This window comes from Physcomitrium patens, chromosome 16, assembly GCF_059467195.1.
Source record: "Physcomitrium patens ecotype Gransden chromosome 16, ASM5946719v1, whole genome shotgun sequence".
Taxonomy (NCBI): Eukaryota; Viridiplantae; Streptophyta; class Bryopsida; order Funariales; family Funariaceae; genus Physcomitrium; species Physcomitrium patens.
The window spans coordinates 5,444,991-5,503,001 of NC_143425.1; the positions used below are offsets into that span (position 1 = coordinate 5,444,991).

Genomic DNA, 58,011 nt, shown 5'->3' on the forward strand with positions numbered 1-58,011 from the left:
TAGTCAAATATCACAAATTGTGTTGGTTGAGCATTGTATTGATTCTTTTTGTGCACTATGCAATAGTTGTGTTAAATCTTAAAAACATCAAAGTATACACATTTATAGGAATAAATGCAATATTTGAGAGCATAGATGTGGAAGTTGTTACAAATGTGATTATTGGTATTTTAGTCTATGCTAAGACATTTCTATTGATAATCACAAATATCAAGCAATGTGGTATCAAGATGAAGGAATTAATATAGCTTTTAGAAGTACAAATTTAATTTATGTACACTCAAGAAAAAATAACATCAATTTATATATATATATATATATATATATATATGTATACATATATAAGCTTCTCCTTATATATAAAAAGAAGATAAATTATATTAATTTATTAGAATAGAATTCTATTTTAAAATTACATTCAAACTATTAAGTCAACATATCATTTGAAATCCAAAATATATTTAAATAAAGTTACAATACTTCTATTATTAATTAAAATCAATTAGTAATGAATTCAAGTCAATTAATAATAAATTGAAGTCAATTGGTGATGAATCCAAGTTGATTGGCAATGAATCCAATTCAATCAACAATGCAATGGAGGGAAGTTATGAAGCATAAACAACATAAGAAAAATAAGTACGGATGTTATAATTAATATTTTTTTAATTTTTTTAATAGCACATATTTATACTTGTGCCTTTAATATATTCAAATTGTGAAAGAAAGCATTGTGTAAAGTGTAGATTTGTCTTATTTTTTGAGCTACAGAAACAATCTCTTGAATTTTTTATTGAAGGATTTTTTACATCCATGGTCATTATTGCAAGCTCCAAAAGCTTCTTATACACTTTATATTATTGGTGGAATATAATAAGTTCATATGTCTAATTAAATTTTTTAAAATTAAGATCTATTATGATAATAGCAACAATTCTTCTTGAAGTAGATTCAACCATCAAAAGTAGAAAATTCACCAAATAATATTGGCTATAAAAATTACTAGCCATCAAGTCTTTTTTGTAATATAACATCTTCTTAATTTGATATTGATAAGAAAGTTCAAGTGTAGTTGTAAATGTGCTTGAATATGGACTACTGTTGGTATCTAAGGTTGTTATAACAAACTAAAATTACTTTAACATAAGATTAAAAGCATGCATTGATACCTTCATAACAACACTTTTAAAAAAATTGATGTTATAATAGTAGCATATACTCAAATTCTCAAAATTCTCTTATGACTTAATTGCCTTTATATATATATATATATATATATATTATTAAAAAAATAAATAGAAAAATTTCTACATCTCAAAGATCTTTTATAAAGACTTTGATATTTGTCTTTAAAGTAAAATGTGGCCTTTTTATATGTAATATGGTCATTCAATTAAAATAGAGAGTATTATTCATCCAAAATTTGACAAATTTTTCTATGTGAAAAATCCATGTTTTTTGAAAATATGCAACTTTATTTATAGGAGCAGAAGCAAACATGGTATAGAAGTTTACTTATTTTATGTCAAAAACTTCTTTTAATGAAGAATTCACTACCTTGGTCTATTCTATAAAAAAATCAAATCAACCACTGTCTTCATTAGGTAGAAAATATTTCTTGAAATTGGCTAATATATTTTTTTTGAATGTACCAAGTTCAAAGTAAAACCTTAGATGTAGAAAAAACATCTTTGATGGCATTTATAAATGCCAAGTCACTATCAATGCTAATATTGATGGGCAGCAATGGTCCATATAGTAGAATAAGTTACATCATCATCCAATATAATAATAGTTGTGTTTCTTCTTAGAGAAATATAATCTTTAATTTTAAAGGATGTATTTAAATTTATAATACTTACAACATGCAACATGAACATTTAAAATTTGTTTGTTTTATATGTGCAATTGATAACTATGTTAAATAGATATATTTTTGGAAGTTGTACATATCTATAATGAAAAAGAAATGAACAACTAATATTTATTTGTTTCATCACATTTGTATATGTAGCATCATAAAGATTTTCCATTCAAATATATATAGACAAATGGCCATGATGATGAGCTTAATGAAGATGTTGATGCTTATTAAAGATAATATGTACAATCACCAAACTTGTAGAATCTTCTTGGTGTAGTATAATAACAACATTCCTTGAAGCTATCTTTGCAATAAGTATTTAATGACATTTATCAAGTTGGAAGTAACAAGCAATTAAATATTTTACTAGCAACAGTGATTGGCCATGATTATGAATTTCATTTCAAACAAATAAGTGCTAGTGTTTGTCTATATACAAATAATAAGAATATAATTCAAATTGACAACTTATTAGTTGTATGGCTGAACTATGTTGCAAAAGTAAATTTGCTTCAGATCCATTGTAAATGCAACCTTTGTCACACTTAAATGTCATACTTAAATATGACACAGTTTTTATTAAAATAACATCAACAAATTGCATAATCCTATGTATGCTGAAATCAATCTAGGCATTTTTGTATGTCTTCTTATATGTCTTCAAATGACCTCTTTGATAGAGGATCTATATTGAGCATGTTTTCTATTTTGGAATAGAACAATTTCAAAGTGGCTATTGCTTCCTTCCTTAGATTAAAGATAATATAGTAGACAATTGTAAAACTCAGATTGTAAAAGTATAATATGATAGAAGTAAATTGCGTAATTTTTTTTAAAAATGATGAAGTGGGCAACATAAATGTTATAAATACATATGATTATATTGTTACCATTTATTGTAGCTATCAAATTTTAAGTGTTTTATCAATTATTTTTTTATGGATATATTATTTTTATATACATATTTATCATGAGTAATCCAATCAATCTTCTAATGATGTTTATAGAGACAAGTTGCACCTTGACAATCTATTTCCTAATTTTGTTTTTATTTAGGTATTATTGTAATCAAATAATGATATATTTTTTTGTGATTCCAATGATAAGTATGTTAAATTAATTGTTAGTAAAGTTGATTTAATATTTTCATATATATATATATATATATATGATTTAATGCATCAATATTTTTCATTAATTTTTTTAAATTTTTTTCTTGTATTGTAATTTAATTTTGTATTGAAAATTAATTTTTAATTAGAACAGTTATATATAAAAAAAATACTACAAGTATTTACTTCAACAATTTGTTTACATAATTTTTGAATACTGTGTACTCATGTTAAAATTATGTTAGTCAATAAATTATGTTTACTTAATTTTCTTCATTCTACTCAATTCATAATTTATTTAATTCTACTTAAAAACTATTTACTAATTAGTTTAAATTATGTTTTTATCATTTTAAAAGTTGTAAAAGTGCCATGTGGTTAAGAAACAAACTTGTTTGGATTCCCAGTAATTGTGATTCTATATTATTAATGATGTTTGAATTGTATGTATATACACATAATAAAACAAATTGTACTATGAAATAAATTTTACCATTCTGCTGTGTTACTGTTTTTCTTTTTTAAATGATTGTGTTGTGCTCAAATAATGTTTTACTGATATTTAACTTGAAAACTTGAAGCAATATTATTATGTATGTTTTAACAGAATAAATTTATTAGTATCAATATAGTTTTTGACATAATGTTTCAAAACAAATAGTTTTGTGGTTTGTTTTAAGTTCAATGAATTTGTTCAATGAATAAAATCTGTTTTTTATTTGTTTATATAAATGTTCTCTTTAACTTTTTGCACACCAATATTTTTTTTAAATTTTTCCTTTTAATTCCTTGCAAATATTACAAATTCCTTACTATCTGTGCCCTAACAGCACAAACTAAAGATAGTAAAATAACCAAAACTTTTATTCTGAAAAATATGAAATGGTAATGATTTTTTAAGTATATTTTAGAAAGAGAAAAAATGTGTGATACAATAAAGTATAATTTTTAGTAGATTTATTAAATTATTATTGTCTTAATGAGTGATCACAATAGAAATCAGTAATTTCTACATGTGTTTGTATGTTTGATTGTTTGTTTTTTTTTTTATTTTATATGTTGAATTTATCTGTACAAAGAATAACCCTAACAGTTGTGATTGAATGTATTTATTACTATTGTATTGTTGATGCAATTCACTTCTTGTTGTTAGATAATCCAGGTTTTCTTTTCCTTTTTCTTGTTTTTTTCCTTTTCTTTTTGTTTGTTTGGAAGTTGTGTAAATTACTCTTTTCATCTGTTATATGATGACATTTTAATTTTTAATTTTTTTCTTCAACGTCAGTTTCAGTTTTTTAACTTTTTAATGTTTGGAGTTCAATGAATTTTATAAGACATTTTAATCTACTTTTATAGTCATAGATTGCATTCTAATTCTCTACATCTAAAATGCAGTTTAAGAAATTGCTCCTTCGTTATCCTTCAAAGTTTATATGATTGAGGAATGCATGTTGAATAGCATGGGTTATTATTTCTGTTCATAATAAGGATTTAAACAGTGACTACATACTTATAAACAGAAAAGTTCATTCTTGGACAAACAGTTACATTAGCAAAAATGTTTTGATGTTTTCATATATACACATATATATGTATATTAAGATCAATTTTGGTTTTTTAGATATTTTAAAAGATTTTGATGGTGACCCAATTTATTTTTATTTCTTTCAAATTTATTCAACTAATAAGGCAATTTAGATTTGCATCTCATATCTACAATGTAACTAGTCCTTTAATCACTTAATGGAAAAATCACAATATAAAATATGATCATTGAACATGATTACTTGAACACTGTGTATCAGTGCTTGGAAATTTGATTGATTAAGTTTCATATGGTATCAGAACCATATATATTTATGTATTAGAATAAATATATTTACAACTGAAAAATGTTTATGAAAATATGTACAACCTAAACTATAGAAAAAATTGAAAATTAGCAAAGGAGTGGGTTAGTTCCACTCCAAAAACCGCCAATTGATGACACGAATACATCTGTGGATTTGGCCGGCTGCAAGAGGCCACTTCGATACCAGTGTGAACAGAACCAAAAACACAGACCCAAAGGGCCAGCTCGATGCCAGTGTGAACAGAGCCCAAACAACGCGTCATCCATCACAAGTGGCTGAACAGCTGGAATGAGAGACATAATTCATCCACACACCCATTCATCCATTCGTCCCAACACACCTGTTGCATCACGAGGCAAGAGCATCACATCCGGGATGCGCAGACTGCATTAACGAATGAGGGTAGTCGTTAAGTAATGGATGAATGAATTAGTCGGGCGGGTCTTCCCTGCCAGAGAAGAGATCGAGGGACTTGCTTTGCTTTGCGTCGCTGGTTGGTAAGAGCCCTTTTCTTCCCGAGCTCGATTTGATTTTAGTGGCCTTGCACTTCGCGGTCGCGCTTGGTTTTGGATCTCTTGGTATTGCACACGCTAACTGTTTCTACCCCGCTTACGCTCTCTGCCTCCCTCTCTGCGTGCTTGAAAGACCCCGTAGTGTGTGTATTCCTCTCTCTTTATTATTTTGTTTGTTTGTTTGTTTGTTTTTTTTTTCGTTTCCAATTTTGTGGATTGTAGGTCTGTCTCGAAGTTCCCGTTCGGTGATTTGTGGTTTCGGAGGACTTGAAGGCAGGGTTTGAGTGCGTGAAAAATTTAAGTATTTCACGTTTGGGGATAGCATTTGGTGTTTTCTTGCTGGAATCTGGGAGTGATCTGATCTGCTTGCTTGTTAGCTATGAATCCAGCGTCTTTGTAAATCGAAACCTAGGTCGGGATGCAAGTTATCTCCGGGAAGTTTTTTGTTTCCAAGGGTTGTTTCCCTGAGCCTCTGTGTGTTTTGCCACTGATGAGGATATTTTGGTTATTTAAGTGCAGAGTATTGGCCTTTTGTCGGCACCGGGAAAAGAGGAGAGGGCTCGGAGATTGTGCCGGGTTGGATCTGTCTCTAAGGAGTGGCAGGCTGTAACTAGCGTCATGGCCGCAGGTGGATCAAGAGCCCGAGCCGATTACGATTACCTCATCAAGTTGCTGTTGATTGGCGACAGTGGTATGCATTATGTGCCTTGATTCTACGAGGGAAATGGAGTTCCGATTATTGCGTGTAGTTTACTCCTTGTTTTTTTTTCTGTTGCTTCGACCGTAGCACAGACTACATTCTGGTGTTCTTGTTGCTGTATGGGAGCTTGGTCGGAATGATTTTTTCGAAATTCAAGTGTGGGAGATGACATCCTTTTGGAAGTGTGTATACACACAAGCGTACCACCAAAAGATTCTTTTCAGCTGCTCTACCGTAGCATATGATTTTTGATGCCGCATTTTCAATTTCCTACTCCTCGAGAAGGATTTTGACCCCAAGGCCGTTGTTGCTTCAAGATGTTCCACGCTTTGCCTAACTACTAGTAGTCACGTGACAAGTACATTCTGTCTTCTTCGAAATCTATGATCCGCCTGTGATATTTGACTATAACGAAGGAAGTTGTGAACGAGTTCGGATGAAGACGAGATCGTTTGCCATGTTTGCTGACTGGCATCCTGGTTTGATTCTGGATTAGGTCTTTAGCTAGTAGAGAAATGCTTTCCTGGGTTTGAGTAAGTGCATGATGTGATGCAGAATTTTATGATTTGGACACCGTGTTGCTACCGGTCGATGTCGAGGCTTTTATGTCATATCAACGTCAACTTTATCACACCAAAGTTGAATATTACGTTGCTCATTTGCAGGGGTTGGGAAATCTTGTCTTCTCCTTCGTTTCTCGGATGACTCCTTTACTACAAGTTTCATCACCACAATAGGGTAAGCTCTCTTGGATACAAAGCTTCTGAACCATTTCTTTCTTTATAGAAACATTGTTTAATGAAACACTTTGATGGTTGCGGTGGAGCATTGAGAGGGCATTGAGGCACTCAATGTTCATTCGGAGTTTTTAATTGGAGGGCATCCGACAGGATTGACTTCAAGATACGGACCATCGAGCTGGATGGGAAGCGCATCAAGCTTCAGATATGGGACACGGCTGGACAAGAACGTTTCCGCACAATCACAACAGGTGGTCATTGCTGCACATAATGGCCGTGAGCGTATAGTTTGGTGGTTTTCTTCTGAAATTTAAAACATTGCACGTAACCTAGTCAGTTATACCTTACCGATCAAGATGATTGTCTTTGCACACGTGGTATGAGGATGCCGAGAAAGGCTGCGACTATATGAAAATGCAATTATAGAGTTGACTGGCGTACTTGGTACGCAATTTTTACAAGGCTTAAATTTTAGTCAATAATGACTTTCTTGGTACGGGTTTCTTGTTGGTGTGCAGCTTACTACAGAGGTGCCATGGGAATATTGCTGGTATACGATGTAACGGACGAATCTTCATTTAACAGTATCCACTGTGCAGCGATCCTTGTTGCTGAAATTAGCTATATGTGACAAGTATGTGCGGGTTTGCGGTGAGTTGTAATGAATGTGATGTGAAGAGCTAGATTTATATTGGTAGTGTATCCATAACTCCGGTGTGATCAGATATTCGGAACTGGATCAGGAACATCGAGCAGCATGCATCTGACAATGTGAACAAGATCTTGGTTGGAAACAAAGCTGATATGGACGAGAGCAAAAGAGTAAGAAACTCACACTCTAATTAGTTTCTAGTGCTTTTCGTATTAGCAGTCCCTGTTTAATGGATTTTATTTATTTATTTATTTATTTTGGTTCCGGAAGGATATGAGAACAGTGGCGAAGCGTTCAATGCTACCATACAATGTTTTAAACAGAAGTCACTATCTACATATTAACAAAATATATATTGTAAATTTATGGTCTTTGACACATTTTTGAATGTGAAGAGTGCCAGCTGATTTAGGTATCCAAGCCGATCTTGTAACTTGTGCAGGCTGTCCCAACTGCCAAAGGTCAAGCCCTAGCTGATGAATATGGCATCAAGTTTTTTGAAACTGTAAGCCCATTCATCTTTGCCCTACATAAACCATTTTCAACAGTCTATGTTGTGACAAGTATAGGGAGTTCCATGATGAAAACTGTTCTTTTGATTTCAGCTCGACCTTGCTGATGCAAAGTTAGCATGTACAAATGATTTTTATTCGATACAAATGTCTAATCTTGGTGGTGGCATGTGACCTTATTCTCTCCCTCCAGAGCGCTAAAACAAACATGAACGTGGAAGATGTTTTCTTCACAATTGCAAGGGACATCAAACAGAGGTTGGCTGAGACTGATTCGAAGCCTGAGGTGAGGTTTACTTTCTCATGGAATTTTTTTTCTAAGTTTTTTTTCAATTTGTAGCAAGTGACTTGCATTAGCTGCTGTGCTTTTGCATTCATCTGGGCCCGTTATTTTCCTTTGGCATCGTACACTTAATGTACCGTGTCTTAAATGGGTTCGTCATTTAACTCGGTAGTAAAATGTGGGGTTGTTTTTTCGTAGGCTGCTAAGAATGCAAAGCCAGATGTCAAGCTTCTTGCAGGAAATTCTCAGCAAAAGCCAGCTTCTAGTTCCTGCTGCTCGTAGCTGAAAGCTTATGTTGAGACATTTGTCTGGTAAGCTTTTGGATCTATTCCGAGTAAAGGCTGTCTGTGATCGTAAGCTGTTAGTGGGAGAGCGCATTCTTAGTATGTTTTGAGGTGGCTCCATCAAACAGGCTGCTGGCATGCTCTGGAGTTGATCCTGGGTCATGGTTGTAAGCGAGAGGTCCGGGTGCAGAAACCGAATATTTCTTGAGGGAGGCCTCATGGCACTGAAGCATTTTGCTAAATTGTCTTTTCCAAATTTTTTGATGCAATATTGCGCCTTGTTCTGGCTTTCTCAATCCTGTTGCAGGATGAGATGTCGAGACATGAGATGGATATTGCTGTCTGCAATGGGATTACTTTGCAAATTTCTCTAATTGGCTATTTTAGGTCTATTTTCAAAGACCTCATTTTCGTAGTCTTCTTATAGGATGGCATGGTGGTGGCATGCCCCTGTGAAGCACTACGATCATGTAAGATCACCTTGGTATTAGGATTGTTGGGGTGGGGAGGTCGAAGTACTGTGAGCTGAATCAATGAAGCTTGCAGGATTGTAATTACTGATGGTGTTTTAAATGCAACATTAGAGATTGGTAGAACTTCGTTTGATGTCTATCATCACTTTTTTTGAGACACTGCTGTCGAGATCATGGTTGTGTTGTATGTGCCCCATCTCCATGAATGTGATGTCTTGGTATTTTCTCTGGCAACTCACAAGATCTGATAGTACATAAGCTACATGGCTGGTATCTAATTATTTCTACTGGTTTTATTAGATTCGGAACGATCCTTTAGTGGAGTAAATTGTCAAGTTGGGATTATGGTGGTTTGCTGGTCTTCAAGTTTCACCTACTTCTGTCAGCCGTTGAATGTATTCATGAATGATGATTGGTGCACCATATGATTACCATTTCCTATCAAATCATTTAGTGAAACCACCTACCTCTCAATCTGAATCTCGCACCATTTATGCTTTCAGGCGAGAGACCGAGAGGAAGGTAGTTCTAACTCATGTTTTCGAAGGGATCTAATTAGTTGACAGCTACAATCTCCCACGTGCTCATCCATGTCTTCGGCTGACAGTATGCTCCGGCATACAATGGTCTTGAACAGATGTTTCAATGAGAACCTCTCCACATTCTATTATTGTCCCTTTTTCGCACCTACACATCGTATCAAACCTGCTCTGCACATATTCTACCCTATTCGTAAACGCCATTCTTTCTATTCCTGTCGATGTCCAACTCCATAATCCACTTCACTCAACTGAAACCCACAAATCGGGGATGGAAACGCAGGATATTGGAAACACCACCTCGAAGGAAAAGTAGTCCACATTGAGCCAACGCTATCAGTTCTGCAGTCTCATAAGTGAGAAAGGGGTCCGCACTCCGCAGAGGTCAGAGGAGGGAGGGACCACCTTAATGGCACGGAAGAAAATCTCCAAAACACGGCAGAAGTAGCAGTAGATCATTCCAGAGCAAGCCATTTATTTTAGTGATATTAATGTGTTGGAGACTTGAGAGATTGGAGTCAGAAGCAGCAGCAGGGCCTGCCTGTGCCGTCAAGACGGAGGGAGGAGGATGCAGGAAAAAGCCAACGACGGCCCTCGAGAATGCCGGAGGAGGAGGAGGGGATTCTTCATCCACCCCTGCCCTGCGGGTGCTTCACGAGGGCCTGCTCAACATTCGGGATGAACACACCACAAAACGGATGAATGTTGATGAAATATAGATTATGGATGAACAGAGAATGCCATTCCCTTCCCTTCCCCTCCAAATGCAGAGAGAGGCGAGTAGCAGCAGTGGAGCCCCCGTTTCTACTTCTTCGTCTTGTATCATCGTTCAAAGGCAATGTCGACGTCGTCGTGGTCATTGTTGTGAAACACCGCGTCGGATCCCCCCCCCCCTCCCTTCGATCGCCATCAATCATAGCTCCGCAGGCAGGCCACTGTTATTCCCCGCTCTCTTGTTGTTCGTCGCTGCTGTCCTTGGGAAGCCGGTTCTCTCACATTTGAGGCCTGGTCATTGAATTTTAGGCTTCCTCACCAATTTCGGGTTTGTGATCTGGGGCTTGGACGAGGCTGAAGGTGAGGTGGCTGAGAGGGTGAGAGCGAGAGCGGGAGAGGAAGAAGAAGCATTTCTAGCGGGTTTCTGTCTGGAAATGGTGTTTGTTTGCGTCGATCTTAGCGAGATATAGGAGTGGCCTGTCCCATTGACGTTGGTAGCTACGAATCGAGCTTCGTTGTGTAATGTAACCTAGGTCTGGTGTGTTTGTATGTATAATCTTTGAGTTTTTGAGAAGATTCTAGTTAGAACTTTCTAGTTAGAACTTTTGTCATGTTTCTGCTGCTGCTTAGCGACAGTTTTGTGGTTATTTGAGTGCAGGGTTGATTGTTTTTTATTTTTATTTTTTTCCTGAGAAGCTCAGGTTTGTCGGTGCCGGAATAAGGAGGGAAGTGTTCTGAGGGAGGATCAGGTTGGATCTACCTCTACCGAGTGGTGAGCTGCTACTGGAGTCATGGCCGCAGGTGGATCAAGAGCCCGGGCCGATTATGATTACCTCATCAAGCTGCTTTTGATTGGCGATAGTGGTATGCTTCTTGTGGGAATTGAATTAAATGTCGCTCTGTCGTACGGTCAGTCGTCTGCGCTGACAATTTCGAGGTCCTTTCGTGTGCATGACTTGAATGTGGTGTGTTGGCGGAGGATTTCATCAGAAAGCTAGGCTAATGCTTGGTCTTTTATCTGTCTTTAGTTTACATGGTGCATAATACTTGTTCGTTTTCTAGCTCTGGGGAATAATGCATCTGTTGACTTGAACTTCGGATTCTAGCAGAATGTGTCACGTGTTGAGCAAGCATTAGTATACAAATTGTCCGTAAATACTGCACGTACGACGATTTTTTGACAAACCGTGGTGGAATTGGGGTGATGGCGAAGAAAAGGGTGCAAGTAGGAAACACCTTGGGTTGGTTTCTGAGTTAGGACTTGGCAATCGCTTTTATTAACTTCCAAATAGCGTGTCATTTGCTGGAGGATTTATGTTCCGTCAATGAGTTGAATATTGGGGTTGATGTTCGCAGGGGTCGGGAAGTCTTGTCTTCTCCTCCGTTTCTCCGATGATTCTTTCACGACAAGCTTCATCACCACTATAGGGTGCGTTCTCTTGGACACCGGGACACTGCAATAGTTTGCAGTTGACACACGCAGACGTATATATATATATATATATATATATATATATATTGTGGTATTGAAATGTGTGGTGTCTGTGCGAAGTAATTAATTTGTGAGAACCTGACAGGATCGATTTCAAGATTCGTACCATTGAGCTGGATGGCAAGCGCATCAAACTTCAGATATGGGATACCGCTGGGCAAGAACGGTTCCGCACAATCACAACAGGTACTTGTGGCTGGCTGGCTTGGCATTGATACTCAGGCTCTCTATTAATATTTTCTCAGACAAGTGAAATTAATCAGGGGCTGTGGGGTAGTCTTTGATGGTAAGTGTGTAATAATGTAGTTGATTGATATCATGGGTTCATTTTAAGGGTTGAGAGCGTTGCCTTTTGTTGGTGTGCAGCCTACTACAGAGGAGCAATGGGGATATTGCTGGTTTACGATGTGACCGACGAATCATCATTCAATAGTATTCACTCCAAACCTTGTCTTTATTCTTGCAGGAGGTGGTCAGTTCTAGATCACAAGTCTATTTGCCAGTAATTTGAAGTGATAGCGAGAGACCAGTTTAAATTTTTTTGTGTGTTAATGATTTTGATGTGATCAGATATTCGAAACTGGATCAGGAATATTGAGCAGCATGCATCTGACAACGTGAACAAGATTTTGGTCGGAAACAAGGCTGACATGGACGAGAGCAAAAGAGTAAGCACCTGGTTTTCTAAACGTTGTTCTGGCTCGGAAGTGTCGTCTTCAACCGAATTAGCAGCTGTCTAATGTTATTTTTTCGATGTGGTGTGCAAATTTTTTTTTGATTTGAATTATTTTACTGCTGGCTAAAGCTCCTTGCTTTGATATTCCATTTGCTGACGTAGTAGACAGATTCTATACAGGTTATGAGTAGTCTCGTGAGCTCAAACTTATTATGGTGCACAGTTTCAGAAACATTTTATCTACTTGTGAATTTTTTCCATGGCTGTGCATGCTTTAGATTTAGATTAGCTGTAACGCGATGTAAATTACTATTCATGAATACAGTTTAGTGTATTGTTTACAATGAAACAGATTGGTTCTTTGACAAGCTACAATGTATACTCCGTCAGTGGGCGTCTGTACTTTGTATTGCAGCTACCAATTCGTTGCATGGAACCCGGATCAAATGTGCATTGATATTTTTTTTGTAGGCCGTTCCCACTGCGAAGGGTCAAGCACTTGCAGATGAGTTCGGCATCAAGTTCTTCGAAACTGTACGCTACAGCCTTACTGGATTTGTAATTAAACTTTATAATGTGTTTGGGATAACGAATTTCTCTCCTGAATAGGGTAACAAATCATACATCTTCTGGATAAATTGGGTTGCTTTTCGTTGGTGAAGTTTACTTGGCAAGGGTCTGGTTCGTGTAGCTTCTGCGTGCTCTGTAAGGGAGGATGCGTTTAGAATTAATCTTTTCTCAAGGACATCTTTACGAATGCCAACGTGAACTTACCATACGTTGGTATCGTACACAGGCTGTTGTATTATCGTGGGACTTACGCTTGCTGTGTCGTCTTTTTAACTGTTTATCAGAGTGCCAAAACAAACATGAACGTGGAAGATGTTTTTTTCACCATTGCAAGGGATATCAAGCAACGGCTAGCTGAAACTGACTCCAAGCCAGAGGTACACCCGGCTAAACTTACAGTTGCCAATGTTTCTGAACGTAAAAAATGTCTCCTTATCGAGTTGAGATACCTTATATTGCAAGATGTTTGCGTCTATCCTGATTTGAGCGAATCAAAATGGGGTGAAGGTAGTCTTGATTTTGTACGGATGACATCAGTTACATTCGTGGAGTGCTAACGTAGTGTGATATTATTTGTGGATGTTGCAGCAACCTGCCAAGGCCGCCCCTGGTGTGAAGCTGTCTGCTGGAGGTGCTCAGCCAAAGGCCGCTGGTAGCTCCTGTTGCTCTTGAACACGTAAGATTAGGTATTCATCAGTGAAGGATTGTGTGTGAACTTGAAGCTGGGTGGCAGAAAGCACTGAGATTTTGTTCTCAGCTCACTCCACTGTTCAAGCAATGTTATTGGGAACGATCCGAAGGTCAATGCGTGAAAAGTTTGGGCTTCGCACAACGAGTGGAGGTTGCGATAGGACCGTTGGAGTGACACATGGCTTACTCCTTTCATTCAATCGTTGTGCTTACTGCATTTCCCTTCTTTTGTAGCCACATTTTGCAAGGTTGTCACTTCATCTAGTTGGAACATGAGATGCTGAAAACATGATATGATTATGGCACTGCACGGTTGGATGACTTGTGAACTTGATTATTAGGTGTATCGTGCAAAGCCCAACCTACTAAGTTTAGCAGTGGGGCAATATCCTGACTCAATGTCCTTGTGAAATATATTGATCGTTTAATCTTTTTTGATTTTTAACCTGTGAAAGGAATGGGAGTGAGCTGAAGAAGGATACATGGTTTTCTCACCGATAGTGCTTTTTACTCAAGTACAGTAAAAACATACCTGAATGGCAATTGAGAGACGAGGTTGTTAGGGTGTAATTATGGTACGTGCGGCCAATTTGTGTATGATGGTTTACTAGCTATCTTTAGCAAGTGCGGAAAATTTGATTGGCACTAACGATTGACATGTAGCATCTTAAATGAATGCTTTCTCAGGTACCTTAATAAAGCATTGTTAAGAAATACCCTTGAATAATTTTCCATAGTAGAAAACAGTGTCTCCAACTTTGCCAAAAACGCTTCACACATTTCCAACAATTGCGTTCACATTACTGTATCAACAGACATCTTCATGAAAGTGCACACTCGTTCATTTCCGTTCGAATGTCACATCAACGTAGACATGTAACGACATTATATCATAGGGATACCGCAAACGTAGACGGATATTCAACATTTCAATTAACTACTGGACTTGGAGGAAACGATGGTTTTAAGTGATAAAAGATACTAACCCACAAACTGATTGAAAGGTTTCATCCCGCAACTGCTAATCTACAACAGCCTCATCCATTAAAAATGTTTGCCGGTATTGCATCCTGCTAAATGTCTATCCCTTGATCAAATGCTATTCTTTAAGAGGAAAGCCACGGGCAGATGGAGATCGCTGCCGAAAGAATTAACTCTCCACTAATATTTGTAAATCGCCTATGCTGGAATAGATTCGAGGTTATTAGGATCCTTCTCGGTGTCAGTGTCAGATTTGGAAGCTTCTCTTGAGGCTTGCTCATCCATGGCTTTCTCCGCTTGAAGAACGGGTCCGTAATACTCAGGGTTGTCCTCCATACAATCTTTCAAATAATGTGTCATTTGTGCACATTTTTCCACAATGTTTGTGCCCGCAGTCTCAGCATCATCAACACAAGCCTCCCAAGCCGCAAACCGCTTTCCACAAGGACCAGCCTTCATGAATAGGCAAAATCCACACTCTTCTTCGTCACCCTGCACAAGTGAATGGGCTAGGTATTAAAAGCGCTGAATGATAGATTAGTAGACCTATGCAAATCCTCACAGTTTTCTGAACATCACTTCTACATGGTAATAACGTTGAGGACTTTTGACCTGCAATGAGGGGTCGATGCAAAGCACACTAAAACGGGAAAACTGAATGCTATAGCAGATAATATTCTTCGTAATAATTAGTAGCAATCTGTCTACATTCCAACTCCCCAATCCATGCTAATCCTCTAGAAAGGGACATACGAATACAATGATAAGAAATAAATACATTTCGTATAAACTATCCAGAAAAAAAGCAGGATAGATTTCTATAAATCAAACAAATCAAAGTAGTCATATCACAAAAAGAACGCAATTTAAGTTTCACGGAGGTTTGTTGAGACTTGAGAGAGTTCGAACAACAGAATTAAGGAAAACAGCAAGAACTGCACCTTGCCATCTTGCAAGGACTCATCAGGTCCATACGGTTGTGGCTCCTCTAGAGTGAAACTCTGCTGAACATCCACTTCTTCATGGAAGGTGCCCTCCACCTTCCCATTTTGCTCGACGACAGTGTCCACAGTAATAGTAGAATCGACAATCACGGTCTGTGGCTCCTCCTGCTTCTCCTCATTCTGCCCCTGCACTTGCCCCTGTTGTGGCTCTGGCTGCTGCCTAGCTTCCCCTTCTCCCACCTCAATCCACTCGTCCACTCTCTCCTGCGCCGTCATGACGCCAACAAACACACACAAATACACCTCACACTACCCAGCGATCCACCAATGAACCCTAAAATCTCATGCCCCGAAACCCACCAAAACCCAACGCCAACAACTCATAACCCTAAACGCGAACACGTTAAATGCCGATTAAACAAAGCAAGGAGACAGGGCCACAGCAACCAAAATCACCAGTCAGTCGTCTTCAGAAACGGTGAGTGCCCTAGAAGTCGCGAAGGCTTGGTTCAGCATTTGTAAAAAGGGGAAGGGGCGCGTCAAAAGCGGATGATTCTAGAGGGTGAAGAAGGGGGAATGATCGAGAGGGGAGGGAGCGGCGCTGTTCATGTTCATAGCGTGCTTCGTAATTGTTCCCGATCTCCTCCTTTCACCTTCTCTTCGGCGATGCTTCTCCGACGCCAGCTGCTGCTCCTGCCTCCCACGCATGGCGACGAGCTGCCACGGTGGTTAGGGTACTGGCCTCTTCTGCCTTCTCTTGAGCATCCCCGTGTGAACGGGTTGGTATCGCGACTATGATACCCGCCGTTCGCAGGGCCTCACCTCCAGGTACTGAAGCCCACCACCAATATGCGGTTCACGGGCACCTCTCGAATCGCACCGGCCGTGGATGTTGGGGTCCAGGGTGCTTCACTCCACGTGCCCATAACCGTGAGTTTGCTTTGACGTACAAGGATAATTCAGATTTTTTTGATAATTGCTAAATCACAGATTTTTATTTTTATTTTTTTCCTTTCTTCTTCTTCTAGCAGCAGGAATTTCGTAACATGTTATCATTAATTTAAAAAGAAATTACATTGTGGGACACACCCATAGAAATAATTACAATAAGGAGCACAAATTGATTATAATTACAAAGAGAGGCACACTTATAGAAATAATTACAAGGAGGTGCACAAATAAAAAAATAAAAATAAATAAATCAAAGAGAGGCCCAATTCTCTTCCTAGAACATAGTTCTCATCCTTAGTTTGCCTTGCTTTTCTTTGTGTAGTCCAATAAGTTGAAGGTCATCAATCAGAGATTGGATAATGACAATCCAAGACAAATTGGCTATTGGAATTGTGTTTTCTACAACCAAGGATGTCCATACTGGTATTCCATGCTATCTTGTCTTGCAAGCTATTTTTTTTTTTTGTCCTTATCAATTTAAAGACAACAAACTCAAATGCATCAAGATTCTCTACTTAAAAAAAGAGGAAGAATTTCATGATGAGAACATGAGTTGCATCAAAAGAATTTCTAGAAAACTATAATTTGGGGTTTCAAAAGCTTGCACCACTATTTAAAAGATAAATTGCAAGAAATCATGGTAGCATGACTATACTTAATATAGATAATTGATAGAAATTTGTTAAAGCATTTTTTTTGTCTTTAAACTTTGAAGATTGTACCTACAAGCTACTATCTCATATTTATTATAAATGCAATGCACTTAAAGGTAAGATGCTAAGGTATATACTTTAGCCTCAACAAAGAAGTCAAAAAATATCACCTTGTTTTTATTACTTTTGAAATTACTCCGATTGAGAATAATAAAAACTAGATATGGTTTTTTGAGTAATTGGTGCATGCAATGCCCTTCTCAAACTCCACAAGCATAACAATTATAGCAATTACAAGAAAGTGCATAAATTTTTGGCTTTCAATTTTGGATTTAATTATGCATTTAATATTGCATTGAGTCTAATGATATGTTTAAGAAATCAAAAGTGAAGTTGTTGCAAAGCTTATGTTTAAAAATCATGGTACTTAAATCTAATACATAAAAAGAAATGTGAATTATTGCTACAATACAAAGTTGAATAAAAGATTTGAACAATTCCAAAAATGTTATCTATAGATGTCAAAGCAATTGCAATGGCAAAATGCAAGATGAAACATCTGCAAGATGCATGTTGTTGCATTTAAGTACCTTAGCACTACTCCATGTTAAAATTAGATCCTTAGCCATGTCAAGTTTTGATGCTTTGATGTCTTTAGTTCAAACATATTAAAGATAAGAAACTCCTAAATCCTTAATGTACACCATGTAGAAATTTAAAGAATATCATATTACTTCCATTTGAAATAAAATAGGTATAATAACTATGAAAAATTTACCTTTTTAATTGTGATGAGATTAAATTGGAAAATCAAACTAAATGCTTAAAATATGACAAAAAATGCTACAATTTTTATAGTTATAATTGACAATGTCAAGTATGATAGTTCTCTTTAAGGTGAACAAGATCATAGTACTTTGTGTCCTTTGGCACTTACAAGGTATATATGCAATGACAAAGAAAAACAACATTATGTCATAGAAATATATATTTATTCCAATAATTATCTATATGATTAGATAGAAGTAGGTAAAAGTAGATTAATTTCATAATAACTTCTAGAGAAGCTTTTTAGAAGCTTCATAGATGTAATTTCAACTTCATACATGTTTGTAGTTGATTGGTAGGTTAGAGACTTGATCAACAAGTTAATCAACTATCACACGTATTGATAGCTTGTAGAACAAGCTAATTATGTGGTGCATATATACATAACTTACCTTGCAAGTTAAGATATGTAACTTACAAGGTCAATACGTGTTAGAGATCCTATAGAACATTGCCACATAATTTTTAGTTAGATATTATATATGGAGGCAAGAATAAAGCGTTCTTCACTCTTATCAATGCTTTTTTAGTTCTTAGTTTTGTTTCAAGACTTTTTAGTCTTCTTATCTTTGGCAATAGCCATTCTAATTCAATATATTACCATCTTTGAGTGACTTTTCAATCTTTTCAAGTAACACAAGAGTATATTGAATTTTCATTCTTTGAGATTCATGTTCTTAACACGTTATGATAAATTATGCATCTCTTTGTAAGTATTTTTGATTTGTATCCTTATTTATAATTATTTTTGTAATTTTTTAATTTTATATAATTTTTTCTTCATTGAATTATTAAAATTTATTAATTTTAAAATATTCATCTAGCTATGCTTAAAATAATTTTGATATTTTAATTTATATATTTTTTATATAACAAAAAAAACATAAGTTTTTCAAAAAATATTTGATTTATTTTTTTATAACAAGAAAAATAAAGTATTCATATATATATATATATATATATATATATATATATATATATATATATATATGTGGAAGAATTCATTTGAATAATTTGCTAAAAGAAAAATCTTTGATTGACAAAGATAATAAAATTTTATAATTTATTAGATAAATTTTTTAGTCTTTTTCCATCAATTTTTTTTAAAGTGAATCTATTTTATATAATGTATAAATAAAAATATATAATTCCCACAACATAAAAAAATTAAATTCTTTTAAAAATAAACTTAAAAAAATATTTAATATTTATTTTAATACTAATAAAAATATTTGTTTAATTAACAGATAATATTTCTTATTATAGTGATTTTAATTTAATTTTATGTTTTTAATTTTGAATTTTTTAAATTTTAATATTTAGTTTTATAGAATATATTTTATTAATGAATTTAATTTTTAAAATTTTGATTTTTTAATTAATATTATCTTTACTTTATTTTAAATATATCTACATATACTTCAAAAATAATAAATATACTTATTTTTTAACTTTTATATTTTAAAATCCAAAAAGATACAAATCTACACATCTTTGTCTTAGTTTTATTTATAACTTATTAATAATAATAAATTTAATATGATTTAAGATGGCATAATGATATTAAAAAAATAATAAATTTTAAGAATAACTTGTATAGTATTTTCTATTTTACTTTTTATCAATTAATTAAATTATTATTAAAAATTCCAAATTTTTACTATCCATATAGCAATGATTTTGTGAAAGATAGTTAAAGTGTTATAATAAAATGTCATTTAGATATATACTTTTGTCAATTTATGTTGATATTAAGTGGGATAAAAAAAGTTTACATTAAAAGATTGGCAATTTTTGTAAATAATTTATGGACATTATTGATAACTTTTTAAATCGATTGGATCTATGATTTGTAATGAAAAATTTTCAAATAGATCTAGTTGATTTACTTTATTATACACTAAAATTATATCAGTTTAATAATTAATTTTTAAAAATGCTACAACAATAAAATTAGACAAAATAGAATATGTATTGTTTACATGAAGGTATGGTAGAAACAACTATCCATTCAATACAATTTAATAATTTAAATAATATATATATATATATATATATATATATATACACCATAGTACAAGTAATTATTGTTTTAACTTAAACGACTCTAAGAGTAAAAGAATGTAGGCAACTTAAGAATAAAGTGATTGTCAATGTACTAAAAGTAGTAACCAAAAGAAATAAGAGAAAACTATTTTAAAGATATTGTTTTATGTATAATTATAATTATATTTTTTAACCATGGTAAAAAGAACATAAGATTGTATATTATTTGTATTATTAAATAAGATACAATTGCCAAAAGTTTTAATATAAAGATATTTTCTTAAAAATTATTTTATAAAAGATATAAAAGAAATAAAAATTTAATGTAGAAGTTAGATTATTTACTATAATTGGTATTCTAAAATAAATTCTTTGATTAAATAAAGTTTTTATAATTATTTCTTGCAAATAAAAACATACTACTTTTTGACTAAAAATGTAGAAAATATATATTAAAGAAAAATTATATCAAAGATGATCACTTTAAATATTTTATGTTTTTAGAATTTATAAAAATTTCCAAAAGAAAAAAAATCAAGACAATGTCAAACTATTGAATTTAAATTTAAATAATTAATATATATATATATATATATATATAATGAAATAAAATTCTACATTTTTATAATGTTGTCATTTAAACAAAATTTTCAACCAAACAATCTTTATCAAAAAATAAAATAAAATTAACTAGATTTTTTTTAATAAGTAGAATTATAATTATTGAATCAATTTATGTCCTAAATAAGAACTTAAAGCAAGATAAATGAAATAAATTAAAAATTATATCTAAGATAATAAAAAAAATAAAGAAGTATGTATATTCCACAAGTAACTTAAACAATTGTTGCCAAAGACAAGAAGATTGAAGATTCTTGAAACTAGACTAGAAATATAAAAGGTATTGACAAGCACAAAAAATGCTTTATTGTTACTTCAATATGTACTACCTACCTAAGGAGCTATATAACAATATTGTATAGAATATCCAATACATGTCTAATTTGCAAGGTAAGTTTTTAATATGTGTACCTCATAGCCAACATGTGCAATACATAGGTAGCTTATTGACTAAATTTTCAATCTACCAATAATGTATAAAAAATTCTAAAGTCAAATCTTTCAAATCAAGATATTATTAAGTTAACCTATTTATATTTATTTATGAATAATTAATCATATTATTCTTATTAATATTTTTAATATTGATGTTTGTGATATTATCCTTTTTTTTGAAGAAAAATTCTACAATGAGTGGTAACTATATATTGAGAAAATTTAAGATGCAAAAAATTGCATTTGCCATAGAATCTGATATTTATTCTCTTTGAAGGTAGTTGATAGGTCCTCTCAACCATCAATAATGTCTTATATCAAACCAAGAAGACTATCTTGTTATTTGATCATTTTGAAGGCTTTTATATCTTTTTTCAAATAAAATATTAAAAATACTTTTAATAGTGGTTCTTACTTCTAATAATATTTTTAAATATTAAAAGTGCCATCTAAAATTGTAATACCAAACTTATTGTATCTTACCATCTATTTAAGAAAAAACATATTCTACTAGAGTTTCTTCATCTGTATAATATTATTTTGAAGGTTATGACAATCTCAATGGCTCATCTAGTAGCTCAATGAATAATGGTTCTTTAAATGAATTCACTTGTTATTGATTTTCCATGACAAATGTAAAGAAACTACAAACAAATATACAAAATAAAATGAATTCTTCATTGAACCTCGTCTATTTTATAATAAAGGATATATTGACTTTTTAACTTGATTTTCATGGATGTCATTGATATAGAGTACTAACCCTTTTTAGAGAATTTATTAGACTCTTTGATGGCTCCCATGTAAGTTAATTAATGTATTAATATATAAGATAGTTTAATCTATATCAATATTGCTTATAGTCTAAGATCTCTTCTCCTCCAAATTCTTAATTGTTGTCTACTCTATAGAAGAATTTAGCAATTGTCATCTTCTCAATATATCCATTATCTTTTTTGGCTCAAGAAATGACAATCAAAAAACATGATGAATATTAATAGATTTTGGTAGGCATAATTGATATAAAATTAAATATATATTTTTACAAATATATAAGCATTAAAATCTATTATTATTTGATTTTTCATATATGCAATTAGTTTTGATATTACAATGAAGTAACCATGCTTTGATGCTAATTTGTAATTTAGATTGTTCTTTACAATTGACATCTATATTGATTTTTTGTTGTTCTTGAGCTTTCTTTAATTATGCCATTATTGTCAAATATAACTCTAATAATTAATTTTTAAATTTTTTTGCTATAGGATTATTAATTTTTTAAAAGTTAAAAATATCAAATAATCAAGGATAATCATAGTTAGTATAGAAAAAGTAATATCGAGTAGAAAAACATATTGTTTTATTATATGTAAATTTTGCTAGTTATAAAAGAGTTGTTTATTTATCTTCGTGGTATTTGATAGTACATTGTAAATACTACTTCTACACTTAATTTACATGCTTTATTTTTTTATTGATTTAAAGATAAAAGAGCAAAATAATTCTATGTATACTTTTAATATCTTAAAAAAAATTATTTAAAACCTAAATATTAATTAAGTCCTTCTATTTAATATAATATATCTCTATAATTTATAAAAAAAATAAATATTATTAAAAAAATATAGATATTTTTTTACTTATGATATTTTTTTTTATATATATAGTACAAAATATTTTAATGTAGTGATATAATTCACTATTATAAATTTAGAATAATAAGAGCTTGAAATTGAAAGATTTTTAGTAAAATATGTAGTAAAAAAGATTATAGTTGTTTTCTTATAGTTAATGGCTTAAAGAATCCAAAAGATTAAAAAACAATAATTTTTTATCTTAAAAAAATATCACATGGTTATACAAAGTTTTTTTTTTTTTTTTTTTTTTTTGAGGCCATCAAATATCTCTTAAGATTGACTCCAATGTCTTGTTGTATCCAAAAATATCTTACAATTAGAAAATTGTGATAAAGTTGAAGAGCACAAAATTATTCTGTACCTTCTACAATGTATAAACATTCCTTCAAATAAACACTTCTTAAGCAATATAATTCTTGATTCTCTAATAATTGTGGTAGCATTTAAATAATATTCCATCATGAAAAAAAGAATGTGATTTTGTGTAGATATTGAAATAGCTACAATAATCTCTATATCTTTACTTTCAACTAATCTTATTGCTCCTTGTGGTGGTGAATTGAGCTGATGCATTGCAAGCATTAATCTTCTCATTTGCACATACATTTGTGCTATTGCATCCTTCATTTCAACAAGTTATGCAATAATAATACAACGAAAAAAGTAGATGCCTAACTTTACTTTAGACTAGCGATAAAAAAAATCAAGAATAGAAGAAATTCTATAAACAATATCAATTTAGAAGTAAATATTCTATAATTTCTATTATACTTGTGTCTTATAAAAAAAAACAAGTAATGCATTCTTAATGAAGAAAGACAAAGCTCAAATATTGTAAGTGTATTCTTTTCAATCTATCAAAGTCAAGAACTTCAAAGGAGATGAATAAAATAAATTAGAAATTAAATTAAAGATAATACAATAAAATAAAGAAGTATGTGTATTCTATAAGTAATTAGAATAATTATTGCTAAAGACAATAAGGCTAGAGGCTTGTGAAACTAAACTAAAAACATAAAATGCATTGACAAAAATAAAAAAGACCTCACTCTTACTTCTATATATACTATCTAAGTAAAGAATTATATATCAATGTTCTATAGATCATTCAACACATGTCTACCTTAAAAAACATGTATTTAACTTATAACGTAAGTTTCCATTATGTGCACTATGTGGCCAACTTATTGAAAAACTTTCCAACCTACAAACACTTGTAAAGTCAAATCTGCATCTTGAAAGTTTTTAAAGAGTTTTTTTTGAGATGATATCAAATTAACTTATTTTTATGTATATTTTCTTAATTCTTCTTAATTTTTAAATTACTAATGTTAATATTAATATCTGTAACAATCTATCATATTAATATTAGATAAATAATGCATATTGAATTAATAATAATAGATTGTACATTAACTTAGATTTTATTTATTATAAATCTATCTCTTATAATATCAATTGTAATGTTAATACCTCAACATCAAATATTAGAAGACAAAAATATTCTTATAGGAGTAGAAAAACCAAAATATAATTATTTTTGGTCATAAAATTATTTCAAAGTCTATTTCAATCAAGTTCTATACAAAATCTCAACTATGGTTATTGAGGTTTTAGTTACTCATAATTTGTTTAAAGAATTAAATAGTACTCGGACTTAATCTACCCTTATAAAAATAATAACTTAATTCTTAATAGTTCACTTGAATTGTCTAAGACTAAATCAGATACTATTAATAATTATTTTTAATTATTTATCATTAATTTTTATACTTGTATTAAAATATCATAATAATTTTTATACTTGTATTAAATATCATAATAATCTGTTAATTAATATGTTTCACAAATGAATATATAATATTATAGATGGGAATGAACAAGAAATTATTCATCATTGATTGAAGGAGAAAACGTTAAGAACTCAGTACTAGGAGAACCACAACCTACATAAAATGTACATTTCAAATACTTAACTAAGAAACGACCAGAAAACGGTTGCAATTCCAAGAAAACGTTGGAAATAGACTATCAATCTAGTGGAGATTGAACTGAACATGCATGCTAGCTTCACTTTGACGTTCACAAACCTATTTATAATTTACCTGTATTTAATTTTCAAAAAAACCTCACAATGATCACAAAAGGACCAGGAATACTTGGTTCCCTCATTGCCCTGGTGCTCGTGAAGCCATGAGCATCACCACGGCAGTTGATAAGATAAATGGGTGTGCTGCTCTGCAGCTTTCCTGAAACCATGAAAAGCTGGTCATGAGCTTAACCTTTGGTGCGAGAAAATCAGAATAATTTTTCATATAAATCAGACACTTCCTCAGTTTGTGTTGGTTTATGAAGGAACCTGGCAGGTGGAACAGGTGCATCAGTATGGTAATAGTTGTTGGCAGATGTAAATCTGGGATTTGCAAAATATAGGGTCGAAGGGGGTTTGATGCACCTTCCTCTCCATGCCACTGTTTAGAGAGCGCCTTTTAGTTGTGTAAGTCAAAGATTTGAGAGATCTGTAATGGACCCCTGCTTCTCCTCGTCAAGTTGAATCAAAAAACGTGCAGTAGGTTCTTGCAAATTTGCAACATTTTCTGTCACACCTGGCTTCATTTTACGTTTCCCATATCCAATATACCGCTTTTCATATCTGAAATATTCAGACACCATGCAATTAAGACTGTGAATCGAATCAATGGAGACAATAATACTTACAACAAAGAATAAGTGAAGGATTAAGCGTACAAGGAAATCTTTCAGTCAACCTCTTGTATTAGCAGTTTTCGAGAGGGAGTTGCTACTTCTTTTGCAGCTTCCTTGACTTTAACTTCATTATTGGATGAAATAGTCTCAAGTTCCCTAGTGCCAACTTCAACAATCAGCATACTTTTCTCTTTTTGAACAAGCCCAACTAAGTCATCAAAAATTTCACTCGCCTGTTCATTTACCCAACATATCATAAAGTAAAGCTTTTTCTGTGCCGTTCGTAATCTTCTAGAATTTGAACTACGACGTTTTGAGTAGCCCTTTTTCTCATGCTTCACTCTTGATTTGGGTGGCGCCGAACTGGATCCCTCTTTCAAAATTGCAGTAGAAGAACCCTCCTTGTTTTTAACGTGTGTCTTCAGGTCCTTTACCGCACAATCGATGAGCCGATAGGCATCTGCCAATGCACATAGTATCCCTTCCCTTTTCAGTCGAAGCAGAAGGGCAGTGTCATCAAAGAGGCTGCTCCCAAATCTGTGCCATAGTGTACCAACAAATCAAGATTTCAACATTACGCCTACATTTATACGCTTCTTGACAATTAAAGAACATAGTGTAAACACGATGCAAACACGAGGCCAAGAGTTCCTTCCGCTTTAAAATCCTCTAGTTCTACAAATACTATCATCACAAATGCAAGTGAAACGATGCAACATCTCCTCAACCATAAGCTGAAGAAAATATCTGGAAGAAGAAATGTGTTAGGAGCTAACCTATATCCTCCAGCGTGCTTGAAAGATGGCGAACAAACGCTTTCCAAACAGCCTGCCAGTGCAGCGCTTACTGACTCTGGAGTTGAACCGACACCTAATACCTTGGCAATGCATAAAAGAACTAAAGCAGCATCTAGCGGATCTGATCCCCAATCGCCATTGAATAAACGCAGTGTGAAACAGTATCCATAAATGACCTCGGTCAAATGTACACCAAGTAAGGGCGATGGTTGCTTAGCTGTTAGGTCTTTGATTACTTGCAAGGGTGTGTCCAATGGTGAAGGAATATCGGAACTGGCAGACAAGATCTCACCGCCTGAATCAGATAGAGCCTCTTCGTCCAAAGAAGTTACTTCCTTAGGTGTTTGCTCTTCAAGAGGCTGAACCAATTGCATACCGGATTTAGTCAACGATATATTATGTGCCAGAGGATGAGTCCACCAAGGATCCCAAGGTTTTATCAAATGACTGAATTTACCGGCAGCAACAGCTCTCATAAAGGCCTTCTTTTCTGATGCTGACAGATCCTCGAACGATATACTAACTCCTGCGAAATACCAGGCGTCCACTCAGCTTGGATTTGACGATTATCAACCAGAGTACCTTTTGCAGCATTCAAAACACCAAACTTATAATTACATGGCTTGTCTAAAACAGAGGCAATTGAAAGATCACAGTACACTAGCTGTACATTAACGCGTCACAAAAACAAACAGCTCACCTTCTTGTAGACTTTGAAGAGTATCCTCTGACAACAGCTCCTCCGTATCAAAGCCTACAAAACAAAAAACAAAAATAAAAATAAATAAATTAATTAAAAGTGCTAAAAAAACAGCAAGATGTGATGAATGACAGAGGTGCACTTAGCACAATATCTGAAGCTTGTAAATGACCAAAAAATAAGGTAAAGTTTCCTGAAAAAAATCAATTTCAAATCTACTATGAAAACATGTCTTGATATTTTTTGAGAAATAATCAAAAAAAAGTCCCGCCAAATACCAGAATATGTAATCCCATAAGAGTGAAACATGTGATAGAAATCCGGCAGGACTGAATAGAGCGAATAACTATAATCTTTTGAACAGGCGAGATCTTCTCACAATGTCTTACCTATTTCTGATGGTTCTTCGCCCTCCCCATTCAGAACTTGCATATAATCATCTTCAAAAACACTGCGGCCCTCATCATCAAAGTGGATACGCTGCAAAGCTTCTAGCATTCTCTGTTTACTCTCAGGGGTAACGTTCAAGCCCTTCATCTCCTCCAAAACATTCTCCCGTGCAAATTGCTCCGTGCACCGGACGCTGTGCTTCTGTCAATTTACGGGAGAAATGAAAATTGTCATTAGATATATTTATGTGCCAAAGCCAACAAAAGGAGATACGCCCAAGATATCCAAGAAAGTTTCAGACATTCAAACCAAAACAATGAAAGCCTTCAGAACCCCTAACAGTGATTCTAGTGAACCGAAGTACTGCAAGCTGTGCACAGTCAAAAATATCTTGAGCATGATACGCATAGCTTGTAATACGACCAAAGAGATTTCTGCAAATCAGCACTATTCTCACCAGTCCCCAATTTCCATGTTTCCTTAATCCACAAACCAAAGTCGCTCTCCCAATCAGGATCTTCAAGAATACATTGAAAAAATACCTTGTAACATTGCAGAGAACAATAGCGGATGTTGCATCTTGGACAAGTATACTGAGAGAAGTTTCTGGTGCATCTGTGCAAGAACACAAACTCAAGGAATTTCAGAAGCTACTAAAAACATTCCGCTAATGAAAAAAAAATTTCCATATGATAATTGGAGAGCTCGGTAACCCTCCAACCCTAAATCCGTCAAGCACGCAAACTAGCCATTCAGGATCGCAGAACCACCAATAACGTCTGCGTTCTTCCAATCTAAGACCACCCAAATTCCTCGCACCGCTACAGAGCGAGAACGATTCGGACTCATCACCACAAAGTTGAAAGTCACCCACTAAATGACAGCCAACGGAGAACATTGGGTAGCGCTTAGTAAGACTATGCTACGCACGCCCTAGTCGCACACTTAGAATCATTGCACATAAGCACACAGCGGCAAGCAAATGCACAACGTCTGAAGAGCTGGAATTGCTTACACGCGGCATATCAGACGCTGTTCCGAGACGTTTATTCCCACCGATTTGCTCTCACTCAAGTCAGACATGCTGCAAAATTCTCACAAGTCAGAAGGCCGCTTCCGCTGTTTGGAACCTTGACGAAGCTCCACACCAATGCACACGAGCTTTGGGTACTACTATTCAGGCTACAACCCGCACAGAGACGATGCAAAGCCTCTAATGCGATCAATCAATCAGAGGTTTTGCGGTCAGGGCTGCGGCCCCACAAAAAATGACGCAACGTGAGCGTCACTTCCTCTCTCATCTCCTGTGCCGCGGTTCTCCTTGGGCACCCGTCACCGCCTCCTGCCTCTCCTACGACCGTGGACTTGGTCTTAGAATCTATGCATATAGATATATATATTCATATTACCATAATTTTATTTCCTTTTTTGGCACGAATGAAACAAATTTCATTGCAGGCAGTAACCATTATAGAGCCAGACTAGAATAGAATTCAAGAACCCTTGTCTAACTGGACCTGGACTAGCAACTCGAAGTGTAAATATAGTACAATCCTCTTGAGGGGACTAACTGGCACGAGGATGATTACGGGCATGACGTGATAGCCAACGTATGGTGTGGCCGTTTCCAAAACAAAGAATCCCATTATTTTCCCATGTTTTGTTAAAGCTGGTGAACCAAAAATCAAGTGGGGTCCATATGTGGGTATTCGTTTTATTAACCGATTCCACTCGATCCGAGCATAGTCTTGGAGACCCGACCAGTTGTTTGAGGTGACCTGTTCAAGGGACCGCTCTTCTCTGTGGAAGGCCATTGCATTCTGTTCGAGCCAAAGCTCCCATGTGGTAATCCCCGTAGGAGCGAGCAGATGAGTAGCATTTTACCGAAGCGCTTGGGGGGTTCTTTTTAAACACGCAGTGCACCCTGTCAAACTTGAACCGGGTCGGGGGGCCGGCCTATGTGTGTAGTATGGCATGAATTACATCGAGGCACCACTCCCAAGCCCGTTTGGCCTTGGAACACAGCCAGAATATGAGGACGATGGATTATGTCGTGTCCGAGCAAAATGGGCAAGAAGCACGAGCTGATTCTATCCCTCCACGTATTACTGCGATGGCCTTGTGGTAAACGCTCCAGATAAAGGCGGCTTCCTTTTGCGACCTTTTCTTGTGCCATGTGTTCTTCCAGTGAAGGGAACTCCGAGGTCCTTCCATTTTGTCTCGTGGAGGTCGACTGGGATTTCAGCATCATGAAGGTAGTCCCTGGTTGCTTTGGCTGTGTAATACATGAATGGTGAACTATCCCGCCACCCATAGCGGGCACGGTCGAAGCAAAGGTTGGCTACGAGGCCGTAGAAAAAGAGGGTCGAATACTTATGGGTTCCTTTTGCAACTTCTAGGATTTTTAGCTTTCGAGGTGTGCAGCAGATGCCATCCTTTATGGCGAAGTCAAGGCCGCATGCGTTCTGAATGGAATTTGAGGTGGAGATGTCGGGGATTATGGTTAAGGTCAGGGTATTTTCAGTGACGAGAAACAACCTGCCTTGGATCTCGTGGAGGGGAAAGATCCCCTTCATGTCGCAGGCTACTTGTATTCCACGGTGGACTCTAAAATCGAGGGCCGGTGTTGCGTCGAGTGCCTGAAGGAAGAGTTCGATCTAGTCTCCTCGGTTGGGGGGAAAGACACCTGGAGTGAGTAAAATCCCATATGAGCGATGGATGGTCAAGCAGATGGTTGCCCAACCTGGTTCTTTCTCGGATAGGAGGTCTAAGTGATTGCTGGCCTTGGAATAGGACGATGTGTCCGATGCTGTTGAGGACCAGCAACCTCTGAACGTCCGAAGTCCTTTGGCGAAAAGGGTTGCGGCACATTCTTGAAAGAACTCAGAGTGTATGTTGAATTTGAATTTTGGGCTATGCCCAGGATCCACAGTTAACGTAGCTTCAAACGACTTGGGTTGGAGCCAGTGAAGGTGTTGGACAACAAGCTTCCAAGTTCAGGTTGCACGATTCCAGATTTTGGAACCGAGCACGCTCAAATGGTTAGGCATGAGAAAAGCACACGCTCTAATGGTTAGGCATGAGAAAAGCACACGCTCTAATGGTTAGGCATGAGAAACGCACACGCTCTAATGGTTAGGCATGAGAAATGCATGAAGAATTGGATGAAGACATTGAGAATATAGTATGAATCAAATAAAGTTGGATTATTTGGCAAATACCTGAGGATGAACAAGTTCAAAGAGGGTGGATGTCTTGTTATAAAACAGCTATATGGATCTTATTACAAAAGAGCCAAGTTAAAAGATAAAGTAGAAAAATATGGATAAAAGATAGGAAGGTAGTAAAACTTTTAGCAATAATGTTGCTTTTTTAGAAAAATGATTTCTATTTATTTTGTAGGCCCATAAATAAGGCAAATCAAAATAGGTTGGAAAAATGAATGATATAGGCATCTTTAGGAGAAAGTTAAGAGTAAATTCTAGCAAAAACTACCTAAAAAAACTAAATATTGATACTTGGAGAGGGCTGATTATGAACTAGGATCAAAATCAGACCCCATGGCACAAAATCGAGCTTTGACGATAACTCTCGGATTCTTTGGCAAATTGGAGAGTGGAATTAGAGAGTAGACTTGATAGAGTATTGATAGGCATTGATTTGGGATGATTTGGATATGCACTGACTTTATAAGAGCTTTGCAAAGTCAAGGTTTGTTTTAGATGACTTTAGATTTGTAAAATAAAATGGGAAATATTTTTTGGAAAATTTCGTAAGTTTGGCAGTAGATTCATGAGTGAAAATTTGAGGGTTTGTGGATTTATATGTGTTCAATATATGTTGTGAGTTTGAGCTTGATCGAAGGGTTGGATTGAAGGTTATTGAAGTTTAAGTGGGTCAGGATTTCAGAAAGTAGAGTTTTAGGTTGAGTGAGGATTTCTAAGATTTCTTGCAATCTATTAGTTGAATTGGAGTGAAAATTAGATGTATGGGTAGTAGACTTATTTTCCTACATATATAAGAAATTTGAAATCAATTGAATGGTTTGATAAGGAAATATTGGCATTAGAAATTCAACATTTAGATTAAAGAAGGAGGCCGGCCAATATCCAAGCAAATATTAGGATTGATTTTCTTTTTGGTGAATTTGATTTTCTTCAAAAATTTTGTGCTTGTTGTCAACTTAACTTTTAAGAGGTATGCAAATTTTGAGTTAAAATCAACAGTTTATTCATTAGTTATTGAGGTTTAAATTTGCCATAGGAATTACTTGGGATTATTTAGGATTTGATTAGGTTTTGATTAGGATTTGATTAGTATTTGGTTAAGATTTGTTTAGGATTTGATTAGTATTTGGTTAAGGTTTGTTTAAGATTTGGTTAGGATTTATTTAGGATTTGTTTAGGATTTATTTAGGATTTAGTTAGAATTTATTTAGAATTTGGTCAGGATTTGTTTAAAGTTTGTTCAAGGTTTGGTTAGGATTTATTTAAGATTTGTTTTGGATTTGATTAGGATTTTTTTAGGATTTGATTAGGATTTTATTAGAATTTGAATAGAATTTGATTAAATTTTGACTAAGGTTGAATTAAGGTTTTTATTTTAATATTTTATTAAGGTTTCTATTTTAGTATATTTTTGAATTTTTATATTATTTCTTTATGGTTCTTTAAAAGGTCTCTAGGATTACTTTGTGTTTCTTACACAATTCTTGTGAAATTTTGATTGAATTTGATCAATGTTTGATCATATTTGCTAATCTTTAGTTGTAATTTGTTTAAAATCTATTAAAGTTGTTAAGACTTGTTGTAATTTTTCTTTTATCTTCTGTAGCTAGGTGCCCGATGTATTTTCAAGCCAAATGCCATGTAATACGACACTGCTTTGACTATAAAAAAATGTGTCATTAGCATATTGTAAGATTAATTGTTGAAAATCCAAACTTAAAAGTCTCACTCTTCATATCAATCCTTGTTGTTGAGCTTGGCAGATAAAAGCATTGAGAGCCTTTCTCATAATCAAAAATAAATAAGAAGCAATAAAACATCCTCGACATATTCTTCTACTAATTCAAAAAGGTGGAGTAGGTCATCTATTTACATTTACTATTTCTTCAACTCTATTAAGAGTTTATTGTATCATAGAGATAAATTCTTAAAAGAAGTCCATCTTTATTACGACATTGACTAAGAAGTACCAATTTACTTAATCATACATATTAAAAAAGTTCAATTTTGAAAATATGGTTTCTTGCTTGAATTTCTTGGTCTATATAAGAATCTCATGTGAAAATAAGGAATTATTTAGAATAAAATTGTTTAAAATAAATGCACTCTAATCATAACTGAAAATCCTTCTTTAATGGTTTTTGAAGCATTTTTGAAATACGTTTCTATAGATCTTGTATACTATATCTAATAGAATAATTGATTACCAATTTTTTTTAAAAAATCATGTTACTTCTCTTATGTATCAAGGACAAGAATTCAATGAAAGAAAATAAATAAGTGAGATTTTAATAAAGAAATATGACAAAATAAAATTAAAAAAGTATGTATATTAAAAAAATAAAATAAAATAAAATAAAACTAGACTAAAAACTGAAAGGAGTTGATAAGAGTGAAGAAAGATTCACTCTTGCTTCTATATATACTTTCTATCTAGGATCTATGTAGTGATGTTTTATAGGACCTCAAAAAACATATTGACTTTGGATGACACATATTTTAACTTACAAGGCAAGTTTTTTACATGTGTGGTATATATTTAGCTTATTCAGCAAGCTACTAATACATATGGTATATGGTTAGCTTATTGACCAAGTTTCTAATCTATTAATCAACTACAAATACATATAAAGTCAAAATAGCATCTAAATAGCTTCTAAGAAGCTTCTCTAAAAGATATCATGAAATTAATCTATTTTTTCGTACTTCTACATATTCATATTACCTAAGTAATAATTATAGTGGATATATATCCGTGACATTAATCCTCCTTTTAGAGACAAGTTCTATGAGGAGCGATGATCACATGTTGAAGAAGTCTAAGATGTGACAAATTATATTTGCCATGTACTTTGATCTTTATTCCCTTCAAAGGTATTTGATAGGTCCTCTTAGCTATTGATAATTTTCTATTCCAAGGTGGGAAGACCACCTTGTTATTTGATCATTGTTGAAACCTTTGTAACTTCTTTCAAACAAAATATTTGTAATACCATCAAGAATTATTTCTACTTCCAAAAAAATCACCAAATATTAAGAATCTCTTTCCAAGTTGTAATATCAAATATATTATATCTTGCCATCTATTCAAGGAAGAACATGACATTCTTGAAGGTCTTCATTACTATTATGTCATCTTGAAGATTGTGATAATTGCAATGCCTTGTTTAATAAGTCAACAAATAATGGTTTTTAAGTTGAATCTGCTAGTTGTTAGTTTTTCATCTCTTTAACTTTAAAATTATACAAAAACTACAAATAAAGATAGAAAGTAAAATGAAATCTTTTCTAAATTGTGTTTCTTTTATAGCAAAGATTTGCTATCCTTCATCTTGATTTTAATAGATATTATTAATGAAAAGCTTTGACCTTCTCTATTGTATTTATAAGATTTTTTGTTGGCTCCCATTTGCATTTATGAATATTGTATTACTACCAATGAATAAGATATTTCAATCTATGTTGGTATTGCCTTGAGTCTAAAACTTCCTCTACCTTGAATTTTTAATTATTATCTACTTCTATAAGAGGCGATGGTATTTGTCTTCTTCTTGGAATATTCACTATCTTATATGGCTCTAAAAGACACATATAAAATACGGGATGGATTTTCTTAGACTCTAATAGATGTAATTAAAAAGTGATTAGATTGACTTTACAAATTAGAAATGGTCCAACTTTGCAATAATCCAACTTATCACAATCACAAATAGTTTTAATATTATGACAAAGTGATCATATCTTATCAATAACATAGAAATGAGGTTCCTTGCAATAAGCATCTACATTGCTCCTTTGTTATTTTTGAGCCTTTTTTAGTTATGCCTTCATTGTTGTATGTAGCTCAGATAAATGATTTATGAAATCTTTTGCCACAAGATTATTAACTTTTACAGAGTCAAAAGTATTAAGTCATGGATGATAACCATAATTAGTAAAAAAAAAGATATTTATTACATAGAAGAATGTACTATATTATTAAAAGTAAATACTTCCAATAATAAAAGAGTTGTTCAATCATCTTGTTGGTAATTGATGGTACACCTCAAATACTATTCTAAAACTTAATTTACATGCTTTATTTATCCATCAGTTTGAGGATGAAAAACCAACGATAGTTTTATATTCACTTTTAAAATCTTAAAAATTATTTTCTAAAATCTTGATACAAACTGAGTTTTTCTATCTGATATAATATCTTTAGGCAATCTATGATAGCGATAGATATTATCAAAAAAAAGCTTGGTTTTTTCTTTACTTGTGATAATTTTTGTACATAATAAAAAATATAATATTTTACTAAAATAATCTACTATCATAAATATAAAGTCATAAGAATTTGAGACTAAAAGATCCATGATAAAAACCATAGAAACAAAAAATTATGGTTGTTTTGGAATTGATAATGGTTGAAGAAGTCTATAGAATTGATGATAAGGAATTTTTGATCTTGAATAAATGTCACATGATTTGACAAGGTCTTTCACTGCCTTCCACATTTAAAACCACCAAAAATCTCTCGATATAAGTTTTAAAGTCTTATTATATCCAAAATATCTAGCCACTAGAAAGTCATAACATGCTTGAAGAATACATAAATGTGCTTCTTTTTTTGAAATATATATGCATCTTTTGAAATAGAATAGGTTGTTTTTGAACTCAAACTTAAAAGCATCATGAGACTTAAAAGAAGGATTCTTCATCTTATAAATAAGATGATCAAAAAATAAGATTTAATTTCACAAGATTGAACTTGTTTGACAAAGTTTGAATCAATAGTCAATATTAATTTTATTGATCAAAGATGAAAATGCTCTAGCTTCAAAAGAATCATTCTTTGTTGATGAAAATATGCATCTCCTCTTTTTGGTGCAAGATAAGAATATGTAGAAAAAGGTGTTTAAAAAACCTTGTTATTTTTTAGATTAATACGTAATCTTAAAATCAAATCTCAACAAAAATATGCTCCAACATGCTTAGCAACAATTCAAAATATATGCTGACATAAAGTATTCAAGATTCTTGTGGTTAGTATAAACAATGACTAGATTAAAAGTACTTTTTAGATAATAGTACCATTCTTAAAATAAATCCATAATTGTAAGAAATTTTTTATTATAAATCTTATAGTTGATCTTGATTTTTTTAAAAAATATTGAATAAAAAGCTATTGGATGAGGTTTATTATTTTTTCCCATTTGTGATAATACCACATCCAAAATAAAATTTGATACATCTGTTTCTATAAAAAATGGCTTAGAAAAGTTGATGCAATATAAGATTGATACAAAAATAAAGGCTATCTTTAAAGCTTGAAATACTACTTCTACTTCTTGATTTCATTGAAGTTTGTCTTTACAAGTCAAACATATAAATAGAGCTGCAACTTAAGAGAAGTTCTTGATAAAGATCCTATAGTAGTTGGCAAATTTTAAAAAATATTGGATATTTCTTATTGTTTTTGGAATTTTCTAGTTTATAATAGTTTGAACTTTTTTAGGATCTATCATAAGTCCATCATTTGAAATGATGTATCTTAAAAAGTCAACTTGACTAGTATAGAATACACATTTTTTTTTATCTTAGCAAAGAGTGTTACATCTCTTAATTTTTATAATTTACAACAAATATAAAGTCTATATTCTTTTATATTCTAATAATAGATTAAAATTTCGTTTAGTTAATAGAAAAAAAATTCATCTAAAAACTCTCTGAAAATATTATTCATTAAATGTTGGAAAGCTATTAGTACATTTATAAGTCTAAAAGGCATGATGTTGTATTCAAAATGTCTATACCTAATTCAAAACATAGTTTTTTATTTATCTCATTTTTTGATGCATACTAAATTATATGTTTTTTATAGATCTATAATTCTAAAGATCTTCTATAAATTCAATTAATCAAGAAGTTTAGATATCAAAGGTAGTGGGTACCTATTCTTAATAGTGATTTTATTGAGTCCTCAATAATCAACACACATCTGTAATGATCCATTCTTTTTCTTCACAAATAAAATTGGAGCTCTCGTAATTCCATAATCTCTAGCAAGAGCTCCAATTTTAAGATATTGTTCAATGAATAATGGTTCTCTAGCGAGATTTGGAATAGAATATGAGCTCAATTGTTGTATCCAAAAATATCTTACAATGGAGCTCTTGCTAGAGATTTGGAATAACATATGACGTTTTTGGCCAAATTTTCTTAAATATATTCCTTGAGTTTGGCCAATTTATTTTGTAATAAATTGTAAATTGGTCCAAATGGAGGTTGAGCTCCTTCTTGAATGTCAATTGAACAGTCATAGGGATGATCTTCTTATAGAATATCCACATTTTTTTTTAAATATATCTTAAAAATATTGATATAAGCTATGCTATTTAAAATGCTATTTGAAGCCTTTCTACTATTAGAAATAAGTACAACATAAATGACACAAGACAATCTTTCTCTTATAATACAAAAAAAAACTCTTATACCTACAAATGAAAGTTTAATTGCAGTAGACTTATGATTTTTTACTTCATCAATTATACTCTTAATTATATTTTGAAAAAAATCAAGACTATAAAGAATATAATCTATTTTTAGACTATATTTTTTTAACCATAATAAATCTAAAATGATTGAATCAAAAATAGATTTAATAATATTAAATATTATAAAGCTACTATGAATATTAATTTTTACTTCTATAAGAAGGATTTTATAAGTAACATTTTTTGAAGATAATGGACGACCATCTATGATTTCTATATGAACACATTTAATTTTCTCACTAAAAGTATACCATGTCTTTGAACAAACTCTTCATCTAAGAAACACATTGAGACTTCTAAATCTAAAAAGGTAGAGTGCCATAGATATATATATATATATATATATTCTAATAAATATCTATATAATTAGATAGAAGTAGGTAAAATTAAATAAAAGTATATTAATGCTTTAAATTCTTATAGAAAATCTTCTTAGATGCTTCATAAATACTCCTATGATTTTATATGTATTTATAATTGATTGATAGGTTAAAAACTTAGTCAATAAGTTAACTACATATTGATAGCTTGTACAATAAGTTATTATATAGTATACACATAGAAAACTTGCCTTGCAAGTTAAGATATATGTCTTTCAAAGTCAACACGTTTTGAAGGTCCTATAGAACATAGCTACATAGTTCTCAATTAAAAGTATATATGGAGGTAAGAGTGAAGTCTTTTTCAGTTTTATCAACATGTTTTTTATTTGTAGTATTATTTTAAGACTTTCTAGTCTTTTTATTTTTAGCAATATCCATTCTAATTCAATATTATATCATCTTTGAATGATGTTGTAGTTCTTTTTGGTGACATAATTGTATATTGAGGATTTATTTCTTTGAAATTCATATCCTTAACAATTATGGAGGCAAGAATGAAGCCTTCTTCACTCTTATCAATGACTTTTTAATCTTTAGTCTTGTTTCAAGACTTTTTCATCTTCTTGTTTTTAGAAATAGTCATTCTAATTTAATATTATATCATCTTTGAATAACTTTTTAGTTCTTTTAAGTAATACAAGAGTGTATTGAAGATTTCTTTTTTCAAGATTCATATCTTTGACAGTTTAATAAGAGTACTAACTTATTATTTTTATCTTATTTTAGAAGTAAATGGATTATTTCACTTCTATTGTTGTTTTTTGAAGGTTATAAATTAACTATCTTTAAACGAATTTTTTTAATAATAAATTTTTTCTTAAAAAGAGTGATTTTTTTTTCTTTGTGGAAATTTTTATTTGATATTAGAAGTTACAAATTATTGTCCTTTAATTTAACTTTTTGAATTTTTTAAAATTATATATAGAAGAAAAAGATTATAAATGTTATTTTTAATAGAAAAAATAATAGATTTGCAACTATTGCAGATCTTCATGAGTTTGTTAATACTTTAAGAGTAGAAATCTCACATATTTCCAATGTGAATCATGAAGGTACTATTCCTATATACATAGAAGAAGTTCAAAGTCTACATCAAAAAGTTGTGCAATTGAAGGAAGCAAGTAGATTGACTTCACAACCAAATCTAAGAAGTTTTTTTTCTGTAAGTATGATGGAAACAAGGATTAATATGTTTGAGGATTTTGAAGGAATAAGATCAAAATTTTGAGGATTTCTACAATAAGTCAAGTTCAATCTAAGGTTGCATTCTTTCTAATACCCTAATGGATTTACTCAAGTCAAATTCACAATTGCATTTTTATCAAGAAGTATTTTTTCTTGATTTTCACCTTTAATTAAAAAAAAAAAGATTTATAATTTTTTTATGATTTGAATTCACTTTTAGAAGTATTTATGGACACATCCAGAGAAAGTGATTAAAAAAGAATAATAGAGACTAAGTTCTTATTTTTACAACAAAAAATATAGTTAGCCATAATATATGCTATTAAATTCTAAAATCTTACTTGCAATGTAGACTAAAATGACAAAGCCCTCATCAATCAATTTTGATATGAGTTGAAGGATAATATCAAAGATTTGTTATTGACAATGTTAAAGGCATAATCTTTGGAACAATTTATTCCTAAAGCCATTGCATGTAACAATCAATTATTTAAAAGACAACAAGAAGAAAGATTTGGCTAGAGAAGAATAAATCAAATAATGATAGTAGCTTCCAAGTTTTCACAAACTTATTTATTATGGCTAAAATCAATGCAAATTGATAAGGTACATTTTAAATCCCTCATAGAGTAGGAAAAGACTCAATAATATCAAGAGGGCTTATCCTTATATTATAGAAAAGTTAAATACATTATTCAGCATTATCTAAAAAAACAATGCAACCACAAATTAAAAAGCATAGTTGCCAAAGAATACAATGTGCCAAAAAACAAGTTTCTCCAACTACAATAGGAACCATGCACCTAAAATCTTGCATAATATCTAGTAAAGATCTTATTCTCTTCTTAGATCCTTCAACTTATTTTCTAATAGAAGTTTATTTAGGACCAAAAAATCACAAAGTCTTAACTTTGTTATACTCAAGAGCCTCAGCTTGTTTTATAAACAAAGATTTTGTCAAAAAATAAGAAATGTCATTAGTTAAAAAAATTAAACCCATACATGTAGAAGTCATAGATGGTCATTTTCTATCTTTTGGAGATATTACACATATAATTATTCCTTTAGATGTAGAAATTAAAGATTGTAATAGCATAGTAATATTTAATATAATAAGATCTTCATTAAATTCAATTATTTTAGGATTATCTTCCTTAGAAAAGTATAATTTTCAAATAGATTGGATTTCTCATAACCTTAATTTTTTTGATAGGTTAATCCAAAATTTCATTAATCAAGTAGAAATATATAAGTTTAGTATATCCAAATCTTGATTAATAGATGTAAGAGCTTTTATGCATGCCACAAAAGAAGAGTCATCTTTTGCTATATATGCCATAGTTATTTCTAATGGTATAAAGACGTCAAGTAATATTCCTAGCCAATATCAAGATTTTGAAGGCATTTTTTAAAAGAAAAATATAGATATTCTTCTAGAGCATTGTCCTTACAATTGTTCTATCGATCCTTAAGAATGAGCTCAACCACCATTTTGACCAATCTATAGTCTATGACAAAACAAGTCAGCTACAATCCAAGAATATATTGAAGAAAATTTGGCCAAGAACTTCATACGCCATTCAAAATTCCAGTGTGGATTCCTATCTTATTTATGAAAAAAAAAATAAAAAAATAAAAAAAATTCAAGATATGTTTGGACTATCAATGATTCAACAAGATTTTGATGAAGAACATGTATCTTCTACCTTTAATTTCAAGCCTTCTTGATTAACTCAAATAAATAAAGATCTATACAAAAATAAATCTACAAGGAGTATATAATTTGGTATGCATTAAAGAAAGAGATTAATAGAAAACTACATTTCAAATCAGGTATGGATATTTTTGAATATAATGTTATGCCTTTTAGACTTACAAATGTACCAACTATTTTTCAACATCTAATTAATGATGTCTTTCATGAATTTTTTGATAATTTTGTCATCTCTTATTTCGACAATATCTTAATTTATTCTAAGAACATAGAAGAGCATAAAGTTTATATTCATCATGTGTTACAAAAATTTAAAAATACACAATTATATGCCAAGTCAAAAAAATGTATATTCCACATTACTCAAGTTGACTTCTTAGGATATATCATTTCAATTGAAGGACTAATGATAAATCCAAAGAAGGTTCAAACTATTATAGATTAAAAGATTCTAAGAACAATAAAAAATGTGTAATATTTTTCAGGCTTTGCCAATTATTATCGGATCTTCACCAAGAATTTTTCTCAAGTTGTACCTCCACTTATATATTTAACTTGTAAAGACAAACTTGAGTGGAGTAAAGAAGCCAAAGTATTTTTTGATGCTTTAAGAAAAGAATTTATTTTTACATCAATTTTATATCATATTGACTTCTATAAGGTATTTTTCATGGAAATAGATGCATTAGACTTTGCCTTAAATACAATATTATCACAAATAGGAGCAAATAACAATCTAATAGCTTTCTATTTTAGAATTATTTTTAGCAATCGAGATTAATTATGAAATCAACAAAAAAGAAATTCTTACAATTGTGGATTCATTTTTAAAATGGCATCATTACCTAGAAGGCATCTTGAGTCCAATCACCATTGTTATAATGTAACATGGCTAACAAGTGAAAGAGTGTGGAAATTATTTTATCATAGAAGTTCTTAATTCAAAATATTATAGCAAATTAGCTTAGAAATATAGATAATAGTCAAAAGAGTAGTAAAACTAAAAAGTACTAATATTGTCTTTTACAAAATGGGCTTCTATTTACTTTGTAAGATAATAAATAAGGTAAAAAAAAAAATAGAAAATTAAATAATATAGGCATATATAAGAAAGAATTAAGAGTAGATTTTAGTAAAATTTATCTTAAGAAGCCAAGAATTGATATCCAAAGAGGACCAATTGTCAACCTAGGTCGAAATCAGACCCTGTGATACAAAACTGCACACTTATGGTGACTCTGGGGTTCTTTTTAGAGATTAGAGAGTAGAATTTGAGGGCAAACTTCATAAGATTTGTATGGACATTGGTTTTTATGTGATTTAGATTTCTAATGACTTTGTAAGAGCTTTGCAAATTTAAGATTGTTTCAAATGACTTGAATTTTTGTGAAATAAAATAGGATTAATATTTTGAGTAATTTTAGGAATTTTGTAGCAAATCTATAAGTAAAATTTTGTAGATTAATGGTTATAGTTGTGCTTAATATGTGTTGTAAATTTTAGCTTGATCTAATAGTTGAATTAAGGGTTATTAAGATTTAAGTGGGTCGGGATCTTCAAAAGTAGAATTTTAGGTCTAATGAAGATTTCTAAGATTTCTTGCAATTTATTAATTAGATTAGAGTAAAAGTTATGTATGAATAGTAGATTAATTTTTCTATGTATATGAGAATTTGGAGATCAATTAAATAGTGTAAAAAAGAGATGTTAATGTTAAAAGATCAACATCAAGATTGGAGAAGAAGATTAGTCAACATCTGAGTAGATTTTAGGATTTTTTTTTCTCATTGGTAAGCAAAATTGCCTTCTATTTTTCTTCTATTTTAGGATTTTTTTCTATTTTTTTTTAAATTTTTTGTACTTGTTTGTAACTAAGAAATTGAGAGGTGTGTAAAATTTTAAACAAGATGAATGATTTAATCAAAAGATATTGAAGTTCTAAACTATTTTAGGATTCGATTTAGGATTTAGGATTTAGTTAGGATTTGATTAAAGATTTAAGGTTTAAAATTTGTCTAGAATTTGGTTTAAGTTTTAAGATTTGGTTAGGATTTGATTTAGGATTTAGAGTTTTTCTAAGTTTGATTTAGAATTTAGGATTTGTCTAAGATTTGGTTTAGAATTTAAGGTTTGTCCAGGATTTGATTGAAGTCCATTAGGATTTTAATTAAGATTAAATTAGAATTTAGTTGAGATTTATTTAAAATATATTATGATTATTTTAATATTTTTAGGACTTCTTAAGGATTCTTTTAAGATTTATTGTGATTTATCTTTCAACTCCTTTAAGATTTCTTATTATTTTTTTTTGTAATTTCTTTAAGATTTCTTTTAAATTTCATTAAAGCTTCTTTAGCATTGTTAAGGTTTAATTAGATTTTATTTAGTGTTCTATTAGAATTAAGATTTTGTTATTATAATTTCTATTCTACCTTCTATAGCTAGGTATTTGGTGCATTCTTAAGCAATACTTCATATTATACGACATATTTGATAAACCTGATGTGAAAAGCTTGAGGTAGAAGGTATTTGGAAAGTATTTTTGGATTATTTGAATTTTGGAGTAGGAAGGCAAGATAGTTCAAGGAGGGGCTATGGATAGTGCATCAACTGGAGGTATCACTAAAAGATAAGGTATGTATTTTGATCTCAATTCCACAAGCATATTTGAGGCTTTTTCCTTATTCATACAATAGCAACATGTTATTCCAATATATAATACATATTAAGAAGTTTTTCAAAAACTTTCAATGTTGCTTGAAGACAAAGCAACCTTGAGAAGTTTTTTAAGAAGTTTCTATGTTTCTTAAACATGAAGCAACTTCTACAAAGTTTCTTAGATAACTTCGTTAATTCTTGTAAAACTTTTTAGAATTTGTTAGAATATTTTTAAAATCTTCTAAATTTTTTTAATAATCTTTTTAGAATCTTATATTAGAATATTTAAAGAATCTTTTAGAATATTTTAGAAGTTGATAGAATTTTCTAAGAATATTTTTAAAATCTTCTTATTGGATATTCGTAATATTACTTTCCTTTCTAATTCTGAGTTCTACTAAGAAAATTAATTTCATATCTATAATAAAATGACCAAAATTTGAATATCAACTTCAAAGTTTTTTTATTTGAATTGACCATAATATGAGATGTTTTATTTTTCAAGAAGATTCAACTTCACCTTGAGGATGATCTTGCAAAGGTTGCAAAAATTGAACTAATAGCAGTGATATGAAAAGCTCCAACTTTAGCTCTACTTTGAGATTCATGATTTAAAGACTCTTTAAACACTTTCTAATTTAACATATTAAATCATGAATTAAATATGTTAAATTTTAAGATTGATGTGAGCAATATTGGCTCTTTTATTATATATAATATCCTAATAGTAGCTTCATAGAAAAGTCATCTTAAAATAGATTAAGATTTTTGATGATAACATCAATGAAACTCCTATATTTTTTGTAATGCATTAAGTAGATTTTTTGTTGATTTTCATATACACTCATTGATATTGTAGCCATATCAATGAATAAAATATTCCAACCTATCACTTCTTTATTAAGAATCAAGGATCTTTTCTATTTCATATTCCATATGGTTATTTATTTCAATACAAGGTAGTAATGATTGTATTCTTCTTAGAATAATTGATTTGAATAAGCTTCTAAGGAAAAAACATGAAAGATTAGATATACCTTTATGGATGTGGATAGTTCTAATTAATAAGCGAGTGGATTGATTTGCTTTTAAATACAAAATGGCCTAGTCTTTGATTGTCCAATTTATCACAAAACAAATTAGTCTTGATATTTTATCAAAAAAACCATACTTTATCTTCAACTTCAAAAATAAAAATTTCTTTATAAATTTATCTAAAGATACTTTATAAGAATCTTAAGCCGCTTATAAATAGAACTTCAAAGTTTTCTAGAGTTGGAACAATTATTTTGTAAGATCTTTAGCTATTAGGTTTTCATCTTTTCATATATTTAATAAATTAAGCTTTGGAAGATAATGATAATTAGCATAAAATTTTGTTTTTAAAGTCTAAGCATGAAGAATATTATTATAAATAAAATCCACTAAAGATAAATATGAGGTCTAATTACCTTCTTGATAGTTGATGATATATTATAAATACTACTCTAACACTTAATTGATTCGTTTTATTTAACCATTGATTTGAAGATAAAAGGCAAAAAAATGTTTGATATCCACCTTTAATATTTTGAAAAGAAATTTTCAAAACTTTGATATAAATTGAGGTCTTGAATAAAAAATGATGTCATAAAATAGGCCATGATATTGATATATATTGTTTAAAAAAAATCTTATTATTTCTTCTCCACATAATTTATTTTGCATAAAATAAAATATACTATTTTTGCAAGTTAATATATAACAATATAGATAATATCAAATATAATTGAAAGTAGTAGATTAATGATAAAATCTATTAATACTAAAGATCATGGTTACTTTGGAATCGACAATGGCTATAGAAGTCTATAAGAGCAATGACAAGAAGTGTTATATGAGAAAACAAAGTCTTTCACAATATTTTACATTTGAAGCCACCAAAAATCTCAAGAAATAAGCTCCAATATTTTGTTAAACTTAAAATGTCCTACAGTTGAGAAATTATGATGAAATTAAAAAATACAAAGTCGCATTGGTTCTTTTGAAATATATAAAAAAATATTTATAATATTAAAGATCTTTCAAAAATTTAAATTTGTCATTGTTGGGGTACTGCTTGAAATTATGAATTAATAAATCTTTAGCTAATTTTATATAAATTTGTTCAAAAAAACTTGAATCAATAGGTGTAATCATAAAAGTAATACAAAGATGAAATTATTTTGGCTTCAAGAAAGTAGTATATTATTGATCAAATGTTGCTTCTTTGGCCTTTAGAGCAAGATATAATTTCTTTAATAAAACATGTGATAGTCTTTGTTGTTTTTTTGATCAATATATAATCAAAAAATAAAAATAAGTTAATGATATATTTCAATGAGCTTGGTGGTATTCAGAATCTCAACTAACACAAAATATTTCAAGTATTTATATTTTATATATATAATCATAAGATATATAGCATCTTTTAGTAAGTAATTCTATTTTTATAAAGAATCTATAATAACAAGAAGTTCTTTATTATAAATTTTATAATTGATTTTTATAGTTGAAAATTTTCTAAAATAGAACATAATTAGATAGAATTTTCTATCTTTTTCTATTTGTGATAGTATAGCTCTTAATGCAAAATTAGAAGCATCAATTTCCAAATAGAAGATCTTTAAGAAATCTATATGAATTAAGATTGAAGCTGTAGTAAAAGCTATCTTCAAATCTTGAAAAGTCATTTGTGCTTGAGATCCCTATTTCAATTTATCTTTGGATGTCAACCAAATAATAGAATTAGCAACTTAGGAGTAATTTTTAATAAATGTTTGATAGAAATTAATAAATTTTAAAAAATATTATATATTCTATATTATCTTTGAAGTTTTTGACTCTATTATAGCTTGAATTTTCTTTGGATCCATCAATATGCCTTCATTCAATATAATTTATCCAAAAAATTCTATTTTTGACTGATTGAATATATTTTTTTTAATTTGATATATTATTCTATATCTTGTAACTTTTGTAAGATTAATCTCACATGTTCTTCATGTTCTTCATTAGACTTGGAGTAGATTAAGATATCAAGATAATAGATAAGAAACTTATTTAGGAATTCTCAAAAAATATTATTTATTAAATACTGGAATATAGTTGGAGTATTTGTGAATCTAAAAGGCATGATATTATATTCAAAATATCTGTATCTTATCCAAAATGTAGTCTTTCATTTATCTCCTTCTTTAATCTATACCAAATTATATAGAGATCTATTTTGGTATAGAACTTAGCTTGATTAAATTGCTCCAAAAGCCTTGATATCAATAGTAATGGATAATGATTCTTCATTTTTATTTTATTGAGGTTGCAATAATAAAAAATTATTTGCAAAGATCCATCTTTTTTCTTCAAAAAAAAATATTGGTACACGTATTGGAGATTTGGAATATCAAATAAAGTTCTTTGTAAGATTTTCATCAATGTAATCCTTCAATGTCAAAAGCTTACATGTAATAAATTGTAGATTAAGCCAAATGGTGGTTGAATCCTTTCTTGAAAATTTATGATACAAACATATGGCCGATGCTTAAGTAATATATTAGCATATTTGTTTTTAAAGATATTTTAAAATTCTTTATACTACCCTAAGATAGCTACCAACAAACTTGTTTTTTTACAAGCTAGAATTGCATAAATGAAAAATGGTATTTCTTTCTTAGCCATCTTTAAAAAAGCCCTTGCTTCAAGAAATAAGAGCTTTATTGTTTATAACTTCTTGATAGGTTTTTCTCAAAAGAATTCTATAGGAAAATCAACCTTATAAATCCTTTGATCTATAGATGGAATATATCTTTTCAACCACAAAAGTCCTAGAATGATAGAATTTGATGAAATTTTAATAATATTGAATATTATTTTGCTAATATGGCCCTCGAATGATATTTCTAGCATTTTAGTTTTATAAGTAATATTACTTGAAAATAAAGGTCGATCATCTATTATTTCTATATAAATACATTTTGACTTCAAAACTAAAAGAATTTTATGAAGTTTAAAAAATTTGTCATCTAAAAAGCAAGCAAATGATCTTGAATCTAATAAGATATTTATTTGAAGTTTTTATAGGCCAAGAAATAAAGATATAGTAAAACAATAAGCAAGTTTGGCAAAGAAAGAAGGACCTTGATGAATTTGAGGTCTTAGAATGTCTAGTTGCATAGACCATATTGTTGTTGGATCTCTCTGTTTTCTTAAATGATTACACTTCTAGTCATAATTATATATTGTTTCTTTAGAAAATTCTTTGATTTATGGCCTTCTTTACTAAAATTTAGATATAAGCCTTATTCAAATCAGTACTTCTTCTCTTCTACTATAAGAAATTTGAACCATATCACATCCATTTGTATATCTTTAGCCTTGGAATTTAGAAATAATGTAATTATTGAAGCAATAGAGTACAAATTTTTAATGTATTGCTTTGTCAAAGTCCATGAATGTTGATCTTGATGACATTGAAATAATCAATTATTATAATTTATAACTTAGTTGATAGCTTCATTGATTATTTATCGAATTAAATAGTGACAATAATAGGTCTTTCATATCATCCATTAGTCTCTAATAAAATCGATTCATAATGGCTTATTCATCTCAATTAATATCATAAGCCAATTGGATGCATAAATTGATACAAAACATGATCCTTGATGTAATGAATGAATCTTTATTGTTGTCTATGAAGCCTTATTATATTTTCTAAATGCCTTTGCAAATACTTCTAAACAAGCTTCAAAGCTGTTTAAGATTGAAAACTTCTTTTTAAATAAAAGAGCAAATCAAGATAAGGCTTGTCATATAAGCAAGGTTCTAATTAAATTAACTTGTGGTTATAGAAAAGTTACTAATCAAATTTAATTAATCAACTCTCAAAACTTGAAGCATGTGCCATCAAATTTTTTTGAATGATTAATCTAAGGCTCTTTATGTTGTTGAATAGGTAATTTTTTTTTGTTGAGGTATAGGTGCTACTACCTCCTTGAATGTAGAAGCTTGAGAAAGTAGTTGCATCACATGCTAAATTGCTCAAAGTCTTGCATTACCATAAAATCTTGCAAAAAATTCCTCAATTTTAATAGTTCAACAAGATAAAGCATTTAATATGTTTATGGTAATATCTAACTTGGACTCAGAAGACTCAACCATATTAACATCTTCACCACCAGCCATCCTAAAAGTAAAAAAAATGAGTTTTTAAATAATACCAATTTAGAAGAAGATACTCTGCAAACTCTAAAGCACTTAGATAACTTCAAGAAGAAAGGTAATCTACTTTCTATTAAGAAAGATTAAGCTCTAATATTAGTAAGAGGATAATCTCAACAAACTATCATAGATACATAATATGAAAGATTAAAGAAGAAGTTGAATAAAAGAATTTTAATAAAAAAAACTAGCAAGAACTTGATTAAATCAGATGAATAGAAAATCAACCAAAATTTCAAGAGATGTGTTATCAAGCCTAGGAATATTTTCAATGTCAATTTTAATATATACTAGGTATTAAGAAGCTTCTCAAGAAATTTCTATATTTCTTGAAGATAAAGCAATTTTAGGAAGTTTTTCAAAAAGTTTCCATATTGTTTGAAGACAAAGAAATCCTAAGAAGCTTCTTAAGAAGTTCCCATATTGCTTTAAGACAAAGTAATTCTATGAAGCTTCTTAGACAACTTTCTTAATTCTCTTAGAACTTTCTAAAATCTATTGGAATATTTTTAAAATCTTTTAGAACTTTCTTAGAATATTCTAAGAATATTTTTAATTCTTCTAAAACTTGATAGAATATTTCTAAAATATTTCTAAAATCTTCTTATTGAATGTCCATAATACTGACTTATCATATACAGTCCTGAGACAAGCCAATAAAGAGCTTCTATTAAAGGATGGCTTATTCCTTTGAGCAACTATAGACATAAATATTCAAGATCTTTAAGTCATCTTCACAGAGTTTGCTTAGACAGATTTGATATTATGATTTAAAATCCAGTGATGAGTAGAAGCAATTGGGATACCACCAACATATGCATGCCTCCATTTTTAGCTCTTTCAAATCCATTAATATTGTATCTAGGAATTACTTTGGTGCCCCATTAGTTTCAATGGGATCAAAGTCATTTTCTTATGTCTTTGGCTCAATTGTCATGAAGCTTGTACTCTTATAGTATGATAATATTGATACTTCTTTCAACATTCTAGAGGTAGTTCTACAACCTATTAACTTTATTATTGTTGTTGACTCCACAAACGTTTAGTATAAGTAACTTAATTATCATGAATGTAGATGGGACTCTAAAATAGGGAGCTACATTGATTGCCATTGGATTTCTAAGCTTTTGGTGATGCTAGTTTTTGCAAGGTGTCTAAAGTATGGCCATTGAATGGGATTTGGCTCCAATTCTTGCTATAATTCTTTGAGAAGTATAGAAAACTTAATTCACATTAAGATAACTTACAAAAGTCAAGCCAATCTAGAATGCTAGAGGATTGATAAATCTAATGTTGAAGAGGCAGTGCTCTAACCATTGAAAGGTGAATGTAGACATTGAGGTCAATAGTCTAAATTGGACAAACCTTGGCAGCCAAATCAAAGTGGAGTGAGTTTGTTCTTATCATATGTATACTAATTAAGTCAACTTATTGATTCATATTTTCAAATTGGTTAGGAGGAAAAGAACCTATCACCTCAAACAAGACATTGTCTAATAGGTGATCATGAACAAGGCACATTGACTTCAATGCAAGAATATTGATGGTGTCGGGTATAGTGATAGCAAAAGAAGAGTGCCAACTATTAATATTATCATGGAAGTATAGCATTGATGGCATTCAAAGTTGGTATTTTGAATTGATAAGATGAACGATTAATATTCACATGAATAGAGGTTCATGGCAAGTTTACATTGATTGAATTTTGAAGAAAGTAGAGAGTAGCAAAAACATGAGTTAGTTGAAATAGAATAGTTTTAAAATTAAGAGGCATTTCCCAAGAATTAAAAGGCACTTGTGTAGTAGATGTAGTGTCTTTTCTTCTCAAAGGAGAGATTGTAGAAGATGTAATGTCCTTTCTTTTCAAGGGAGAGATTATAGTTGTTTTGATATATTATATTGCTAGAATTTCTTAGTTAATGTGTGATTGGCCACTCTTAGTAGGTAGGGAATTAATGGGAGATAGGATCTCTATTGATTTGTTTATACATCCTTTGTAGAGAATCTGTAGTTGATGTGCCACTGCCTTGCTTAATATCTTCAAGTATAAAAACCCTCACTTGATATTATCACTTAAAACTATGGTGCTTGTCCTACTTTTGCATTCAGCTCCATAAGTCAAGCCACAAAGGCTAGAAGGATGTGTTTGCTGTCAATAAAGTTGACCACAACTAAGTATTCTTCCAAATAATGCTCCTTAGTGGCTACGACCTTCTTCGGGACATGGATGTGTTTCTTGACTTCTTTCACCAAAAATCCAGCACAATTGCACATCTTACCTTTGAGAAGTGTCTCTTTAGTTAAGGTTTTGTTGGATTGATTGTTAGTTCACCACATTGTTGTCTCATATACTCTATTGAGTTGTTGATTGAGGCTTCAGCCATGGATGCATCCCCACTAGTAGATGGGTAGTCAATTGGAGGACCTTTATGCACTACATTTACTTATGAAAGCGCCATAGTGTAAAAGGGTCAAAAAACCCTAACCCTAAAATTCCTTTTCCAAAAAAAATACTTTGCTGTTTCTACCTAGTAGCAAAAATAGGTCAGTCTTCAAAGTTACACAATAGCAAGTTCGTCGTCATCGCTGGTGAGGCAAACCTCGCCGTTGCTTCCCTAATGCAAGAAACTCAACTTCCATAAATTGTGAAGCTTCATCGCTCCTCCCGTCTGTGGGTTTGGACTTTTCTACTAGTCTGTGTGGGCGTTGCTACCATGATTTTATTCAACACTGAACCATTAGTTCTATTTCTTGACTACTGTTAAACAACATTTTTTACAATTAATCAATAGTAGTCATTCATCGCAATTAACAACACTAATAATTCCTTTGCTACTGTAATTCATCTTTAAAAATATTTCGAAGTTATTCTATTATTGTTACAAATATTATACATTCCTCGATTAGAAAGCTATTATTCTGCCCTTTCAAAAACAAACCCATGGGTCAAAAGATAAGATTTGAGCAAGTGTTGTGGCATGACCATAGACCACAGCTTGCAAGGTTGAGTTAAAGAGCAACAAAATCAGTGCACTCCAACGACTGTGAACAAGGGTCTAAAGTAGAATCATACAATAAAAACAACGAGGAGGAGGAGGGAGATAGTGGAAGAAAAGGCTGCATGGCTGCAACTTCGGAGCCTTTAAAAAACAGTATATGTACAAGTGCAAGAGTGTTGCGATGGAGGGGAATAAAGCCCACAAAGACAACACCTGCAAGAGTGTGTCGTGTGTGTGTGTGTGTGATTGTGTGCGCCGGCAACAGCTTCCACAGTGTTTGACAGACCTGGGTCGACAAATCATTCAAACCTCAATGCTCTGACAGCTACGCTAAAGTCGAATTCCCATGTGGTATCTAGCTACTCGCCCCCTCTAGCTTTCATGCCGCCCTGTGATTCTGTCTCTTGTGAAGAGTTCCCCTCTGAATCTGATCACTAGACCTGGAATGAACAAAGCTGGAACAATTGGTGTGCGAGGAGAGGAGCGAGAGAAAAGTGTTATTCTAATCTGAGAAAAGAAGGAGACGACTAAAAATTAAAAACTGGGGACAGAGGTGTCGAGAGCTTCCAGTGTTAGGATATGGAGTTTCTCCACCGCCGGGGGTTGCCAGGCCGGGACTCGTCGATTCGTGATGAATCGCCTCCGTCTTTGTGGTCTTTGCTGTTGAATAAGTGTAGTTTGCTGATTTTCTTCCATGCTCCGGATGACCATGAGGAGTTGCGCGTTCTGGTGATTCTCGATATTTGTTCCACCTGCGGCAGTGAGTGGCAGTGAGTGGGAGAGAGTGTGATTTTGAAAGCTGGGAGTTTTATTGAGGGAAAAGATGTTGCAAGATGTAGAAATTTGAGGGGTGAGGCAGTTTCTATAGGATTACGTACCTGGTCTTGAATGGTGCTCTGATCTCTCTCCATGGCACTGTACTTGGCTCTCATGGCTGCGAGCTCGCGTTGCAAAGCTCTGATCTCCATTTGATTGACATTTTCCTGGATTGCGGCGCTGGTGCTGGCAATGGGCTGCGGCTCCGTGCCCGTGGGTTCCCGTGATGTGATACTGACATTATCAGCAGCACTGGCACGATCCTCCTTCACTGAGTTGCTGACTTCAGTGACTGTACTTCGGATCTTAAGTTGCTCGCAAAAGAGAACCTGGACTACGAAACGGAGCGGCAAGCGCTCGTTTTGCGAAGCATGCGTGCAAGCGTCAAGTGAAAGGCGGTGGCAGTTGAGAATGCGACAAAGCCTCTTCCTCTCGTGTTCTGTCAAGGTGGGATGTATCTGCACATTGCACAGAGGGTCATCAGATTCAGCACTGGAGTTTGTCACAAAGGTTGAGAGCCTCCTTGACACGAAGGAGTAACAGATGAAAACCGCATCGCGAATGCGAAAGGAGGACACCACGTGAAAGAGGTACGAACCTTGAGATAAGTGTCTACTGCTCGATACAATCCATCGTCGCACAACCTTGAACCCTCGGGTAGGGCTTCAGCGAGAGATTGGAATTTTATCAAGGGAAGCTTACTGTCCCTTGCAACTTCCGCAAGATAGGCGTCAAGAAGCTTCGCCACTTTTGCCCTTAAATTTAGCGCCGGTTGTGGCTTAACCGCAGAGTCATCATAAATACCCCGTGTTGATCTCTTGTCACCCGAACAAGACCTTGGACTGCCAGCGACAGCTTTATCAATCGACTCCTGTAGATTTGGTCACATCCACAATTAGCTACAGGACAGTGTTTCACACGATAGAGTTGGTGATGCAATTCGAGCTACTCAGGGAAAAGTGCGCCGCTGTTCACTTTCTTCAAAACTAGAAAGGCAAGTACGAGGCTTACATGCGTCAGAAAATAGTCCAAGATGCGGCGCACAAGGTCGATATCGTACAAATATTCACTAGTATGCGAGAAGCAAGGAATGAGCAAATCGCCCAAGTTGCCTTGATCCAACTGCAATCCTGCTCGTCGTTCCAAATCCACCTTGCACTCAACGTCGCAGTTCAGCATGTAAGCTGCACGTGTCATTCGAAGTAAGAAACTGCAAGAAACGACGTCTTTCTCTTTTGGCAGCATGCTAACAATCTCCTCAAGAATGAAGCGGTTCCTGTTCTGGTCAGCGATGGATTCCTGCAACTTCGTTGGGCTGTCCTCTGCCATGTCCTTGGTTGAGCAGTTGTATAGGCTTCCTCCTTTTCTAGGTGAGCAAATCGGCGAGTTCCTTCTCGTGGATGCAACACTAGCACTGTAAGTGCCGGTGCCATTGCTCAAGAATGTTCTCTCTTCTGGTTTCACTAATCCTGGCAGCCATCGCTGAGCATAATACTCCAAAGCGCCACCCAGAAGATCTGGAGTCATGTACTTCAGCTTGAGAGCTTCTATTACTTCACTGAAACAATAGATTGTCAAATGTGAGACGTCCTCGTACCACCAATCTTTCGGCGCGACTCTAGAAACTGTTCCTTCCAGCGTGGATCTAGGCGCTGTGCTAGGCGAGCAATCCTTCTCCATGTCCGAGTAAGGCCAGTGAATGTTCCGTGGATCGGTGCAGGCCTTGTCCGCAACAGACTCGGCGCATCTCTTCACTAGATTCATGTCCGCGGCCCAGGGGAGAAGCAGCTCACAAGATTGGAGAACGATGATAGACTCCTGCCAGGAAGTCAATACCACAAAATTGAGATACGCTTCCGCTCTGCTCACAACATTTCCTTCCTCAAAGGCTTCCGTCATTTCGAGATACTCCGCGACGCAACGAATAGTGGCGACATTTGTAGGCGTGAGCTCCTCAATGATACCGTAACAATACTTGACCACCACACTGAAGGCTTCAGCTCCTCCAGGCACATCGACCAAGTTGATATATGCTTTCCGTGAGTCACAAGATTGTGAGGCTAGTCGGAAAAGAAGACCGCTCCTTGACAAGAGTGGGAGCTGTAACACCACAAAAAATAACAACATAAAATGTCAACACTGCACACTCACACACACGAGGTACCCACTACAAAGAATAGAGAATGTAGCAATCGCATTGATGCGCGCAGCGATGATAGTACCTTGTGCAGATGAAAAGAGATGTCGTCGACTTCCACGAGCAAGTCACTCGGCTGGTCAAGTGATACAAACCTGAAACTAACCAAAACCACGCTCGGCGTAAGTTCGAATTCTAAATTTCGTAATGCTTGCATTGACTGAAGAAGCAATCTGCTTGATGTAGTAAACACGTACTACTCTTCTAAAACTAATCGAGAGCTGAAATGCAAACAATTCGCTGTGTGACGTAGAACTCACCAGGTGTAGTCGTCAACTTCCTCAAAGGTTGCCTCGGACGAATTCTTTCGGTTATCTTCCTTCTTAGGACTTCTGAAGCTGGTGCACTCCACAATCTGTTCACCTAGGATTGAGCTTGCAAGCGAGCTTGATTCAGTAGAACTCTCGGGCGACTCTGGCAGTAAAACAGACTTTGGACTTCGCACCTTAGGCGATTTGGTGTGCATGCGCCGAGACTTAGTGAAGCTCGGCGACCTCTCATGCCCGGGTTGTGCCATCACTGCTGCCATTCTCGCAGGGAACTTTGCAGATTCTTCAGTGAAAGAGAAACTCGGTCAGAAAAAACCAACCCTCACTTCGTCAGTGAATCTGCTCTGCTTCCCACTTCAAGCATCTCTATAACTCATAGCAGATGGCATCGGTGCTCTACAAATATATGTATTTATTTATTTTTCTCTAAAATGCAATGTCCCAATGTCTCTGTCAGCTCCGATGCCCCGTTGAATCGTATCTGTCTGTACCAAATTATCCTTTACGAAATGGAGCCTCTACCTGTGGATATGTACTCTAGGCTGTTCACCACACTTTGAAATTCATGATCACCACAACTCCATCATCTGTAACCCCAATTGCAGTGACCCTCCAATCTCCTCACTGCCAATACGTAGAGTTATCAATAGCAGATGCGGAGAACACAATCTATTCAGTCCACAATCTGTTCTAGCAAAAAGGTGTTGTCCCTGCGCTTCAGTGTTCATGCGATCCAACGATCTGAAATGCACACACAAGTCCACACTGGGATATGTTCCCGAGAGTGCCAGATGTTCGAGAGCTCTGAAGACAAGAGGGTGTGAATTAAGAAGCACTAAATGAGTAGTTGATGGAAGGTGCCTAAAATTAGAGCGAGTTATCCTGAATCCGCAAGGCTGGAAAGAATGGGTGGGTAGTTGGACTAGTACTGTGGAGGTAGCGAGGGAGGAGGCGAGGGGATCGCAAGCAAGGCGGGCAGCCTGCTCTCTCATTAATGACTGCGCCGCGATACCTGGCTTCTGGCTCCATTTGCGTGTAACTGCTGATCATTTGCGTTTAATACTCACCTCCCCGATAATAATAATCCACCCCGCCCCCCTGCCACCTTTAATTTAGGTGCTTCTGCTAAGAACCAATCACATCCCGAAATGTATATCGAAAGTTGCAACATGACTTGGACTACTGCTGCCTCTCCGCCTCTTCCACTTCGGCATGTTCCAACAGCTGGTATTGTCTCGAGATTGAGAATCTTTATTCGCAGCTTGACTGCCTCGAACCAAAAATTCTATATTCTGATGACTCATGAAGAAAAGGGGGAAAAATACAGGAATTTTTTATTTAAAAAAATGTATATGCACTTATCTCCCACTCTGTCTTGCTGCAAATTACTCACTGTGATTACTTTTAGCACTCCAGATTTATAACTCCTTGCCTTTCTCCTGTACAACTTGTCAGTTTTTATCACTATTCACGATGGTGATGACTTAACTAACTCAAGCGCTCCTCGTCGAATATGACCGTGTATCACTGATGAACTAGATTCAGCAGAGTATAGTAATAGCACTCTGCAACGTCCCTCGTAACTCATGCACTGACTTGTAAAGCATTCGTTCATATTCCCTCAGTACATCAGAAAACAAACAAATACATAAATAAATAGAAATGAGATGATGTTCTACATTCTTCGATGATCTCATCCTCAAGGTTCTCCAAACCAAAGAATCGGAGAGCTGGGTGGACAAACGTGTGTTAATGCAGCACAGAATTGAGAGGAGAGCACAACGGGGAAGGGAATTCAAGGCTCATCTGTCACAGAGCAACTTCCTCCTCCTTCGTCTCCCCGGCATGTAATGCCAGCTTTCCAGCGTGTGCTTCGATCACGACTAGCCACTCGATGAATTTGTGGACTACCCATCGTCGTTAACTTCTACCACCAGACCTCCTGAACACCCGTTACGGTGACACACGCTCACCAAATTACCAGCTCACAACTTACCAATATTACATCGCGGATCCTTGGCGAACAGCCAATTTTTCCCAGCTCGAAGGAATTTGTAACCTTCTACAAGCAAGACAAGTGGTGCAGCGTTGTACTCTTGCGGTCTGGATTTCAAGTTAATCTGTTGTGGTAATTCGTCCATTCAGCACATGGTCCCACCCGGAGGCCAGGCTTTCACGATCTCTTTGGCCCCGAAGGAATTAATTTACATGCAACATGTGATTCGGCCTTTGCGAATTCGCCACTAGCTGTCAACTAATTCTGCAGTTAAATTCTCTCTTAACTCCCATGTGAGAACGTGTGAGGCGCATGGATTTCTCGAATGAAGGTTTGTTGCGCACATGAGATTGCCTCATAGTTTACTATTGAAAGCCTACACCCTGAGTGGCAACTACAATAAACAAGGAGAAAAAATTAATTAAAACTCTCACAAGTTTGCTCCAAGCTGCAGAGTTGGTGAGGAAGCAACTTCGACGCGTCAGACAAGTCGCACCCGTCAAAAGGGCAAATGGGGGGATAATAATTTACAAGGGAAGCGGCCATAAGTTCGCGTGCAACCCTACAAAATATGCAGGGGCGGACTAGAAGGTTGAAGATTGAGAAGCTCTCCCAACACTATTCTCCTCCTTCATGAGAACTTGTACAAAAATGGACAAGTCGACGAGGAAACTGGTGGGCGATCCTTCAAAGCATCGCCGTCTAATTTTGCCATGGCCCCAACACTAATGGCTTGTTTAAGCGGTGGTCAATATTAGGTGTCTAACATTAAAACCCATATGTAAAAAATGCATCTTTGGGATTTCCTCACACCAACTTGTGTATTAAAGTTCAACCCCCCTCGCCAAATTCAACGCCTTGCCTCACGTGGATGCTAGTGCAATCCCTTCGGAGGAAAATTAAGGGTCCCCAACAATTTCTAATCCGCTTCCATCATTGAAACTTCCAATTCGGAGCCTGAGCTTGGGCTCTTGCATGTGAGGCCGTCCCTTGTTTTTCTGTCAAGATTCATTGCTAAAAGTCTCGAGCTTTCATGAGGGGAATTGATGAACGAGGAGTCCCGCTTCCTCTTCCCCTTCTCTTCCGGTGCTGTAGCTATTGCATGGTACACCAGAGCGGTGATGCTTCGGCTAGCTTAGGCTGATGCTTTTGGATTCCCCCTACAGTGAAACACCCACTTGAATTTAGTCTTTTCTCTTCAATTACTTAAAGCCTGCAGGGAGATAGCACTAGAAGTGCTTTTGCATTGACCATGAACTTCGGCATTACTCACAGCCAGCCTACATTAACAAAAAGAGCTTCAAAACCTGCTCACCGAGCACTGATAAAAGCTGGATTAGTGAGTGTCCCATTGTCCTTGAACATGGTTACAGTCTTGTAATTGGTTGAGATCTGCATCCTCTTCTGCCTCTGCAACTTGATCTTCATCAGC

The 58,011-nt window shown here is 33.1% G+C and overlaps 5 protein-coding genes across 32 annotated transcripts; 2 read left to right on the forward strand and 3 right to left on the reverse strand.

The window, feature by feature from the left end:
- The first annotated feature begins 5,303 nt into the window (after positions 1–5,303).
- LOC112293100 (ras-related protein RAB1BV) lies at positions 5,304–9,142 on the forward strand. 6 transcript variants are annotated; one of them, XM_024542189.3, is made up of 9 exons: positions 5,304–5,326; positions 5,861–6,032; positions 6,707–6,779; positions 6,932–7,032; positions 7,300–7,365; positions 7,506–7,603; positions 7,876–7,938; positions 8,139–8,231; positions 8,427–9,142. In XM_024542189.3, the coding sequence occupies exons 2-9, from the start codon at positions 5,960–5,962 to the stop codon at positions 8,508–8,510; spliced, it is 651 nt and encodes a 216-aa protein (XP_024397957.1). In that variant the 5' UTR covers positions 5,304–5,326; positions 5,861–5,959; the 3' UTR covers positions 8,511–9,142. The 6 variants fall into 6 exon arrangements, with proteins under 6 accessions (XP_024397957.1, XP_090112909.1, XP_024397954.1 ...); XM_090256783.1 differs by lacking the exon at positions 5,304–5,326 and adding an exon at positions 5,348–5,625; XM_024542186.3 differs by lacking the exon at positions 5,304–5,326 and adding an exon at positions 5,348–5,484 and having other exon boundaries at positions 5,856–6,032.
- A 1,231-nt stretch (positions 9,143–10,373) lies between these two features.
- On the forward strand, positions 10,374–14,111 carry LOC112293101 (ras-related protein RAB1BV). Of its 8 annotated transcripts, none has more exons than XM_090256784.1 (9): positions 10,374–10,771; positions 10,940–11,102; positions 11,595–11,667; positions 11,816–11,916; positions 12,097–12,162; positions 12,301–12,398; positions 12,878–12,940; positions 13,261–13,353; positions 13,565–14,111. In XM_090256784.1, exons 2-9 carry the CDS (start codon positions 11,030–11,032, stop codon positions 13,646–13,648), a joined length of 651 nt encoding a protein of 216 aa, XP_090112910.1. In that variant the 5' UTR covers positions 10,374–10,771; positions 10,940–11,029; the 3' UTR covers positions 13,649–14,111. The 8 variants fall into 8 exon arrangements, with proteins under 8 accessions (XP_090112910.1, XP_024397958.1, XP_024397961.1 ...); XM_024542190.3 differs by having other exon boundaries at positions 10,374–10,598; positions 10,897–11,102; XM_024542193.3 differs by having other exon boundaries at positions 10,374–10,598; positions 10,935–11,102.
- Positions 14,112–14,486: 375 nt separating this feature from the next.
- Positions 14,487–16,310, reverse strand: LOC112293102 (uncharacterized). The gene is made up of 2 exons (XM_024542195.3): positions 15,589–16,310; positions 14,487–15,139 (listed from the first exon to the last, which is right to left on the reverse strand). The coding sequence occupies exons 1-2, from the start codon at positions 15,865–15,867 to the stop codon at positions 14,846–14,848; spliced, it is 573 nt and encodes a 190-aa protein (XP_024397963.1). The 5' UTR covers positions 15,868–16,310; the 3' UTR covers positions 14,487–14,845.
- An 8,331-nt stretch (positions 16,311–24,641) lies between these two features.
- On the reverse strand, positions 24,642–28,619 carry LOC112293862 (uncharacterized). 15 transcript variants are annotated; one of them, XR_016506962.1, is made up of 8 exons: positions 28,374–28,616; positions 27,901–27,973; positions 27,358–27,559; positions 26,969–27,022; positions 26,248–26,794; positions 25,534–25,931; positions 25,221–25,418; positions 24,642–25,014 (listed from the first exon to the last, which is right to left on the reverse strand). XR_016506962.1 is itself a non-coding variant. In XM_090256787.1 (7 exons), exons 1-6 carry the CDS (start codon positions 28,439–28,441, stop codon positions 25,525–25,527), a joined length of 1,428 nt encoding a protein of 475 aa, XP_090112913.1. In that variant the 5' UTR covers positions 28,442–28,619; the 3' UTR covers positions 24,642–25,418; positions 25,514–25,524. The 15 variants fall into 15 exon arrangements, 5 of the variants coding, with proteins under 5 accessions (XP_090112913.1, XP_024399556.1, XP_024399555.1 ...); XR_016506960.1 differs by having other exon boundaries at positions 25,705–26,008; XR_016506959.1 differs by having other exon boundaries at positions 24,642–25,124; positions 25,705–26,008.
- A 22,785-nt stretch (positions 28,620–51,404) lies between these two features.
- LOC112293239 (root phototropism protein 3) lies at positions 51,405–55,423 on the reverse strand. 2 transcript variants are annotated; one of them, XM_024542438.3, is made up of 6 exons: positions 54,575–55,423; positions 54,340–54,409; positions 53,129–54,217; positions 52,716–52,988; positions 52,180–52,575; positions 51,405–52,053 (listed from the first exon to the last, which is right to left on the reverse strand). In XM_024542438.3, exons 1-6 carry the CDS (start codon positions 54,841–54,843, stop codon positions 51,874–51,876), a joined length of 2,277 nt encoding a protein of 758 aa, XP_024398206.1. In that variant the 5' UTR covers positions 54,844–55,423; the 3' UTR covers positions 51,405–51,873. The 2 variants fall into 2 exon arrangements, with proteins under 2 accessions (XP_024398206.1, XP_024398205.1); XM_024542437.3 differs by having other exon boundaries at positions 54,340–54,415; positions 54,575–55,337.
- Between the last annotated feature and the right edge of the window lie 2,588 nt (positions 55,424–58,011).

Coding starts and splice junctions, on each gene's coding strand:
- LOC112293100 (XM_024542189.3), top strand. CDS start 5,960: ATGGCCGCAGGTGGATCAAGAGCCCGAGCCGATTACGATTACCTCATC. Junction 6,033..6,706: donor GCTGTTGATTGGCGACAGTG/GTATGCATTATG, acceptor GCTCATTTGCAG/GGGTTGGGAAATCTTGTCTT. Junction 7,033..7,299: donor TTTCCGCACAATCACAACAG/GTGGTCATTGCT, acceptor GTTGGTGTGCAG/CTTACTACAGAGGTGCCATG.
- LOC112293101 (XM_090256784.1), top strand. CDS start 11,030: ATGGCCGCAGGTGGATCAAGAGCCCGGGCCGATTATGATTACCTCATC. Junction 11,668..11,815: donor AGCTTCATCACCACTATAGG/GTGCGTTCTCTT, acceptor AGAACCTGACAG/GATCGATTTCAAGATTCGTA. Junction 12,163..12,300: donor CGACGAATCATCATTCAATA/GTATTCACTCCA, acceptor TGATGTGATCAG/ATATTCGAAACTGGATCAGG.
- LOC112293102 (XM_024542195.3), bottom strand. CDS start 15,867: ATGACGGCGCAGGAGAGAGTGGACGAGTGGATTGAGGTGGGAGAAGGG. Junction 15,140..15,588: donor AGTCCTTGCAAGATGGCAAG/GTGCAGTTCTTG, acceptor TCACTTGTGCAG/GGTGACGAAGAAGAGTGTGG.
- LOC112293862 (XM_090256787.1), bottom strand. CDS start 28,441: ATGTCTGACTTGAGTGAGAGCAAATCGGTGGGAATAAACGTCTCGGAA. Junction 27,560..27,900: donor GTTCTCTGCAATGTTACAAG/GTATTTTTTCAA, acceptor GTAAATTGACAG/AAGCACAGCGTCCGGTGCAC. Junction 26,009..26,247: donor AAGCACGCTGGAGGATATAG/GTTAGCTCCTAA, acceptor ACTATGGCACAG/ATTTGGGAGCAGCCTCTTTG.
- LOC112293239 (XM_024542437.3), bottom strand. CDS start 54,843: ATGGCAGCAGTGATGGCACAACCCGGGCATGAGAGGTCGCCGAGCTTC. Junction 52,576..52,715: donor CAGTAGACACTTATCTCAAG/GTTCGTACCTCT, acceptor TGCAATGTGCAG/ATACATCCCACCTTGACAGA. Junction 52,054..52,179: donor AGAGCACCATTCAAGACCAG/GTACGTAATCCT, acceptor TCACTGCCGCAG/GTGGAACAAATATCGAGAAT.